The sequence below is a fragment of the Sapajus apella genome, unplaced genomic scaffold, assembly GCF_009761245.1.
Source record: "Sapajus apella isolate SASKATOON/1434 unplaced genomic scaffold, GSC_monkey_1.0 scaffold2, whole genome shotgun sequence".
In the NCBI taxonomy this organism is placed as follows: Eukaryota; Metazoa; Chordata; class Mammalia; order Primates; family Cebidae; genus Sapajus; species Sapajus apella.
The window spans coordinates 65,037,259-65,109,347 of record NW_022436942.1 but is presented as its reverse complement, the minus strand read 5'-3'; the positions used below and the strand labels follow the sequence as shown (position 1 = coordinate 65,109,347).

Genomic DNA, 72,089 nt, shown 5'->3' with positions numbered 1-72,089 from the left:
TCTCTCTTAAAATAACAATAATAGCCGGGCGCGGTGGCTCAAGCCTGTAATCCTAGCACTTTGGGAGGCCGAGGCGGGTGTATCACGAGGTCAAGAGATTGAGACCATCCTGGTCAACATGGTGAAACCCCGTCTCTACTAAAAATACAAAAAAAAACATTAGCTGGGCATGGTGGTGCGTGCCTGTAATCCCAGTTATTCAGGAGGTTGAGGCAGGAGAATTGCCTGAACCCAGGAGGCGGAGGTTGTGGTGAGCCAAGATCGTGCCATTGCACTCCAGCCTGGGTAACAAGAGTGAAAGTCCATCTCAAAAAAAAAAAAAACAGTAATAATAAGTTCCTAGTGCCTTCAGGCAGTAACTTAACAAAATTCTTAATACACATATATCAATTACCCAACATTTTAAATGACTGAGTTTTCTTCTAGTTGATTATATACACAGTCTTTTTGCCTTATTAAAAAATTTTAGAAATTAGATGTGACATTGTTTAACATGGTAGGGTGGTTCAAAGAGGACCAGAAAGAAGCAAGCCAGAAACCAGTAATGTTAAAGCAATAAATTATTTCTAGGCTGATAGTACATTGAAGTTTAAAAAGCCCCAGCCCAACCTTCTGCTCAGCATGTGAATCTGTCTCCTATTATGTGCACAATTATAGTTTTCATTGTTATCACTCTTCCCAGAGTTTCAGTATGGACTCATTAAGTAACCTACTTGTTGCAAGATCCACATATTTTTCTGTTTTACCATGTTTTCATGAGTGTAATGCATTATCCTTGCATTAAATTAACAGCTTTATAAAGGTTAGTTACCACCCAGTGTAAATCATTATGCTTTCTGTCCTCACTTTCTTACTGCTTTTTGCCATTCCTGGTTCTTTGCCATATCCTGGCACAATTACCTGTTCTATTCTTGGTTTTCCTTTCCCTGCACCAATATCCTTTTTAATTTTTCCTATGATATGATCATACTAGCAGGTTTATTTGACACAGCTCCTAACCTCTATCATCTCATATCTCTCAAAAATCCAATGAGGCAAGTACATTATATTCTAATATAGAGAATTCTGTATTCATATGAGGAAACTGAGACATAAAGAAGTTGGATAATTTACCCCAGGTCCCACAATTAATGAACAGCAGGCTCTAGGATCAAACCCAATTTTGTCTGACTCTAGGGCCCAAGTTCTTAACCACTATATTCTCAGAAAGAGAAAAGCAGTTCCTGACATGCAGTAGATGCTGGCACAACTAGGCTTTGGTATTCTTGTTGAACAAAAGCAATTTTAGAGAACATCAACATCAGACAAGGCCACTCTATGATCCTGGTGGATCAGGACAAAAATAAGTCTACTTCATAATCATGGTTGAACATAGACAAAAACATGAATGTTGTCCAACCCACCAAATGGAATACACAAAACGAAAATCCCAAACTAGTCTATGTAACTGTTGCCTATTTGCCAATGACAGCTTTAACCTCATTCCAGTCTTCCTTGTTTCTAGATAAGATTTATTAAGATACCCAATCAGAATTACCCCCACTTCCTGACAATATCTTGTTTAGAGCATAGAGCACAGTTCCACCTCCTTAAACCCTCTGTCAAATTACCGATTTTTCGAACACTTTACCAATATGCCCCATGGTTCCCCATGATCTCCCTTGCTGCAATGAGTGATAAATTCAATTTGTTCAACCACAGGAGTGTTCCTAGTGATCTTTGACTAGAAGGCATTGACAATTCTTTCTCGACTATTCTGTATCATGCATATCTATGGAGTAGAAAGCATACTTGTTAGGTATTTCTGCCAGTCAAAGGAACTGGAAACTGCCCTTTCATCTCCAACCATGGGATTGTAACACCAAAGCTAGAAGGTTCCCTTCTTTATGTGGATCATATACAGAGTGTCTGGTAAATTGAGCCTTATTAAAAGATAGTAAAAAGAAACACATAGGGCTGGGCACGGTGGCTCACGCCTGTAATCCCAGCACTTTGGGAGGCCGAGGCGGGTGGATCACGAGGTCAAGAGATCGAGACCATCCTGGTCAACATGGTGAAACCCCATCTCTACTAAAAATTAGCTGGGCATGGTGGTGCGTGCCTGTAATCCAAGCTACTCAGGAGGCTGAGGCAGAGGAATTGCCTGAACCCAGGAGGCGGAGGTTGCGGTGAGCCGAGATCGCGCCATTGCACTCCAGCCTGGGTAACAAGAGCGAAACTCCGTCTCAAAAAAAAAAAAAAAAAGAAAAAGAAACACATAATGCTTGAATAATTGGACATCATTTTGCAAACAAAAACTTAGCACATATAAACTCATGCCTTTCACCATATACAAAATAATTCAAAATGGATCATAGATCTAAATATGAAAATATAAAACTTCTAGAAGAAAACATAGGAGAACATTTTTGTGATCTTGAATTAGGCAACGTTTTCTTAGATACAACACAAAACACACAATCTATAAAAGAAATTTATAAAAACTTGCTCTTTGGATAACACTTAAAAGAACAAGCAACAGACTGGGAGAAAATATTTGCAAAACACATGTATTAAATGATTGTATTCTGAATATATGGCACACTCTTACAACTTAGAAGACAATCCAGTTTTAAAATGTGTGAATAATTGAACAATCACTTCACCAAAAAAGATACATGGATGGCAAATAAGCATATGAAAAGATGCTCAACCCTCCTACCCCCAGGCAACCACTCATCGATTTTCTCTCCTTATGATTTTGCCTTTCCCAGAATGTCATATAATACAGTCTGAAGCGTTTTTAGTCTTGCATCTTTCACTTAGAATAATGCATTTGAGATTTATTTATGTTGTGTGTAGGAGTAGTTTGTTCCTTTTATTGCTATAGTCTATTTACTATAGTAGTCATTAGGGAAATGCAAATCAAAGCCACAATCATCACTACTTGGTTGAAATAAAAATAATTTCAAAGGCTATTGAAGATGGACAAAAACTAAAACCCTCAGACGTTGGTGGGAATGCAGAGGGGTACAAATACTTGGGGCATGATTTGGGAGTTTCTTAGAAAGTTATGCATATACTTATGATATGACCTAGAAATCCTACTCCTAGACGTTTACCCAAGAGAAATGAAAACATGTTCACGTGAAAACCTGAAATTACTTTATAATCATCTAAAACTAGAAACACCCTAAGCGCCCTTTAATTTGTGAATGGCTAAGGAAATGGTGGTACATATATGCAATAGAATCTACTCTTACACAGAACAAGTAAATCTCAAGTGCACTATTCCAAGTGAGAGATGCAAAACTAAAAACTCTTCATACTATATTTCATATATATGACAGTCTGGAAAAGGCAAAACCATAAAAAGAGAAAAGAGATCAGTGGTTGCCTGGGAGGTAGGAGGATTTGACTATAAAGTGGTGCTTAAGAGAATTGCAGAGGGGCTAATGGAACTGTTGGCTGTCATGACTGTGATGTGTGTGGGTTACAAAATTATGCATCTGCTGAAACTCATAGATTTGTACACTGAAAAGAACAGTTTTGCTGTGTGTAAATTATACCTCAATAATTTTGACTGGAAAAAGAAAGATGTTGAAATGGAAAAAAAGAGTTGTGATAAGGTAGAGTTACCTGGCACCATGAAAATAAAGACTGGCCTAAAGGTGAGAAGCCTCTTATACCCCTAATGGGCAGCATTTCACATTGGTTTCAGTAATACAACCCAAATTTAAAGATGCAATTTGTTCTTATATTTTTGCCTAGTTGCTTACTATACTTAACAATTGTTAACTAGTTTGTACTCTCAAGTGCCCTTATGTCTACAGTAACCAGTAGAGCAACTTGAGTTTGAGTCTTGTTTCTACCCTTGATTCTGCCCTTGATATGGTTTGGCTGTGTCCCCATCGAAATCTCATCTTGAATTGTAGTTTCCATAATCCCTACATGTTGTGGGAAGGACCCAGTGGAAGGTAATTGAATCATGGGGGTTATTACCCCCATGCTATTCTCATGATATTGAGTTCTTATGAGCTCTGATGGTTTTATAAGGGGTGTTTCCCCCTTTGCTCAGCACTTCTCCTTTCTACCGCCTTATGAAGAAGGACATGTTCACTTCCCCTTCCACCATTATTATAAGTTTCTTGAGACATCCCCACCATGCTGAACTGTGAGTCCATTAAACCTCTTTTCTTTATAAATTACCAGTCTCAGGTATTTCTTCACAGCGGCGTGAGAAGGAACCAATACAGTAAATTGGTACCACAGAGAGTGGGGTGCTGCTGTAAAGATACCCAAAAATGTGGACTTTGAAACTGGCTAACAGGCAAAGATTGGAATCATTTGGAGCATTCAGAAAACAGGAAAATGTGGGAAATTTTGGAACTTATTAGAAGGTTGTTGAATGGCTTTGATCGAAATGCTGACAGTGACATGGACAATGAAGTCCAGGCTGAGGTGGTCTCAAATGAAGATGAGGAACTTGTTGGGAACTGAAGCAAATGTGACTCTTGTGATGCTGTAGTAAAGAGACTAGTGACTTTCTGCCACTGCCCTAGAGATCTGTGGAACTTTGAACTTGAGAGAGATGATTTAGAGTATCTGGCAGAAGAAATTTCTAACTGAGAAATTTCAAGAGAAAGCAGAGCATAAAAGTTCAGAAAATTTGCAGCATGGTGATGTGATGGGAAAGAAAAACCCATTTTCTGAGGAGAAATTGAAGCTGGCTGCAGAAATTTGCATAAAAGTAATGAGGAGATGAATGTTAATTACCAAGACAATTGGGAAAATGTCTCCAGGCCATGTCAGAGACCTTCACAGCAGTCTCTCCCATCAAAGGCCTGGAGGCCTAGGAGGAAAAAATGGTTTCGTGGGCCAGGTCCAGGGTCCCCCTGCTGTGTGCAGCCTCAGGACTGTGTCCCAGACACTCCAGCCATGGATGAAAGGGCCCAAGGTACAGCTCAGGATGTTGCTTCAGAGGGTGCAAGCCCCCAGCCTTGGCAGCTTACATTTTATGTTGATCCTGCAGGTCCACAGAAGACAAGAATTGAGGTTTGAGAACCTCCATCTAGGTGTCAGAGGATGTTTGGAAATGCCTGGATGTCTAGGCAGAAGTCTGCTGCAGGGGCAGAGCCCTCATGAAGAACCTCTGCTAGGGCTGTGCTAAAGGGAAATATGGGGTCAGAGCCCCTACACAGAGTCCCCACTGGGACACTGCCTAATGGAGCTGTGAGAAGAGGGCTACTGTCCTCCAGACCCCAGAATGATATAGATCCACTGACAGCTTACACCATGCACCTGGAAAATCCACAGACATTTACTGCCAGCTGTGAAAGCAGCTGGGGTGGGGAGTTGTACTCTACAAAGACACAGGGACAGAACTGCACAAGATTATAGGAGCCCACCCTTTGCATCAGCATGACCCGGGTGTGAGATATGGAGTCAAAGGAGATCATTTTGGAACTTTAAAGTTTAATGACTGCTCTGTTAGATTTCAGACTTGTGTGGGGCCTGTAGCCTCTTTGTTTTAGCCAATTTCTTCCATTTGGAATGGGTTTATTTACCCAATACCTGTACCCCCATTGTATCTAGGAAGTAACTAACTTGCTTTTGATTTTACGGGCTTATAAGCAGAAGGGACTTGCCTTGTCTCAGATGAAACTTTACTTGGAGTTTTGGGTTAATGCTGAAATGAGCTGAGACAGTTGAAAAGGCATAATTGTGTTTTGAAATGTGAAGATATGAGATTTGGGAGGGGCCAGGGCGGAATGATACGGTTTTGCTGTGACCCCACCAAATCTCATCTTGAATTGTAGTTTCTATAATCCCCACGTGTGGTGAGAGCTAATTGAATCATGAGGGACGTCACTCCCCATACTGTTCTTGTGACAGTGAGTGATTTCTCTCAAGATCTGATGGTTTTATAAGGGGCTTTTCCCCCTTTTGCTCAGCAATTCTTGCTGCTGCCATGTGAAGAAGGACATGTTTGTGTCCCCTTCTGCTGTGATTGTAAGTTTCTGGAGGCCTCCCTGCCATGCTGAACCATGAGTTAATTAAACCTCTTGTTTTTATAAATTACCCAATCTTGGGTATTTCTTCATTGCTGCATAATACAACCCTCTAGAGTAGTGGAACACTGCTTTTACAGCCTGATACTGCTATAGGTTCTGCTCTTCCTATGGCTTGTTTGGCTTTGTTTGGATTATTTTACAATAACATCCCTCATTACTTGAGGGAACTGTAGCCTTTGTTTCTTGTAACCAGGAGAATCTAACCAACACCTTAGGCATTTTTTATATACCACCCATGTGTCTAGCACTAGAAGACAAAGGACATATCTCTTAACCTTAAGGAGTTACACTCTTGGGAAAAATAAGACGTGCACATTAAGCATTTATAAATCATTAAAGGGTAATACAAATAAAGGCCAAATTGAGTAAAAAAATGAGGACTGAAGGAATGCAGAAAAGATAGATATGGATGTGGGCTGCAGAAAGCTTCTGCAATAGGGAGAGGAGGGAAATTATATTTTAATAAGAATTGAATACCTACTTTGATAAGAACTTCAGCTTGATATTTATAAATTGTGAGAGAGGAATCATTACTATTTTCTACCTACGTCCAGTATAGATCTTAGAACCAGGGAGAGGACTCGTAATAAGCTTCCATTTCATCTTGGAGCAAAACACCCAAGATGGTGGCAGAGGCCACCCAGCATAATTTATGCTTTATCAATGATAAAAAGTTAAATGGGGATTGGTGAAGATGGACAAGGTGGAGCTTTAAAAAAATAGAATAGAGCAGCCCAAACTTGAACCATAGGATCTTTAATGTCATCTGCAGTAGCCATGTTGAAAGAACATGTACATTTACCATGAGAATGGAGACTTACTGAGTTGACATTTTCAGCGTGACCCCAGAATGCAATATGGTTTGACTGTGATTTGTGTGAATTACAGTAAGAGAGCCTCTCAACTTGGCCTGCATTTGGAAACAATGGCCCACCCCATCATTTAGGCAATGCTGTATGCATTCTGAGGGGCGTAGTCCCTTATTTACAGATGAAGAAAAGCCTGAGGATATCTAATATCTTAAGTCTTCTACAACCAGGGTAGAAGGAATTCTAACTTGAAACACTAATTTCAGTTTACAAAGGGAAATGAGTCCTAAGAGAGGGAGAAACTGTTTCAGGAGACCTTTTGAAATCTGTCCTTCAGATTCACATTGAATATAAGGGAAATAGCCACCAATCCTCAGAGTGTGAAGGAGCCAACATTAATTTCTTCCTAGATCTAAAACTGCCAAGTTGAAATTTGTATCAGTGACTGCTTGACCCACTTTCCTTTCTTGCTTTGAGGGCACATCCTTACATGGGCCTAATCATTTATTTGCCAAGAGAATAATTAACATTTTAGAGCCTCTGTGCTAGTTAATAGTGTAAGCCAAAAATAAAAATCTTAGCCCTCCACCCTTCTGAACAAACCCCTCCTCAGCCAAAGGTATTCCAAAGTTAATTTGAAAAACTAGTTCAGGCCATGATGGGAAGTGGATGTTGGACATGTCTCACAGCTGACCAGCATTAACATCAACACAGATACCTTCAGACTGACAGAACAGACTCCTTAAGTCTAATAAGAAACTTTTATAATTGATTCTCTCTGAAGCCTTTTACCTAGAGGCTTTATCTACATCGTAAAACCTTGGTCTCCACAACCCCTTATCATAACCTAGACATTCCTTTCCATTGATTCTAGGTCTTTAGATAATAATCAGTTGCCAATCAGAAAATCTTTGAATCTGCCTATGACCTGGAAGTCCTCTAACCTCCCCATCCCTGCTTTCATTTGTTCTGCCTTTATAGCAGAGACAATGTATATCTTACATGTATTGATCGATGTCATATGTCCCCCTGAAATGTATAAAACCAAGTTGTAGCCAAACCACTTTGGGCACATGTTCTCAGGATCTCCTGAGGGCTGTGTCATGGGCCACTGATCACTCTTATTTAGCTCAGAATATATCTCTTCAAATAATTTACGGAGTTTGGCTCTTTCACTTACAGTAATATGGCACCTAACATCGGCCTCAGAGAAGACTCAGAGTCCTGAAAGAGTTGCCTGAACTTGGAGCTAAGGTACCAGCAGGGGCCCACTGAAAGCTCTCCCGACCTTTGAGCTTTTCCTCCAGTGGAACTGGTAAGTCCTCCTGAGCCCTGGACCTCCCATTTGGTTGATGGTCCTTGATTTATTCTGAGGTTGTTTTTTGTTTTTTGGTTTTTTTCCTTCTAGAAATTTATTTAGGATCCCTGTCTAGTTCAGACGTGCATTCTAAAGGGTGTTCTCCATTGCCTTTTTCTACAGTTAAGCCCCTTTGGGGCACCTCATTTGGTTTCTAGTTTGGAGGTGCATTCTAAAGAGTCTTCTCCATTGCTTTTTCTTACAAAATTAAGTTCAGTTGGCTTGGCTGCACATATGTATGAGGAACTGAACTGTTATTTTCATAGATAAATGAGACTGAGGTCCTCAGCTCTGAAGAAAAAGGGCATTTTGTATTTCCCAGTTGAAAGGTGCCCCTGGGGACCAAGTAAAAGTGTCTGGGTGGTTGACTTCCCAAGACATGCAGTGGCCCTAGAGGGAACCCCCAAGAAAATTAGTTTAGAAAGGCTCTTCCGGGAAACACATATAAGAGCGGATCACTTGGCATTTTGAACCCTCTTGGAATTAGTAGAACACCAGAGAGGGAAACAGGCATCTAAGAGGGTGGAAATGATTCAGTGGTGAAACACTGTAGAGTCCTGCTCACAGTCAGCACTCATTGATCCACCACACACACACAAAAAGAAGCCCAAATGCTTTTTAAGTTTATATGACGTAAGTAAAATCTCCAATAAATAAGATGGCTTTAAAATTATTGGTGAAGTAATATTAGAAATATCTTAAGAATTTTCAACATTTTTTCGCATTTATTTGATCAAGCAGTTTAATACTTACCCCTGCCAAATACTACTATAAGATGTCAACATTTGACGTGAGGGTTATAAAACTATAAGCCCAACCCAAAACAGAATGATCTTTGTTTGTGTAATTTTTTATAAAGATACTTGTATTGTTGGTTTAATGAAAAAAGCTAAATCCTGAGTTATTGGTTAAAATACCAGTATAGTTAGCCTTAAGTTTCTTACTCAGGTTAACACTTGAAATTCATGGGCTATAAACATGGTTAACAGGGAAGTAACTTTAAATAATGAATATCAGTTTTCATAAATAATCTAGATAAACTATTATAAATAAATTGGATAAATGTAATGGAATAAATGCTTCTAAACAAATGTCATATAATTTCCAGTCTAAAGTTGTATTAAATAATAGCCACTAAATGTCTGGGTAATTTTCAACTTAAGATTATAGGAAAACATTTCTTTTAAAAACGTGTTCTTATTAAAAGGTAAATAATTTTTGTCTAGTTCAAATGTTATTTAGAGGATATATGTAAAACAAGGTAAAAGGAACCAGGAAATAAGAGACATAAAGTTACAGATATAAAGAGGTATTTTTTGTAAGGAAGGTTAAAAGAAAAATGACTGTGTGAGAGAGGAGCTTATATGGTAAATTTTTATCTTACAATAACATGACTGGTTGTTTAAGAAAAAGGGATATTTAGGACAAACCAGAAAGTCCCAGCATGTCATGAATGGTCTATATAAGTTGTAATAAGGTTAGCAAAAAAAAAGGAATTTATATTTTTAAAAGTTATATAATTAAGTTGGCTATAATTAAAAGGAAATTATAATCTTTCTAGGAATTGAACTTTGATATTAAAAATACACGAATGCAAACTAAAGAATGTTAAACAAGCTTTTATTAAAAATATTGACTTTTAAAACAAAAAGTTTTTAATTTTTTAATTCTATAATCTGTTACTTTTTGAAATCTTTGGATATCTCAGAAGTGCAACTTCTGCTGTACCCTGCTGCTTCAGCTCTTTCTCCCTTTTGAGAAGCCTTGGATGGTAACTCTCTCCTTCAATTTTTGTTGACTCCTGCAGTTTTTGGGGAAAGGGAGAGAATTTTTTAAAACAGCCAGATGAGAAAATAGAGGATTTGCTTTTGCCTATATGTCTGTTATGTCTATATGTTTGTATATGTCATGTGGAAGTTATATTTCACTACCAAATTATATAAAAGAGCTCTAATCAACTGACTTAAAGAAAACTAAGTGCTTATCAGACTAATAGAAGCTAGCTCAGATGACTTTTAGTTCACATGACTTTAGTAACATTTGGTAAGATTAATTTGGTAAATTTAATCTTAAAATTGTCTTCAGTAATTTAAAATTTTAAAGCCATGTTATGTTAAAGTAAGTAATCCTTATTTTTTCACTGGGAATTTGGGTTACTAAGAGTTAAAATAATAGGAGAGCAAAATGTTTTACTCTTCACCAAAACCTTTTTTGGGGAAGTTTTTAAAAACACAAGGATGTGGTTTTGGCTAAAGAAAATGTAATTTTTTTTTCCAGTTTCAAGGCTATATAGGGCACACTTTAAAATAAAGAAGAAGTACATGAATTAAATGGAAAGAGAGAAAAATCAAAGGATGGGTAATGAAAAACCTTTGACTCCTAGGTGGTGTATAGTCACCCACAGTATGGAGCTGCAGCTGGCTGCATTTAGTTACTAAACATAAAAGTTACCAGTGGAATTTAGAGATGGATCGTACTCAGACTCCCAGGAAGTTAGTTCACTGAATGCATAAAGAAATGCAAACTAATAAGAATAAAAACAAAATATCCAATCCCTTGGTTATTGCTATCTGTAATAGTTAAAATGAAATTAAAGGGCCAGGTGCGGTGGCTCACACCTGTAATCCCAACACATTGGGAAGCCAAGGTGGGCAGATCACCTGAGGTCAGGATTTCAAAACCAGCCTAGGCTGGGTGCGGTAGCTCACGCCTGTAATCCTAGCACTTTGGGAGGCTGAGGTGGGTGGATCACCTGAGGTCAGGAGTTCAAGACCAACCTGGCCATCATGGTGAAACTCCATCTTTTATTTAAAAAAAAAAAAAAAGACCAGCCTGGCCAACATGGTGAAACCCTGTTTCTACTAAAAATAAAAATTAGCTAGGCATGGTGGCAGGTACCTATAATCCCAGGTACTTGGGAGGCTGAAACAGGAGAATTACTTGAACCAGGGAGGTGGAGGTTGCAGTGAGCCAAGATCACGCCATTGCCCTCCAGCCTGGGCAACAAGAGTGAGACTCTGTCTCATAAAAAGAGAAAGAGACAGAGAAAAAGAAAAAGAAATTAAAGGAGAATTCTGGATTTAACCTTGCTACTAGACCAAGGTCTGATTTAAGTCAGTCTGAGCTTATGCCACCAGCTTCAAAGCTGTCCCCCAAGGGCAAAGTTATGCAGGGACAACAGAAAGTGCCTCTAAGACTTGTGGTTACCACGAAAATAGTCAATGTGAGATAAAGGCAAAACCAAGTAACTATTAAAACGGGAGCATATAACATAAAGGAATTGTTCCATTTTGTAAATTGGTATCATCAGCTTCCTGAAAAACCTTGAAAAAGCAACCAAATTAAGGACAGTATCTTTAATTTTACATGCCAAATTATGAAAGAGCAAGTTCGGGTTGACGCAGGACCCACAGCCCACTATTAAACACTCACTGATGAGTACATGTGATTCAGTTGCATAGAAGATTATTCCTGAGGGAACATCCAGCCTGGTGAACCAGATAAAAGCCACCGTAAGGTCTGTTTACCCTGATAAGGGGACTGCCCAACTCTCCCTGTTAAATGCCAAGTGGAACACCCCAGACGAAACAGCTGGTATGCTTCATATGCAAGCAATGTGAGACTGGCTTTATGATGACCAGGATATCTCTCACTTAATATGCCTATTATCCACATCATGGTAACTGCTGTGGTTAAGAGAATCCCTTCTACATGGGCACTCCAAATGACATTACTCCTGCAGAATCAAACAACTGTTTGAGAAGTCTTATCAAATTTGCTATAATTCATGGGTCTTACAGATGCTTATAAAACATTAGGAGCTGTAACCAAAAATAAACGGGGAAGGCAAAAGGAAGTCAAAGGACTCATCCCAGAAGGGTGGAAACCTTTAGATGGTTATTAAGAAATGAAATAAAATAAAATGAAAATCGATGGGGTTAAAACAAAGTTCTTTACAACACTATCAAAAGTTGGGTGGACCAAAAGGAGCCCCTGCTGGTCTCTCAACATTAAAGGGCCCCATACTAGTTTCTGCATTTGCCCCAGATTGGAGAAATTTAAGGAAAATTAAAAGGCAAAGGTTATAATGAGAAAGCTGACATTGCCTGGGGCAATGTTGAGGCAAATTAAGATAAAGATTGATAGAAGAGGCTGAGTCCCTTGGCTCAACTCCCTTTTGGGAACCCAAATACTTTTTCACCAGAAAAGGTAAAATGATCTGGGGGTAAAGAAGTTCCTGGGACCAGAACATAAAAATGTAAAAGTTAACAGAATCATGAAATTTGAGATGTTTAAACAACTACCTTATGTAAGGTAGTTGTGAGTCCTTTACCTGAGTGTCTTATGAAAATAGGTATCTTGCCTGACTGGGGGATGTTTCCCCTATCTAGTACTGTAAAATTGAAGGCATGTAAATTGTCTTTTGAGAAATGTCAACTGGACATGCTAAATGAGAACTAGTAAGGATCCCTGAGCACAGAATATAGGGTAGAAGCTGGAGTGCTGGTCAAGGCAAATCTTCCTTTGATAGCTGTTTGTGGTGTGTTTATTGAGGCTTATGGCAAAAGCCGGTACGCATTTTCCAATGACAACTACTGGAACTTTGGACTGGAGAATTCCCACTTGAGGGGTATGTGCTGCCTTGCTATGGGATGTTAACTGAAACTATCCCTATGCTAATGGAAATAATGGTGACCAAAAGAGTTCCATGATACAATGAAAATGATTTATATAGGCTCTTGCTACCAGGGGATGCATGGAATAAATACTTAGGAACAGGGAGCTACTAGATACTGCAGTGCTCAATAAACATCTCTCATTTGACAGGAGCTGCTTGGGTTGTGAATGGCATTTCCAAGATGAACAAATGCATTCTTGTTTGGAAGACTGCTGCTCTGGTTAGATAAGAGTCAAGGAAATCTTTTGAGTTACTTACAGCTTAGAAAAATTGAGTAAAGCGTGTTTTGGGGAGCAAATTTTCCTTTTGGGGTTCTCCAAAATTCAAAAATTGTTCATGAGTTTTCTGACTTTGTGACAATATAGTTATTTGCATAAATTTACTAAAAAGCCTTCTCTTTTAAAACAGGACAATTGGAGAAACTGGTTGTATTACCAAAGCTTTTACTAGAATAACACATTTTAGGTAAAGTTCCAGAAAGCCAACTTGAAAAGATCCTCTATGACCAATCAATTCTTGCTGGACTTTATGTGAATAATCAGGCTGAATATAATAAGCCTGAAACTTATTTTGCACACAGATTGATCTTACTATAGTTTCTCTTTAGCAGAAAAGGAGAGCTAGGGAAAGAAATTGTTTCAAAGGAAAACTATAACACCTGTTACTAGATTGCATGACTTGTTTTTGAGTGCAGATTGACTCATGAATTATTTCTGGGCTGCAAAAATCCTCTAAAGAGTACCAGGTTATAATTTTCTTCATGTTTTTAGCTGGTGCCCTAATAGAATATGTTCCTTTTTCTATTCTGACACACACATTCTTTTTTGATTGTCAAGTTATTAATGTTATCTCTTGTAGTTTTACCTCTTCTGGGAAAAACGAAATCACGATATTCTGAAAACTGAAATGATTTGACAAATTCTGTGAATCTCCCTCATTTGGAATCCCTCTGGGCCCAATCTGTTTTTCACTGCAAATACCCTGCTCCTAAAAGTATACAAGCATCATCCTTCTAGGCCCAGGAACTATCGTGGAAGATGTGGGCACATGAGATTGTAAGGGCTGGTTTTGAGGGACAGCATTATTTCAGATTCTCTCAATCAAGGAAGAATACACAGACACCTAAATAGTTGGTAAAATAAGAGACATTGCCTCTTGGGTTATTACATATGTGACACCTTTTTATCTATCCCAGCCATAAAGAATTTCCTGCTCCCCATAGAATTAACATAAAATTACTGAGGGAATATAAAAATACCTCATGACAAAGCCTCCTTAGTATAGTACTCCCAATTATGAGATTTATGCCAATGGATACATAATTTAAAAAAAAAATTTATCAGCCACCTTTGGACTAATAACTAAAAGGCCACAAAAAGCATGGTGGTACAACAAAAGTCTCTAAATTTCTTAGTTTAAAAGATTTTAACAATGATTATGTTTTGTATAGTTCATTGCAATTCATCTGTAACTAAATCCAAGATCACAGTAGCGCAACACGTAGAGGTTAAAGGTCTATAGATAAGTCAATTTTGTAACTTCACCTTTGGCTTTTCATTTGTTGGCTTTTATATTACTTCAAAAATTGTAAGGGTTAGTGAATGCCCGTTCACATTCATTCCCATCTAGTCTAGAACATTTAAATTGGCTGTAAGTCTTTTGGTACTAAGTCCCATGGCCATAGTCATCCTACCAAGGGACAGGATGGACCCAGGGCAGCCAGCAATGCCACCTCATCAATGTTATGGGACAGAATAAAAGTTTGGTGGCCATTGATGTTGCCTCTGGAAATTCTTAGCTAGAAGAGGTAGAAGATAAACCAAAAATAAAATTCTAAGCCCCCTAATCATATGAACAGACCCCTCCTCTTGGCCAAGGCCATTCCAAAGTTAACCTGAAAAATTACTTCAAGCCATGATGGGAAATAGGTATTGGACATGCCTCACAGCTGACCAGCATTAACATCAACATAGAGACCTTAAGACTGATAGAACTGACTCTTCAAGTCTGATAAGAAACATTTACAGGCCAGTCATGGTGGCTCACATCTGTAATCCTAGCACTTTGGGAGGCTGAGGTGGGCAGATCACGAGGTCGGAGTTTGAGACCAGCCTGGCCAACATGGTGAAACCCCAGCTCTACTAAAAATACAAAAAATAGCCGGGTGGTGGCGGGTACCTGTAGTCCCAGCTATGCTGGAGGCTAAAGCAGGAGAATCACTTGAACCCGGAAGGAGGTTGCAGTGAGCCAAGATCGTGCCACTGCACTCCAGCCTGGTTGACAGAGTGAGACTCTGTCTCAAAAAAAATAAATAAGAAAGAAACATTTATAATCTATTCTCTCTGAAACCTGCTACCTAGAAGGCTTCATCTACATGCTAAAACCTTGGTCTCCACAACCCCTTGTCATAACCCAGAAATTCCTTTCTATTGATTCCAGGTCTTTAGATAATAATCAATTGCCAGTCAAAATATTTGAATCTGCCTATGACCTGGAAGTCCTCTCACCCCCAATCCCCTACTTCCACTGGTCCCACATTTGTGGATAAACCAATGTACATGTATTGATTGATGTCTTATCTCTCCTTGAAATGTATAAACCCAAATTGTAGCCCAGCCACCCTTGGGCACATGTTCTCAAGATCTCCTGAGGGCTGTATCATGGGCCACTGGTCACTCATATTTGGCTCAGAATAAATCTCTTCAAATATTTTACTGAGTATGACTGTTTTTGTTGACAGTAGTCCCAAAATATACCACTAATCCCATTACTGGTTGCTTCTGAGAAGGGCAGATTATAGGAGTGACAAAATTTGAACAAGAATGTATCTGTCCTTACCTTTATGCTTATGAAAGATGTCACCCCCATCTCCTTTGGCTTAGTTGGTCTCTGGTGGGTTGTCTCAACCATACCCTTTTTCCTTCTCTCAAGATTTCTGAAGGCTTGAGTAGATAAGACCTGAGTTTCAAGGTGATATGACTGGACAATATGATGTGGTGACTCATAGTCCAGGTAGTGTAACCAAATAGATTTTAGTCAGGACTCTGCTACTTTGGTCAAGTACCTTAATTTGACTGGGCCTTTTCCCCAAAAAAATATAGACTGATAGTCCCCATCTCCTGAAATTGTGTTTATTGAGTAACATAATGTAATATCCTGTTCATTCATAGAGTAAGTACTCAATACATGGTAGCTGATAACTGTTTGTATGGTGATAGACAATTGAAGGTACATCGTCTCCCTTTAGGCTTTTGAGCCTGGAAATTGATTGGATTGTCTGGGGCTGTTAGAGCCTCATGGGGGTGGAAGAACATGGATGTCTTTGGTCAAACTGTTGATCATTGTAGCAGAATCTAAATTTGGCACACTATATCCAAATGTATAAAACATACAGCACTCATTATTTTCTGTAACTTGTCTTGATGCTCTCATTCCTGCTTATGGCAGGGAAAAATAATAAATTTGCCAATTATTAAGCATAACTCATTAACCTTCCATTATAATGTTTTTTGTTTTTTGTTTTTTTGAGACAGAGTCGTACTCTGTCACCCAGGCTGGAGCGCAGTGCAATCTCAGCTCACTGCAACCTCTGCCTCCTGCGCTCAAGTGATTCTTCTGCCTTAGCCTCCTGAGTAGCTGGGATTATAGGCACCCACCACCATGCTCGGCTAATTTTTGTGTTTTTAGTAGAGACAGGGTTTCACTCTCTTAGGCAGAATGGTCTCAAACTCCTGACCTCAGGCAATCTGCCTGCCTCGGCCTCCCAAAGTGCTGGGATTACAGGTGTAAGCCACTGCACCTGGCCATAAGGAGTCTTTTTAGGGTCAACTTAGCCTCTACATAAATATTCCTATTGTCAAACTTTCAATTAATTCATTCACTTATTTAAGTCAATATCGACTCACGGATTTCTATTTCATTCAGTGGGTTAAAATTCATTACTGTCATTATTCTGATGTTCAAGTTGCCCTAGATTTGGCTAGTGAGTGTCCCATTCAAGTTGGCTTTTGTGTCCTTTAGACATATCCCAATCATTCTGAGCAGTTTCTAACTTTCTGACACCAGATGTTCCAGTTTTATTTTGTGTTTTCCCTGACCCAGCCTTGAATCATCCATTTCATCAAGGAAAGCCCTGATTTTAAAAAGTCCTTTAGTAGAGAATGGTATCTAGAAACCAAGGTTGGATGCTGAGTAGGCTCATTGCTGTAAATTACACACACACACACACACACACACAGAGACACACCCCTCTATTTCTACGTGTCTGTATGTTGACAACCACAAGTTCACACCAGAATCTCTAATTTCAAATGAATACCGTAGGGATCATTTTTGCTTTCTCCCTTTCCATGTTTGTATGCCTCTTCTCTGACAGGCACCTGGTTTCCATTAACTTTAAAGTATTTACTTATTTGATTAATCCCACTCTATGTAATCAGTCTCATCACTGCTGCAGCTCCTTCCATGCAGGTACCCTCCTTGGGCTTTGGCACCACAGAAGGAGGCCACACTCCTGCACTGACTTCCTCTTCTTTCCATTTGGGCTCTGAAATTCCATACCACCCTTGCTCCACATGGACATCCTCCTCAACTCGGTCTTTCTACCCTGCTGTAGACGCCTTCCTTGCCAGTTCTTTTTAATGGACTTTGATTTAATTGTCCACAAAGAGAAGGAAAGGGGAAACAATAGGGAGAAGGGGAAGAGGAAGAAGACGAAACACACTTTTTCAGCTATAAGAATACATTAAAATTTTTTTAAAGCATAACATAAAAAAGCAAACAAATCTACCTTTAAAAATATCAAATATTGCTGGGCACGGTGGCTCACGCTTATAATCCTAGCACTTTGGGAGGTCAAGACAAGCAGATACCTGAGGTCAGAAGTTCGAGGGCAGCCTGGCCAATGTGGTGAAACGCCACCTCTACTAAAACTACAAAAATTAGCTGGGCCTTTTGGTGCCTGGCTGAGGCAGGAGAATCGCCTGAACCCAGGAGGCAGAGGTTGCAGTGAGCCAAGATCATGCCACTACACTCCAGCCTGGGTGGCAAAGTGAGACTCTTTCTCAAAAAAAAAAAAAAATTAAGTATTGGCTTGGCACAGTAGCTTATGCCTATAATCCCAGCACTTTGGGAGGCTAAGGTGGGAGGATTGCTTAAGGCCAGGAGTTTCAGACCAGCCCTGATGGTCTCTTTTTGTAGAGACCGTCTCTACAAAAAATTCTAGAACTTAGCCAGGCATGGTAGCATGTACCTGTAGTCCCAGCCACTCAGGGGGCTGGGACTAGATAATCACTTGAGCCCAGGAGTTCAAGGATACAGTGAGCTATGATTACACCACTGTACTCCAGCCTGGAAAACAGAGTGAGATCTTGTCTCAAAAAAAATCAAGTATCAAATACATATCCTATTCACAATTATAATTACTTATTAAAGCAACATTTATCTTTGTTTACAAATACAATAGCAGGTGAGAAAACCTAACATCTCAGATTGCTTACTGTTCATAATGCAAACAAAATATGTTTCAAGTCATATTTTTAGCAGATTAACTTAAAATGAATAGACAATTACATACATTAAATTTGTCATTAAAATGTTAATTAAAATAACAATTTCAAGTATTTTTCACCGAAACTTTTTTTTCTTTTTCTTTTTTTTGAAATGGAGTCCCGCTCTGTCACCCAGGCTGGAGTGCAGTGGTGCAATCTCAGCTCACTGCAACCTCTGCCTCTCAGGTTCAAGTGATTCTTATGCCTCAGGCTTCTGAGTAGCTGGAACTACGGGTGTGTGCCACCACACCTGGCTAATTTTTATATTTTTAGTAGAGATGGAGTTTCGCCGTGTTGGCCAGGCTGGTCTCAGACCTCTCAGGTGATCCACCTGCCTTGGCCTCTCAAAGTGCTGGGATTACAGTCATAAGCCACCACACCCAGCCTCACTGAAACAATTTAAGTGTACACAAAGTAAAGAGATGTTTTCTTCTTACTTTTTTGATAGATGAAGTCACTATCACTGCTTGTCACTAAAGAGCACGTACTGATTTGTAAGTAAACTTGACTGTTACATTAGATAATGCATCTAAAGGCAGAGTTGCCAACTTATTCCAATGTAGGACAACCGTGATTTACATGTGTATTAGCCTGGATTTTTATTTTAATGTTAGTTTCCATAAAAAATAGGTTTCAGAGCTGTGTGACCCATTTAGCTAAAAATAAGATAAATCAGGTGGAACTTAAAAAAAGGAAAAGCTTTACTAATCAATGCTCAAGAATTAAAATGAGAGGGGGGATGAAAGTGGGGTAAGGAATGAAAATTTACCTACTGGGTACAATATACAGTGTTCTGGTGACTGGTATATTAAAAGTCCAGATTTTACCACTATATAGTTCATCCATGTAACCAAAAACTACTGGTACCCCTAAAGCTACTGAAATTTAAAAAAATATATAAAATAATTAAAATAAACACTGGCTAATGATCTAAACACCAGACAGTTTTTACTGACAGTTTTTAAATGTATACTCTAAAATATGACCTCAAGAGGACCATGTTTATTTATCCTGTAAATAGAGAAGTCATTTGTTTAAAGTATGGCAACATGATTGTTTTCAAAAGTATGTTTATTTAGGGAAATGGTGATTATAGAAAAATAATTTGCCAATAAAGTTGCAGATTCTAATCTATATCATCTTCGATTTTTAAGTCTGTGGTTTCATAAATTATATCAAATAACTAGTCAATATAATTAAAATATTCACCATAACTTTCTATAAAAAGCAAACAAAAATCATATTTGCATTTTTATCTGAATGTTCTAAATATTATATCCAAGTTCAAGAGGCACATACCTACTCTAAGAGATGCAAGAATTGTTTCACAAATGCCTTCTAAGAATACTGAAACCACATTTTAATATATGCATTCATGGGTACACACACACACAATACACAGGCATACCATTAAGATATTGCAGGTTCAGTTCCAGATCACCACAATAAAGCAAGTATCATAATAAAGCAAGTCGCACAATTTTTTTTGATTTTCTGGTCCATATAGAGACAAGGTGTCACTCTGTTGGCCAGGGTGGTCTCAAACTCCTGACCTCAGGTGATCTGCCCACCTTGGCCTCCCAAAGTGCTGGGATTACAGGTGTGAGCCACTGTACCTGGCCATAAGGAGTCCTTTTAGCCTCTTCATAAATATTCCCATTACTCATCAAACTTTCAATTAATTCACTTATGTTTTATGTTTATACACTGTACTATATAGTCTGTTGTGTGCAATAGCATTATTTCTAAAAACAGAATGTATGTACCTCAATTTAAAAACACTTTACTGCCAAAAAATGCTAACAATCATCTGAAGCTTCAGCAAGTCACAGTGTTTTTGCTGGTGGAGTGTCAGGCCTCCATGTTAATGGCTACTCACTACTCAGGGTGGTGGTTGATGAATGTTGAGTGGCTAAGGCAATTTCTTTTCTTTTTTTCTCTTTTTTTTTTCTTTTTTTGAGACAGAGTGTCTCTCTGTTGCCCAGGCTTGAGTGCAGTGGCACATTCATGACTCACTGCAGCCATAACCTCTCAGGCTCAAGTGATCCTCCCACCTTAGCTTCCCTGAGTAGCTGGAACTACAAACAAGATTATATTAAACTTGCTGGATGCAAGAAAACAAGAGGACAAAACTAGAGATATAAAACTTGGAAAGAAGGAAGTACAACTCATACCATTTGCAAATATGAATACTTGTAACCCCAGGAAACCAAAGAGAATCAGCTGAAGCGCTACCATAAACAAGAAGAGAATTCGGTAAGACTGCAGACAGTAATAGCCTTCACATACACAAGCAACAGCTAGTATTAATAGAAGGTATCATGGAAAATATTTCATTTATCATAGTATAAATGAATGGATAAACAAATGAATGAACAGAGAATACATAACAAGGAATGTTCCTATATGAAGAAAACTATACTAAACACGTTTGAAAGCTGTAAGAAAAATAGAGAGGCATACAATGAATTTGTATAGGAAGACTCAATGTTATAAAGGTATCATTTCTCCTTACATTAATGTATAAAATTATCACAATCTCAATAAAAGTACCATCAGATTCTTTTTGCTGGAACTAAACAGGTTGATAATAAAGTTCATATGAAAAACCAAATAAGAACAATTAGGAAAATCCAGAAAAGAAGAGCAGTAAGGAGTCTGATCTTACCATATATTAGAACAAATATTATAAATCATATATAAGTAAACTAGTAGGGTAATGGTACATTAATTGACAGATCAACCAGTGGAACAGAACAGAAAATCCAGAAAAAGAGGCAATTGCATATGAAAATCTAGTATATGATAAAGATGACATCTCAAAACAGTGGTAGAAAAATAGACTTCATGTTTTTTTAATTTTTAATTTTTTGAGGAAACAGTAACTGACTCTGTCATCCAGGCCAAAGTGCAGTAGTGCTATTATAACTCACTGCAGCCTTGAACTCCTGGGCTCAAGTGCTCCCCCTGCCTCAACCTCCTGAGTAGCTTGAGACTATAGATGTGTACTACCATACCCAACTAATTTTCAAAAATTTTTTTGTAGAGATGAGGTCTCACTGTGTTCCCCAGGCTAGTTTAGTACTCCTGGCCTCAAGTGAGCCTCCTGCCTCAGCCTACCAAAGTGCTAGGATTATAGACATGAGCCGCTATGTCCCGCCTGGACTTCTTAATAAATGCTGTTGGAATAATTGGTTAGCCATATGAATAAAGATAAAATTAGATCCATTCTTTGCAGTATGTTCCAGGATAAATTCCAAATGAATCAAATACTTAAATGTGAAAAATGGCATCCAGTGCTTATGTCTAATTCTGTTCTTCAAGAAAAGGATCTAGGACTTGAAGTGGCCAATTCCAGGGTTAAGGCAGGGAACACCAGATGAGCCTGAAACATCTGTGAGTCCCAGGAAATCAAGATGTGCTCAAAGCAAAAGGATGCAGGCGTGTCAAAAAGACACAGGAGTCAGCACAAAAAGAGTTTTCAATGGCCAAACCTGGAAATATTTGAGCAACGAAATAAATAACATAGTATTAGAATATACCTCAAAGTATAAAATATATATCCATGCATCTATCTACAGTAAATAAAGGAATAAACAAATAAATGGGAAAGAAGAGACATATGCGCTACACAGAAGAATGCCAAATAATTTAAATAGATACTTCTCCCTCAAAGAGATAGAGCTTAATTCCCTTCCCATACTTAAATGTATTCTGGGCTTCCAAACACAGGTTATGAAAAGGGGAGGAAAAAATCTAACCTGGAGAAACCTGGTAAAATCTACCTCAGCCAGCTCATTAAAGTTAACATCATCAATGATAAGTCATGTTGATATTATGTACCCTTGATAAGATTGTGATAAGGATACAACTTTATCTCTGTGGTCTTTCAGTAGTCTGTAACCCCAGTCTGTATATGAGAAAAACACCAAATGCCAATGGAGGGATAGTCTACAGAATTAATGGCCAATATTCCTATAACTTGTCGGGGCCATCAAAAACAAGGAAAGTCTGGGAAACTGCCACAACTTGGAGGCACCTGATAGGAGGAGACATGACAAGAAAATGTAATGTGGTATCTTGGATGGGATCCCAGAAAAAACCTAGTGAGGCTGAATATGGTGGCTCACGCTTGTAATCCCAACACTTTGGGATGCCAAGGCAGGGAGATTGCTTGAGCTCAGGAGTTTGAGACCAGGCTTGGCAATATGGTGAAATTCTGTCCCTGCAAAAAATCTTTATTTTACTATTATTATTTTTGAGATGGAGTCTCACTCTGTCATCCAGGCTGGAGTGCAGTGGCATGATCTTGGCTCACTGCAGCCTCCACCTCCTGGATTCAAGCCATTATACTGCTTCAGTCTCCTGGGTAGCTGGGACTACAGGCACGCACCACCATGCCCGGCTAATTGTATATTTAGTAGAGATGGGTTTCCACCATGTTAGCCAGGCTGGTCTCAAACTCCTGACCTCAAGTGATCCACCCACCTCGGCCTCCCAAAGTACTAGGATTATAGGTATGAGCCACCATGCACAGCCCAAAAAATCTTTTTAAAAATTAACTGGGCTTGGGGGTGCATGCCTGTAGTCCCAGCTACTTAGGGAGGCTGAGGTGGGAGGGTCACTTGAGCCCAGGAGATCAAGACTGCAGCAGTGAGCAGTGATCGCACCACTGCACCCCAGCCTAGGGGATAGAGTGAGACCCTGTCTCAAAAAAAAAAAAAGAGAAAAGGAAAAACCTAGTGAAATCCAAATAAATTGCACAGCTTAGTAGCCAGGTATCAACATTGATTCCTTAGTTTTCACAAATGTACCACAGCAATATAAAATGTTAACAATAGGGTAAACTGAGTGAGGGGTATACAAAAATGCTCTGTACTATCTTTTCAACTTTTCTGTAAATTAAAAAAAATTTTTTAATTAAAAATTTCTTGGGGAAAAATGATGCAAATACTAGAAGAAAACAAAGGCGAATTTATCTATTGGGAGTGGAGGACATTTCTTAACTATTCCTCAAAACCTAAAAGTGGCTGGGTGTGGTAGCTCACACCTGTAATTTCAGCACTTTGGGAGGCTGAGGCAGGAGCATTGCTTGAGCTCAGGAGTTCAAGACCATGGTAAAGTCTTGTCTCTACAAAAAACACAAAAATTATCCAGGTGTAGTGATGTGGGCCTATAGTGCCAGCTACTAGGAGGCTGAGGTGGGAGAATCACTTGAGGCCAGGAGGTTGAGGCTACAGTGAGCTGAGATTGTGCCACTGCAGTCCAGCCTGGGCAACAGAGTGAGATCATGTCTCAAAACAAACAAACAAAAAAAACAAAAAACCTAGAAGCAATAAGGGAAAAGATGAATAAATCTGATAAGACAAAAAGTCATGTATTTGTTTGCTAGGTTTACCATAACAATCACAGACTGGGTGGCTCTTTAACTGGAGGTTCCCAACCCCAAGGCCATAGACTGGGCAGGATGGTGGTACCATTTCAGGTACCAGTCTGTGGCCTGTTAGGACTGGGGACACACAGCAGGAGGTGAGCACAAGTGACCATTACTGCCTGAGTTCTGCCTCCTGTCAGATCAACAGCAGCATTAGTTTCCCATAGGATAGTGCGAACCCTATTGTGAACTGTACATGCGAAGCATCTAGGTTGCATGCTCCTTATGAGAATCTAATGACTAATGAACTGGAGTTTCATTCTGAAATCATCCCCCACGCAAGTCCATGGAAAAATTGTCCTCCAAACCGGTCCCTGATGCCAAAAAGGTTGGGGACTGCTGACTTAAACAACAGAAATTCATTTTCTCGTGATTTTGGAGGCTACAATTTTGAAATCAAGGTGTTATCAGGGCTGGTTTCTTCTGATGTCTTTCTCCTTGGTTTGTTGATGGCTGCCTTCTCTTTGTCTTCTCATGATCTTTCTCCTGTGTCTGTGTCCTAATCTCATCTTATAAGAGGACGTAAGGGCTGGGTCCAGTGGCTCACGCCTATAATCCCGGCACTTTGGGAGGCCGAGGCAGGCAAATCACCTGAGGTCAGGAGTTTGAGACCAGCCTGGCCAACATGCTGAAACCCTGTCTCTACTAAAAATACAAAAATTAGCTGGGCATGGTGGCACATGCCTGTAATCCCAGCTACTCAGGAGGCTGAGGCAGGAGAATCGCTTGAACCCGGGAGGCGAAGGTTGCAGTGAGCCAAGTTCACACCACTGCACTACAACGTGGGTGACAGAGTGAGACTCCACCTCAAAAAAAAAAAAAAACAAAAAAAAGATTAGAGCCTACCAATAAGACCTCATTTTACATGCAAGGATATGGTGGCTCACACCTGTAATCCCAACACTTTGGGAGGCTGAGGTGGGTGGATCATTTGAGGTCAGGAGTTGGAGACCAGCCTGTCCAACATGATGAAATGCCATCACTACTAAAAAAAAAAAAAAAAAATTAACCAAGTGTGGTGGCTCATGCCTGTAGCCCCTGCTACTCAGGAGGCTGAGGCAGGAGAATCACTTGAACCCCGAAGGTGGAGATTGCTGTGAGCTGAGATCATATCACTGCACTCCAGCCTGGGTGACAGAGCAAGACTCATCTCAAAAATAACATTTTTTCTAAAAATGGAAAAGAGAAAGACCAAGAATTATATTTTTAAATGAGTAGATATTTCACACAAAAAAGAAATGCAAAGACATTGGAAAATATACTTAACTTGGCCCATCATAAATTCTCACTTTCCACCTATCAGATTGGCAAAACTCCAAGTTGACAAATATACTTTGTTACCAGGCTTCAGTTAACAGGCACTTTTACACATCTCTGATAGGAATACAAAAATAGTACAAGCCTGGTGGAGAAGAACTTAGCACTATATAGCAAAATGACATATGCAAATGTCTTTGAGCCAGAAACCTAACTTCCAGGAAGATATCCTGAGGATTCACTGGCAAAAATATGAAAAAAGTATACAAACAAAGTTGGTCATTGCAGCACTATTTGTAATAGCAAAAGACTGGAAACAGTCCAAATATTCAGTAGGAGACTAGTTGAATAAACTGTGGTGCTTCCACACAATAGAATCATAGGCACCCATTTAAAGGAATGAGGAACATCTGTGTATACTAACATGGAATGATTTCTAGAATATACTGTTAAGTGGAAAAGCAAGGTACAGAAAAGTGTACACTTTAATGTTACTATTTGAGAGAGGAAGGAGATGAAAAATTTATCAAAATTGGTAAGAGTCCTGTCAAAGGACTCAGGAGCCAGATCAAAGAGTCTTCCACCAGCCCAAAAAAGAGACAATTTGAACATCATTAAAAATGACCACTACAATGAAGTGAAACACTCAAATATCATTAAATCCATGAGTTTGCAGTGTTATTCAAATCCAAAAACTCAGTCATTTTTGCAGAACTAATTAATCTTTCTGAAAATTAGTAATTTATATAGTTTGGCTATGTCCCCACCCAAATCTCATCTTTAATTGTAGCTCCTATAATCCCCATGTATTGTGGGAGGGACACGGTGGGAGGTAATTGAATCATGGGGTGAGTTTTTCTCATGCTGTTCTTGTGATAGAGAAGTCTCCCAAAATCTGATGGTTTTATAAAGGGCAGTTCCCCTGCACACACTCTCTTGCCTGCCACCATGTAAGATGTGCTTTTGCTCCTCCACCTTCTGCCATGATAATGAGGCCTCTGCAACCATGTGGAACTGTGAGTCCATTAAACCTCCTTTTCTTTATAAATTACCCAGTCTTGGGTATGTCTTTATTAGCAGTATGAGAACAGACTAATAGAGTAAATAAAGAGAAAGAATCAAGCATTTGACCTGCCTTTCTTATATGAACTATAGCTGAGGACAATCAAATAGTTGATGAAAGAAAAGCTTCTCTTTATAGAAGTATCCTGGCTAACAAAAGAAGGATTGATAAAATTAGAATATCACCATTCTACAAATCATTAATGAAATGATAGGTGTACCAAGCATGGATGATCATCAGTGGCCACTGACATCACAGAAAAAGACAAGCAAGTATTCTTAATAAATGCCTCCCGATGGAAGTACACACCTCTCCCTATGAAAGAGAATTTCAAACTGGCTGCTCAAATCTCCAGATCTTACCAGAGATTGTAAGACTACACAGAGAGAGAAACATGTTAAACAACTGCACAAGGAGACAGTCAACAAATCCACACTGTGAAAGTTCTATGGGAAAAATGACCCATTTAGTCAACAAATAAACTTCAAGAAAAACAAAGAAATGAAGTGGGAATTTATAGATTAAAAAAGCTTTCAAAAATTTTCTCCATTTACCTATGGTAATAAATCTTCACATCCTACACATGTACCCTGGAATTTAAAATAAAATAAAAAAATAAAAAAGAGAGATTTAAGAATCAACCAAGTGAATTTATGGACTTCATTTGCATCCCATTTTGAACAAATCACTGTTAAAAACATTAAGACACTAAAGGAAATTTGAACACCCACTGGATATTTAATAATACTAAGGAATTATTTTTTAGTGTGACAGTGATACTGTGGCTATGTTTGAAAGAATCCTTATAGTTTAGTACCTACTGTAATGTTGATTAATTAAATAATATTATGTCTGGGATTTGCCTAAAATAATCTATGGGTGAGGGAGAGAGATGATATAAGACTGGCTGTTAGTTGATAATCATTAAAAATCTGGGTTTGGAAGCAACCAAAGTGTCTATCAGTAGATGAATGGTTAAAGAAGATAATGGTACATATACACAATGGAGTACTATTCTGCCATAAAAAAGAATGAGATCTTGTCATTTGCAACAACATGGATGGAACTGGAGGTCATTACGTTAAGTGAAATAAGCTAGACACAGAAAGACAAACATTTCATGTTCTCGCTTATTTGTAGGATGTAAAAATCGAAACAGTTAAACTCATGGAGATAGCAAGTAGAAAGATGGTTATCAGAGGGTGGGAAGGGTAGTGGGGGGCTGGGGTGAGGGAGGTGGGGATGGTTGATGGGTACAGAAAGCAAATAGAATGAATAATACCTATTATTTGATACCACAATAGGGAGATTATAGTCAATAATAATTGTACATTTAAAAATATCTAAAAGAGTGTAATTGGATTGTTTGTAACACAAACGATAAATGCTTGAAGGGATGGATACCCCATTCTCCATGCTGTGATTATTTCACATTGCATGCCTGTACCAAAAAATCTCATGTACCTTATAAATATATACACCACTATGTACCCACAAAAATTAGAAAATTTTAGCCGGGCATGGTGACTCATGCCTGTAATCCTAGCACTTTAGGAGGCCGAGGCAGATGGATCACTTGAGGTCAGGAATTTGAGGCCAGCCTAGCCAACATGCTGAAACCCTGTCTCTACTAAAAATACAAAGAAAATTAGCTGGGTGTGGTGGCAGGTGCCTGTAATCCCAGCCACTTGGGAGGCTGAGGCAGGAGAATTGCTTGAACCTAGGAGGCAGAGGTTGTGCACCTGCCCTACAGCCTGGGCAACAGAGCAAGACTCAATCTCAAAAAAGAAAAAAAAAAATTCAAAAGCAAGAGTGAAAAAAAAGCTGGGTAATGTGTACCTGAGGGAAGGGGGTGGAACTGGGAAAGAAAGCACAGGAAAAGTACCACAAATCCAAGTTATTTATAAAAAATATTAGTGAAGCTATTTTATTTAGGGATATGCTGAAAGTTTTGAATTAATAGCATTATTTGACTATTCTTGGAAAGATCAACTTCTTAGCCCACTATAGGATAGATTAAGTGAGGAGAAACTGGAAGAAGAGAGGCTAATTAGTTCAATTAGTTTGGACTGAGAATCATGGTGCAATGGCTGAGGGAGACTTTTCTGGCTGCTCAGGAATTGACACTAGATCTCAGCTGAAAACTGTAGGAGCTAGTTCTCCCCCACAGGAGGTAAGCACCAACACCTGATGCTAGATACTTAGGTCTTCTGTTGAAGGTGAAGGTGCAGTGTTTGGGGTGAGGAGTTTTTCTCTCCCTTAGGCCAAGAGAGAGAAGGTCCTCAAAGAATCACTGGTAAGTATTAGAGTGCCTACAATAAGAAGAATAACATCTTGCTCCCACTCTTTCATCTGCTTAGGCAAGGGCTAACTGATCTGTCTCTGTGCCTATCTGAGCACTGGAAAGAGAATGAAGAAGGCAGTCCTTTCTCTCCTTGAAGCAAAGAATTGCTTGGAAAGTTAGTTTTGAGGGTGGGGGAAAGGGGTACCTGAACCATCCAAATCTTTCCAGGCATCACCTCCTCAGGGAAACCTTTTGTGTTCCCCCAGTACAAACTAACTTCCCTTCTTACCTCTTCTCCTGGAACTATTTTTCCTTTAGAACATTTATCTCATCCAGGAGTGGCAAGGGACAGAATACAGTCATGGGTTCTTAGCTTTTGCTTCTGGTTGGGCCAGTAATGCCCCTTCCTCATGCCTCTTTTCTGCTTATCACTAGAGACAGAAACAAAAAACCATGGTTTCAGGCTGCTAAAAGCCTAAAATGAAACAAAACAGAACAGCAAAAACAACAACAAAATAAGGCAGGTTGGACAAGCTTGTATAATGTCTTTTTCTTTTTTTAAATCCCATCCATTGTATCTCTACCTGGCACAAATTAAGCATTTGTTAAATTTAATCGGGTAAGTGAATGAGTAGAGAAATGAATGAATTTTAGAAAAGGAACTCTAGGGTTTTGACCAACAATTATATTTAAAAGTACAGGCCAGGCATGGTAGCTCATGCCTGTAATCTCAGCACTTTGGGAGGCCAAGGAGGGTGGATCACGTCAAGAGATCCAAAACCATCCTAGCCAACCTGGTGGAACCCCGTCTGTACTAAAAATACAAAAAATTAGCTGGGCATGACTACAGGTGTGCACCTGTAGTCCCAGCTTCTCGGGAGGCTTAGGGAGGAGGATCACTTGAACCCAGTAGGTGGAGGTTGCAGTGAGCCAAAATCGCACCACTGCACTCTAGCCTGGGTGACAGAGCAAGACTCCGGCTCAAAAACAAACAAATATATACATGACGTAAGCATTAAAAATACCAGATAGATATGCACAGAATGTTAACATTGATTTCATTTTAGTGGTGGGATTTCAGATTTTTATTTTTTAATTTAATAAATTTCTACAATTATATTAAGTTCTTTTCAAATCATAAGCCAGAAAACACTGCAGAATACACTATGCTAAGTGCATCATGGTTAGTCAGAAGGAACCACGTTCTGTCTCTGGTACTTAGCACCCATGTGACCTGGGGCAAGTCATTGCCTCATTGACTATCAGTTTCCTTATCTGTAAAGTGGGGATAATCAATAAACTGGGTGGCTGTGAGGATGAAGCGGGAGAATTCACATAAAGCTGGGTACTGAATGACTCTGGTCCTTAAATGTCAACTGTTATTATTGTCTGTGGGGAAAATACTTCTTGCCCTTGGCACTGTGATGCATTTATACTGTAAATATATGTGTAAATTCATTTGGTCATAGTGGATACTATTTATTAATAAATGCTAAACCAGTTTTGCTTAGAATTTAAAATAATTAAACGCATCACCAACAGGTGGCAGCATATCACAGTTTCTTTACTACAGTTGAGTCCACCGTGTCCTTGTACAACTTTCCCTATTAGAATCTATTTTAAAAGGGAAGAAGATTTGGAGTTTAAAAGTGAAGAAACCTTAGGGTTAATCTAATTCAGCTCCTTGAGTGTACATATATGGAATCCTCGAGATGCAGTAAAAACAAAGAACACGTCCTGTTTTGCTAGGAAAGGGCAGGGTTGGGGGAAGAGGTGAGGAGAAAAATCTGAGTGTACTTCATGCCTGAATTTGCAGTATTTCTGCAAAATCCATTTTAGCTAATCAAGAAAACTTAGAATACATGACAGAAAACATTTTCTAGTTCTCAAATGGAAATATCAATTTGGGGAGTAAAGAACATATCTCATAGTCATGCACAGTAACTGGTTGATGAGCCTCAACATACGGAGATTTCGCTACCCCACCTCTTTTTTAAAGCACTTTCCAACTGACAGAGGCATTGCCCCTTGTCATAGCACTGGATCCTCACCATCAGGGGCAAGGGTTATCATTGCTATTGTGCCAACAAGGAAACAAGAAGAAAATGCCCTCATAAACAGGGGACATGAATTCAAATCCAGATCCTTCCTTCCTTCCTTTTTTCATTCATTGAAAACACACATTTATTAACTTCCTGTTGTGTGCCAGTGCTCTGCTAGCTGTTGGAGACGCATGGGCTCACTGGGAATACACCTCCAAAAGGTCACGGTCTCTGTCCTTAAAGGGTTAGGGTGTCTGAACTGCATGATGCCAAATTCCTGTCTCTTTCTACTCCCCCCCATACACACACACACATCTGCACAGTGCTCTGCACACATAGTAGGTACCCAACACATATCTGCTATACCGAGCAGCCTGGGCACATCACCAAAGGCCCTTGAGACCACTGACTTGCAATGATGGTATAATGTTTGACTACAGTATTCAAATATTACAATAGTCAAATATTATAGGCTCAGAACAATTTTGTAAATGTCTAAGGTTTGTATATATATATATATATATATATATATATATACACACCCTCTTCCACTCAGAAAGCACTTAGGGGCTCTAGGATATCGGTGTATTCAATGAAATTTTTGTGTTTTGAATAATAGCTCCCAGACCTCTTTCAAAATACCTGAGGAAAGCTAGATCCATACAGCCCCAGTTGGACTGCTAGATGGCAGTAGCAGCACATGCTGTTTTTAAAGACTCTAGACAGTCAATCTCATAGAGAGGAAGGGGCCTTTAAGAGTAGCTGATCCATTCCCTCCCATTTCACAGATGGGAAGGCTGAGGCCACCAAAAGGAAGGGTACCAACCAAGGTGAGGTAACTAGTTAGCCAAACAACCTACAATCGGCTGAATTATATACAGGTTGCTGACTTTTATGATTTAATATTTGCATGAAAAGTTTCTTTATGGATACACTCAAAAACTATTTTAAATGTTTTTGTGTATAATTATTTTGGAAAACAAAAACCAAAAAGAAAAAAAAAGCAAACCAAAGAATGGAAAATAGGTTAAATCTCTTTCCCACCCCAACTTAGGCCTCCTGCCCAGAGGAGAAATTTGCTAGCAAGCTTTTAAATAACTATCCAGGGATATATTTAATTAAGTACATACATAGAGATGCATACGCATACACACACTTGGCTATGGTGCATTCATAATATCTAAACTTGTGTGTGTGTGAGTGTGTGTGAGATCAGATGGATATAATGCATATATGAAATACAAAACAATATGAACAAAAGCATGAAAGCTGTGGCCCCCAGGAAAATGTCTCCTTCACCCTCCCAGCTTTCACTAAACAGTCCATAAAGTAGTTTTCAAACTCAAGTGGCTTTATTTTATTTTATTTTATTATTATTATTATTTTTACCATTTCTCTGTTGATTTAACAAATTAAAACTCTGCCAGTGGCATCCATAGTATCAATCTTGGTAAATCCTGCCTTCTCAAGCTCTCCCTGCCATAATTAAATTACTGTAAATACAATTAGAAGGTCCCTCTAGGTGGTCTGTGTGACACCAGCCCCAAAGGAATTGTCTTGAGATATTTGAACCAAAAGTAAAGAGCAAAGTGGCGGAATCCCCTTAATCTTTGGGGCCAGTTCTTTGAGGATTTGTGGCCATGAAATAACAGGCGGTCGGTTTTAGGCAGAGCAAGCGGCACTTTCAGGAGTTATTTTTCTCAACCATCACTGGCCTTTAGGGTCAGCGTGGGGGATCCGGTCTCTGCTGCCAGCTTCCTGCCCTCCTCCTCCTCACTGCCTAGTAATTTGCAAATTACTGCTTCCAATTTGGAATAGCACAGTCTAGGGTGGTTAGTACTTTGCATCCAACACTTTTGCATAGTGTTGGGAGCTGTTGCTATGTGGTCCACGTGTGTTGCTCAACAAGCTTAAACTTTGCATAGCCCATGCTAAACTAATTTGCGTCAATTTGTCTACATCATGCCAACAATCGTCCTGAAAGTCCTGAATAGAACATACAAGGCTGCTGATAAAGGCCCTCAGCGCAGATGCCGCCAGCCATTCTGCAGGGCCCCTCTGTTGCTAGTTCTTCACCATGGTTTCTTCATATCCTAGTGACAATGTTAGTTTTTCCACTGTGAAGTTAAAACTTTTTTTTTTGTAACAAAAGGCAGGCCTATACAACTGGCACTCCAACTGATTTTTTTTTTTTTTTTTTAAGAAAGACGGCTGAATTCTAGCCCTGCTGTTTCCTAACAAGTTTTTTTGTTTCGTTTTGCAAGTTTCAGAGAAAGCAACTGGAACTAAATTTTTTAGAAAGTGTTTGTGCAATGGTGACAAGATGCTTGTCTAACAATCTGTCAGGCTGGACTAAAATTTTAAACCTAAAAACTCATAACTTTTTATGGAAAGATCTATTTTTCTAAATAAGAAAATAAATAACATTTAGGACTACAGATAGCAGAAGTAATATGAGAAAATCAAAGTAATTTGTGCTATATGAACTCTAGGAAATAATCTCACATTTAGTAGAAATTTCTATTTATTTTCAAAGCCAGATCTGGAAATATAAGTCACTTTGGAGAAAAAAAGCACCAGAGATCTTGGGGAAGTTAATTTGATTGAATCACTTCAGGAAATTGTCCAGGCTGGAGTGAGTAGGCTAATCGTGGCTCACTGAAGCCTTGAACTCCTAGGATTGAGTGATCCTCCCACCTCAGCCTCCTGAATAGCTAAGACTACAGGCATACCTCACGATGCTTGGATAATTTCTTAATTTTTTGTTGACCTGACTGTTCTCAAACTCCTGGCCTCAAGCAATCCTCCTGCCTCAGTCTCCCAAAGTGCTAGGATTACAAGTATGAACCACCACACCCATCCCAGGATGGTATCTAAAAACCATCCTGAGAAAACCGATAAATGTCCAGATGTTTACATGTAAGTGTTGTGCCTATATGTCTAGGTAGGAGGAACTAATTAGAATGTATTCAATTCAGTGGGTTGGAGGAAGAGAGATGAAGCGAGGTTGGGTACATTGATGGGTACAAACATACAGTTAGATAGAAGAAATAAGTTATAATGTTTGCTGGTGTAGCAGGGTGACTATAGTTAACAACAGCATGTTGTATTTTTCAAAATAACTGGAAGAGTCTGGGCATGGTGGCTGATGCCTATAACCCCAACACTTTAGGAGGCCAAAGTGGGAGAACTGCTTGAGGCCAAGAATTCAAGAACAGCTTTGTAGATAGGGTAAGACCCTATCTACAAAAAATTTAGAAATTAGCCGGGCATGGTTGTGGATGCCTGTAGTCCCATCTACTCAGGAGACTGAGGCAGAGGGACTGCTTTAGCCAGGAGCTTGGGGTTACAGTGAGCCACTGTACTTTAGCCTGTGTGACAGAACAAGACCCACTCTCAAAAAAAGAAGAGGACTTGAAATGTACCCAACATATAGAAATGATAAATACCCTGAGTTGATCATTACACACCCTATCCATGTAACAGACTTCTACATGTACCCCATTAATATGTATAATATAATGTATTAAAAACAATTCAACAAGTGATTATTGAGTTATTGACTGCCTACTATGTGCCAGGCACCCTTTCAGGCACTTAAAAAATAGAAGCTTTTGTGGCACCTAGGAGAGGCACAGTACATAAATAAACAAGTAAACACATGCTAGGCAATGGGAATACCAGGCAATGGGAATACCAGGAAATGGGAGATGCTAAGAAAAAAAAAAAAAAACTAAGAGGAGAAAGAAGTCAAAGTACTACTTTAGGTACAGAGGTCACAGAGGATGTCACTGTTGAGATGTCATTGAGAAGAAACTCAAGGGAGAGTGGGCAGAAGTCTCTACGACGTCAGTGGTCCCCGCAGACAGAGGAGTTGGAGTTAGTCCCAGAGAGGGGAATGGTTTTGGATGTTTGTGGCCAGCACAACTAGAGAACAGAGAGCTGGGGAGCCAGATGGTAGGAAAGGCAGTCCTAAAGAGATGAGAATGAACCAGAGTGGCGAATGCTGTCCCATCATGGTCTCTCCACTATTCTGTGTCATAGCAAATCTAGATATCAGCAAACTGGTTCTAGTCTCTCCCAGCCATACTTGCAGAGAACCCTAGAGAAAGATGGTCAGGCTGATACTACGTGGGAGGATGTGGAGGTAATTGAAGCTAACAGGCATATGATAAGATGCTCAAAGTCATTAGTAATTTAAAAATTGCAAATTAGAGCAACAAATATTTGTAACTTTTCTACTGGTAATGTGACGCAAATTAAAAACTAAATCATGACAAGTGTTTGCAGAAGTGTGGGGATGGTGGCACCCTCATGCACAGTTGGTGTGATGGTAGGCAGGTGCAGCCATTCTAAAGAACAATCTAGAATTACTTAGGCAAATTAGAATCTGAGAGAACCTATGACCCAGCAGTCCTTCATATATTCCATGGAAATTCCATTGTGAAACTGAAAAAGACCATAGCCTTGGAATTTAAAAACAAGACTTTGTAAGAAGCGTACTGCAGGAAGAAAGAAAGGAGGTGCTTACCAACTAGGGCTTGGGGATGCCACATCCTGGTTCTGTAATACATCAGCACCTTATACATTCCTTTTTACCATAAGTATAGTCTGTGACTCCCACCAGCAATTGCCAGTGCTGCTCTTATACAGATTAGAGGGCTGGGCCACTTGCCTTCCAGCAGCAAGGCTGACTACCACCTCGCCTTCTCTGACATCCATAGGGGTCAACATTCAGGCCAGTTCCCCCCATTCCTTTCTGGGAGACCCGAGGGGCATTTTCACATCAGGGACCATGAAGCCTCCACCTACAGGGGCCAAAGCTGAAAAACAGACTGTCCCTAAAACGGGCAGGGCCAAGGCAAGGGTACAAATAGAAGCCCACATACCATGTCTAAATATTTAAAATTTATAAATCAAGAAGTTAAAGATATTCTATTCTCCTATTTTGACGAATATATTTTAATACCTTCATGACAACCCAGAAGGCAACGTTTGAATTTATTTTTTACTTGTAATGTTTTTAGGGACAGGCTCTTGCTCTGTTGCATGGGCTGGAGTACAGCGGTGTGATCATAGTTCACTGAAACTTCAAACTCCTGGGCTCAAGCAATCCTCCTGTCTCAGCCTTCTGAGTTGCTAGGACTACAGGCACATACCACCAAGCCCTGCTAACTGAAAAAAATTGTTTTTGTAGAGACAGGGGTCTCGTTGTGTTCCCCAGGCTAGTCTTAGACTCCTGGGCTTAAGCAATCTTCCTGCCTTGGCCACCCAAAGTGCTGGGATTACAGGCATGAGCCACTGTACTGGGCCAACATTTGAATTTAGAATTCTTGGATTCCTCAGTGCACAAAGGAGCTAGCTCACAGCCTGCAGCCTACACCTCTGCTCTTCCCACTCTGGACTCCAGCCCACTCCAGGAGGATGTGGACACCCAGTCTGCATGTCCAAGCTCCAACCATCACCCACAGGATCAGCCTTCAAGCAGACTATTTTTTCAGAATGCTAGACCTAGAGAAGAGGCCTGCACATGCCCTGTAGTTGAACTTGGGATTTGCTGGGGTCTAGAGTACCCAGAAAGAGGTTAGGGGCTTCAGGTGAGCATGTCTCCTTGACCCTATGGATTCCTTGTCCCACAAGGAGGGTCACAGTCAGAGAAAGGCCAGAATGGAGCCCTGTAAAGTGAGGGGACCAGGGGAGGGGCCCTTCTTGCCTGAATATAGGGGTGGTATGTCTTGAAAGGTAAGCAGGAGCCAGGTAGTAACAGGGCCTTGCCTGCTATGTTAAGGAATATAGACTTAGACCGGGCACAGTGGCTTATGCCTGTAATTCCACACTTTGGGAAGCCAAGGTAGGTGGATCACTTGAGGTTAGGAGTTCGAGACCAGCCTGTCCAACAAGGCGAAACCTCATCTCTACAAAAAAAATTAGCCTGGTGTGGTGACTCACTTCTGTAATCCTAGCTACTCGGTGGCTGAAGCACGAGAATCGCTTGAACCTGGGAGGCAGAGTTTGCAGTGAGCCGAAATGGCTCCACTGCACTCTAGCCTGGGCAACAGAGCAAGACTCTGTCTCAAAGAAAATTGAAAAGGAATGTAGACTTTATTTCTTGACCATTAAGGAATCATGTTAGGTTTAAAGCAAGTCTTCAGGGCAATAAAACCAGAGGTGATAGAAACAACCATTTTGAGAGAATTAAAAATCAAACTGCCCAAAATACTAAAAGGTAGCACTTACGAGCCATGGGCCTTGAGTCTACCTAACCTCTCTGGGCCTCAGTGTCTGCAGTTGTAACCAGGTGGCTTAGACGAGATGAACACCTCAAAAGCCCCCGTTCCGCTTTTTTTTTTTTTTTTTTTTTTTTTTTTTTTTGTTTTTTGCACTTGTTGCCCAGGCTGGAGTTCAATGGCACTATCTCAGCTCACCACAACCTCCACCTCCCGGTTTCAAGCGATTTTCCTGCCTCAGCCTCCTGAGTAGCTGGGATTACAGGCATGCGCCACCACTCCCAGCTAGTTTTGTATTTTTAGTAGAGATGGGGTTTCTCCATGTTGGTCAGGCTGGTCTTGAACTCCTGACCTGAGGTGATATGCCCACCTCAGCCTCCCAAAGTGCTGGGATTATGGGTGTGAGCCACTGCACCTGGCAAAAGCCCCTCTTCTAAGGACCTCCACTAATCCATGTGTAAGACAGGTTCTGAGTTGAACCAGATTAGGGATTCTCAATTTGGGCTCCCCTGAGGGTTCTCCCTCCCACCCTACTCCCCAGCCCCCATTTAAATCAGAATCTCATTTTTGAAAGTTCCCCAGGTGATTCTATCTGCAGCCAGGGCTGAGATCCACCATACCTCATGATGCTTTCCAAGATCCTTCTCCTGCCTCCATTGGAGTTTCTCCCTTTGAAAGGAGCACATTGGGCAGGATCATCTGTCTCTTGGTTTCTCTTATTTCTAGGACTGGAGACTCTCTGAGACTCAGCATTTCTAACAAGCAGGGCTTTGTCAGAAGAACCATGGGCTCTGAGAGAGGCCCTGGTCACGGGGTCACCTGCATTTGTGCAAAGCAGCAGGGATGGGAGATGGGGTTTGAGCCCTGGGAAGACAGGTGCTGTGAATGAGAACCAGACCCTGTGACGGAGCTGCCAACGTTGGACTTGGCACAGAGAAGGCCACATCTCAACCAGCGTGAATGGGCTGTTGCCTTCTGGCAGCTCCTCAGCCTCCACCAGGCACCTGCCGACCGAGGCTTCTTGGCAGGTGAGAAGAAGTGAAGAGAATGGGGCTTTTCTCAGACTGTTCCCTGGACAACGTCTCTTGTCATCTGGGGAGATGAGGGGTGGAAAAGACAAGGCACTCACTGCATGTTCATCTGGTTCCATGAGAGTATCACTGGTGGGGAGGCAGAAAGGGAGCTCATGTTGAAGTGCCACTTTCCGGCCCTATGTCCGGAACTTAGCTGTTCCAGACACCATGAATGAGATTGGCTGATGCTTTGTATCAAATGTAAAGTGCTCTCTTTTTGCATGGCTGGCACTGGAGGCTGATGACCAGGATCCAGAGCTCTCCAGGAGCCTGTCAGGGCCAAGCAAGGGGCCTGATTGCAGCTCTGTGGAGGCAGCAAGGACAGAGCTGCCTGCTTAGAAAAGTTGTCATTGTCAACCAAAACTAGGAAGTGATGAAATTTCTCTTCAGGGACAATTGAGCAGGCTCTGCCACTGCCCACCCCTCCTGGGGCCCAGGTCTTAAGTGGAAAGATCACAGATTCCAAACCAGATCTAGAGCATGAGGTCTCAATTTGGGAGATGCCTCTTGGATACTAAAATATCAGAATGTCCAGGATAATTCCATTCTAGGTTTACATGAACAGCAGAAGAGAACACTGTCATAAAAATTGTCTCTGCAAATCTGGGGTTAATATCAAAGTAGTATTTGCCATTTATTGATGCCTTCTCTGTGCTCTTTGTTTTACCGACTTCATCTTCTGAGATCTTTAAAACAATCAGGTGATAGAAATACTGTTATTCCGATTTGAAAGTTGAGAAGATGCTGAAGTTCAGGTTAGTGAAGCTGCTTACTCAAGTTGGTAGAGCCAGGATTCAAACTCTGCTCTGATACCCAAACCTAAACATCTCCCACTAGGCTGTGCTTCCTGTAAATCCAAGAGACAGCTGGAAGAAACTGTGGCGTGCACATGGCAGAGGTTGTTATTAATGGAAGACAATGGAGAAGACCCCAGAGGCTCCTCCATGTAACCAGTCTCAGACACCATTCCTTGTATCTGAGATTTTGAAAATGTCATTATTGAAGTTTTCAGGAACATTTTGAAAAGTGAGCAATAAAAGAACTGGATAGAAGCCGGGCACAGTGGCTCATGCCTATAATCCCAGCACTTTGGGAGGCTGACGAAGGCAAATCACTTGAGGTCAGGAGTTTGAGACCAGCCTGGGCAACATGGTGAAACCCCATCTCTACTAAAAATACAAAAATTAGCCAAGTGTGATGGCACACACCTGTAATCCCAGCTAATCCAAGGCTGAAGCAGAAGGATCACTTGAACCCAGGAGGCAGAGTTTGCAGTGAGCGGAGACTGTGCCACTGCCCTCCAGCCTGGGTGACACAGCAAGACTCCACCTCGAAACAAAACAAAAAGAACTGAATTGATTTATTTCTGTCTTAATCAGGGTTCTTGTGATTTTAAGAAGCAAAAATCATCGGAGCATGGTGGCTTGCTACTGTAATACCAGTGCTTTGAGAGGCTGAGGCAGGAGGATCACTTGAGACCAGGAGTTCAAGACCAGGCTGGGCAACATAGTGAGACCCTGTCTCTACAAAAAATTTAAAAATTCCCTGAGTGTGGTGGTGTGCACCTGAAGTCCCAGCTTCTTGGGAGGCTGAGCAGGAAGATCACTTGAGCCAGGAGTACGAGGCTGCAGTTAGCTGTGATCACACCATTGCACTCCAGCCTGGCAATAGAAAAAAAGGGAAAACTTATTCCCCTTATTTAATCAAAAAAGGTCAATGTATGGGAAGGATATGGGGGTGTCTCATGGTCTCCAAGGAGATGAAATGAAGTCAAACCCAAGAAGGGACCACAACCAGCAACTGCCTGAGCCCCTCCCCAGCCTGCATTTAGTAGATGGATGCCCAGGCTTTTATGGAGTGACTCTCCAATTCGCTGTTGACTAGGGAGTTTGTGAAATTCCCTGTTGGGATAGAATAGGATTCCCTGGTCTGGCAGTATGGAATCTTAACCGACAATAAGCAAAGTGATGTTTCTGAGACAGAGCTACAAAGTGGACGGCCCACAGCTTCTGGACCCAGCTCAGACTTAGGTTTGAAGATAGACTTAGAGATCCCTAGCTAAGTTATCCTGGGCTTTGTTGCTCTGAGACTTAGTTTCTCTGATTGGAAAATGAGGATCATAAATCCTGCATTGGATGTGTCAAAGCAGCATAGAGCCTGGTACTCAGTAAGTTTCCAAGGTACCTTCCCCCTCATCACTTCCTGAAATGGAGGGGGCATCTGATGGAGAACTCTCATGAGGTTATCACCCAGAAGTTCTCAGTGTGTGAGACTGAGAACATAGGAAACAGGAAGATCCCCACTGTCTCTTGCAATGGTGACATGAACTGCTCTTTAAAAAAAAAAAAAAAAAAAAAAAAAAAAGCTCTGGCAAGTTTATTAAGGAAAAATATTGTATGGTTTACTTTTTACCAGTCTTCTCTGGCATGCTTCTAATGATCTCAGAGTCACTGGGATCAATGATAGACAATGTACAGACTCTAGTATTTTCTGCATGCTGTGCCTAACTCAGTATTATTGCCACCGTAATGGCAATAATATCGGACACCAGTTTTGGCCAACAGGGCCTAGTACTCTATTTTGGATTTCCTCAAAGCTGGGCAGTTGTTAGCGAGGACTGTCAGTTTTGCTTTGCCTTGTCTGATCATCTTCAGAGTCAGCTTGTAACCAAGCATGTACCTTCTATTTTTCATAAAGAGTTGAAGTCTACAGTTGATTCACTCTAGCAACTTTCTCCATCTTATTTATGGCCACCATATTCCTGCCCCTAGGTCTGGGATGGCCTCCAACCAGGATCAGCCACCAACATGTCTGGGGAGTGAGAAAGGAAGCATTGGCTGGGTGCGGTGACACACGCCTGTAATCCCAGCACTTTGGGAGGCGGGTGGATCACGAGGTCAAGAGATCAAGACCATCCTGGCCAACATGGTGAAACCCCATCTCTACTAACAAATATAAACATTTTCTGGGTGTGATGGTGCGCGCCTGTGGTTCCAGCTACTTGGGAGGCTGAGGCAGGAGAATCGCTTGAACCCAGGAGGCAGAGATTACAGTGAGCCACGATTGCACCATTGTACTCCAGCCTGGTGACAGAGCGAGACTCCATCTCAAAAAAAAAAAAAAAAAAAGAGGAAGCACCAACTACTTGGTGCTTGGGTATTAACACTTGACTGTGATAGAAATCTGTACAATCTTGTCTTTATAAGAATGGTTTTCTTTCCCTGCTTGAAGTCCCAGAAACATTGGGTAGGCTTTGGGGAGAACTAAGAAGAAAATGCCCACCATAGAATTTTCATAGATAGAGCTATAGGAGGAAAAAAAGGGAAGAGGTGGGTTTGTATATTGCTTTAATTAGCAAAACCAGGAAGTAACACAAACAACAAATGTGACCTGCATTTAAAAATATTTTCTCCACTGGGCACTGTGATTCACATCTGTAATCTTAGCACTTTGGTAGGCCAAGGTGGGAGGATTACCTGAGACCAAGGGTTTGAGACCAGCCTGGGCACCATAGTGATACCCCCACCTCCACAAAAAATTAACAAATCAGGTATGGTGATGCATGTCTATAGTCCTAGCTACTTCAGGAGGCTAAGTCAGGAGGATTGCTTGAGCCTCAGAGTTCAAGGCTGCAGTGAGCTGTGATCATGCTGCTGTACTCCAGTTTGGGTGACAGTGAGACTCTGTCTCCAAAATATAAAAAAATTATTTTCTGATGGCTTTCTTATTTTGTGATGCTCAAAAGTGCCCCCAAGAATAGGGCTTATTTATTGCCAGCAGAGAGAGGAATCCAGACGTCCTAAAATCCTGGCTCAGCTTCCAGAGTCTGCACTGAGCCCATCTCTTGGGAGACAAATAGACAATATTCCTTCAAAACTAATGAGACAGCATGCCAATTCTGCCCCCCTTCTCTGGCTCCTTTCATAAGTGGGTCAGGCTGGGCTCTCCAAGCAGCTCCCTTTTCACTGTCAGTCTTAGGAAGGACCTGATTCCAGACAGGAAGTCAAACTCCACAGCTCTCTCCCCGTGCGTACTACAGAAGCCATCAGGATCTTTAGGGTCTGGCCCATGAGCTGCCACCAAGGACTCTGCTTTCTGTTCCACCTGAAATTGGGTCTGGATACTTCAACGACCAAAATTGGAGACCTCTGAAGAACAAATGAGGGAAGGAGAGGAAACAGGAATAGAACCTGTACACACTGGTATAGTGCAGTGACAGAATCATGGCTCACTGCAGCTTTGAAGTGGGCTCAAGCAAGTCTCCCACTTCAGCCTCCCAGTGTTGGGATTACAGGCTTGAGCCATGGTGCCCGGCCAGTTTTTTTCTTTTAATAGTTCTTAACCTTTTCTGGGACACAGAACACTCTGGGATCTTAAGAGGATTCATAGAAAGCATGCCCCAGGGAAAGGCACATGAGCACACAATCTGACAGGTAGCATCAGGATTATGCCTGTATTCCCAGTACTTTGGTCGTCCGAGGCAGGTGGATTGCTTGAACCCAGGAGTTCCAGAGCAGCCGGAGCAACATAGCGAAACCCTGTCCCTACAAAAAATACAAAAATTAGCCAGGTGTGGTGACATGTGCCTGTAGTCCCAGCTACTTGGGAGGCTGAGGTGGAAGGCTGCTGTTAGCTGTGATCATGCCACTGCACTATAGCCTCGGCAACAGAGTGAAACCCTGTTGAAAGAAAGAAGGAAGGAAGGAAAGGAAAGAAGGAAGGAAGGTAGGAAGGAAGAGGGGAAAGGGAAGGGAGAAAAGTAAAGGAAAGAGGGAGGGTGGGAGGGGAAGGAGGAAGGAAGGAAGGAAGAGGGGAAAGAGAAGGGAGAAAAGGAAAGGAAAGAGGAAAGGAATGATGGAGGGTGGGAGGGGAAGAAAAGGAAATAAAGGGAAAGAAAAGAAAGAGGAAACATTTTAAAATTGACATAGTTTAACTGAGTAAAGAAGGATTTGTGAATTGGGCAGACCCTCAATGAGAGGATCTAGCAAGTTGCATGGTATTAGAAGAATTATGGACAGAAAAAGGCAAATGACCTACAGAAGGCGGAATGGAGGTATGGAAACAGCCCATGTGGTTAAGGCATGCATTTGCCTGATTTAAACATGCTTTGAGTAGTTGGCCACCTGTGATTGGCAGAAACTCAGTGATTGGCACAATAGAGGGTTACAGACTGTTCACACATCCAGATAGGTTACAGTTCACTAGGTAGGAGAAAGCTTTAGGCTGAACTTAAAATGTAAGGAGGCGGCTTTAGGCTAAACTTAATTTAACAGATACCACTAGAACCCACTCAACTGCTTAAGGTAGAAAAAAAAAAAAAAAAAGGCACTACAGCTGGGTGTCCTGGAAAGTTCACTGCTGCAAAGACTCCCTTCAGACCTGCACAGTCTTTGCTCCCTGTCCTACCCTTTCTGTACTTCATCCCTGTCTGGGCCACCTCAGCTGAGGCTAGGGTGAATGGGCACAGACATTACCAAGAAGGTTCTGAGGGTGGATGGGAGGGGACAGCTCTCAGGGAGGCAGGTGTAGACCAGGCAGGCACCCAACACTGCTGCAGCTAGGAGTAGGAGGAGCACTAAAGAAAGAGTCCAGAAAGCCTGGGATTTCAGGAGGCTAACTTCCCTAGAGGCGCTCTGAGCTGGGATTTTCTCAGTAGATTCCCAGGCCTCTTTCTCAGTTCATTCCAGCTTGTAAAATATTCAAATGAAGGTCCAGAAGCCCAGCGTGGCTGTTCTGGGACTCAGGAATGCTCAGGCTGGTTTCCACATGCTAGTTCACCAGACCCCCAGCTCCACGGGCTCATTGGTATATGCCTTCCTTCCGCAGCTCCTTTTCCTCTTTTAGTTCCCTCACTGTGGGCTGGAGGGCTGGCTTCTGATTCAGGTAGGGGAAGAGGCATGTTGAAATATTTGCATGCAAGACAGGCATAGAACATTGTAGGGAGAGCAAACAATTCACTGAGTCTATCCCTGGCCCTCTGCTGGTGAGATAAGTGCTCTTGGAGGAGCCTCAGTTTTCTTTTCTGTAAATTCGGGGCAGTAATTCTTTTCTTAGAGAATCCTTCCTCCTGGCCAGGCACAGTGACTCACGCCTGTAATCCCAGCACTTTGGGAGGCCAAGGCAGGCAGATCACCTGAGGTCAGGAGTTCGAGCTCAGTCTGGCCAACATGGCAAAACCCCGTCTCTACTAAAAATACAAAAATTAGCCAGGCGGGATGGCGTGTGCCTGTAATCCCAGCTACTTGGGAGGCTGAGGTGGAAGAATCACTTGAACCTGAGAGGCAGAGGCTGCAGTGAGCCAAGATGGCACTCTGCACTCCAGCCTGCGGGACAGAAAGAGACTCTGTCTCAAAAAATAATAATAAATGAAAATAAAATAAAAATGTAATTTGTTTTTATATGGAGAGTTTGGAATTCTTTGTTTCAACTCCATAACAAATGTCACATACAAGCGATATAAGTTTTTTTTAGGATTGTTGTCAAAATTCGAGGAAATACCAAGTTCCTATCGTGAATGAACTGCAAGCTTTCAGGGCAGATAAAGTTTTCTTGCACAGTGAATGCTTAATGCACAGTGATTCATTGAACTGATAACGTCCATAACCAATATGTCCTCAGTGTCTTCACTGTAGTGTGTGTCAGGCGTTTGATATTATCTTCATAGTTGTTCGTATTCCTCAGCAAATCAATAAGCAAATTTAAATCTATTCCCAGTGGGTCCCTGTAATTCACTCTTATAATTAGATTGTCAAGCAATCCAAAAGTCTGACTATTGTTGTTATTTGAAATGTGTCTCTTATTCTCAATTAATTATGTTTTGGTAGTTTTTTTGTTTGTTTGTTTGTTTTGGTAGTTTCTGAAATTGATTTTGTTATGCTTCTCAGTGTCAGAATGATTTTATTTGGTTTTATTGCTCATCTTTATTTCTTTTTGTTTCACGTACCATTTTTTACTCTTGGAATTTTTTCTAGAGGATTTCAAAAATATATTTAAAGATGCAAAAAATAAAAGATACCCTTCATATCACACAAGAGACAAGATACCACATCAAGAGACTGCAAATTTCTCACCTGTTTTACTGAAAAGTCCCCGAAGCATCTTTCCAAAGTGTGATTAAAATGGGTAATTTCCAACTCAATCTCCCCTTAGCAAGATCCCAAAATGTCCTGAGCTGGCACATTGCCACCTGATAGAAGAGAAATTTGACAAAGGAAAGTTAGAATGAAAAGAAACAGTGATCTCAATAGATGGCCACTAAAATTTCTCAATTTTTCAAACTACAAAAATATATGATCACGTGAACCTTTTGCAAGGGTCTCTCCCAGGGCCTTAAAAGGGCCCACAAGCTTAATCATTGAGTTAGGCACTGAACTGTGTGGCCTGATAATTCTTTGAAATTCGTTTGTGCTATGTACGAAGCTACTAGCTTCTACTGCTGTCATAAAAATTAATCAGACCTTGTTTTTGCCTTCAAGTGCCTTTCAGGGAACATGAGGTATACATAAAAATTATAGTTAAAAAATAGTTTATTGGCAACTATTTTCTGTATATATGTATATTTATAAAAACTACTTGGGGGCCGGGCACGGTGGGTCAAGCCTGTAATCCCAGCACTTTGGGAGGCCGAGGCGGGTGGATCACGAGGTCAAGAGATCGAGACCATCCTGGTCAACATGGTGAAACCCCGTCTCTACTAAAACTACAAAAAATTAGCTGGGCATGGTGGCGCGTGCCTGTAGTCCCAGCTACTCAGGAGGCTGAGGCAGGAGAATTGCTTGAACCCAGGAGGCGGAGGTTGCGGTGAGCCGAGATCGCGCCATTGCACTCCAGCCTGGGTAAAAAAAGCGAAACTCCCTCTCAAAAAAAAAAAAAAAAAAACTACTTGGAGGTAATTTTAGAGTCATATGCACTTGAAAGAAATAAAACAAATGAAATATGGTGCATGGCTACATTACATTATCACCATCAGGAAATTAACATTGATACAATCCACCAGATTTATACAGATGTCACCAGTTTTACACATATGAGTGTATTTAGTTTTGTGCAATTTTATCACATAGGCGTGAGTTGCTTTATTAAAGTAACTTTTAATGCTTAATTTTTAAAAATCTGCAAAATAATAAGCATTTGAAATAGAATTGAATAAAGATGCTTATAATCTTGCATTTAGGATTTTGATTTTATTCTGAAGACAGGAAAGATCCACAACAATGGTTAAATGTACATTTTCTGAAAGCTCAGTGTGGACATGGTGGAGGATGGTCTGGCTGCAGGGGGCTACCCGTCCGACAAGGGCTGTTCACCCCCGAGTGTCACTCTCAGGGTTGCTCTCAACAGTGTGCTGGAAGGAGACTCCTGCCTCAGCAGCGTCTCACTCAGGCCCCGCCCACTCCCTCTCTCACTCAGGCCCCGCCCACTCCCTGGGCCCCGCCCACCCCCTCGCCGGGCCCAGCTGTTCCTCGCTAGAGCTCCGCCCTCCCCAGTTCCCTCAACACAAATATCTCTGAACCTTTCCTGAGCGCCCAGCCCTGAGAACCCAGTGGTGAACAAAACGCTAACAGCACAGTTAGGGAGACAGACAGTAAACACATGCCCCCAAATATATAATCATGTAATTACAGGCTGTGGAACGTGTTGTGAGAGGAAAACACACCGGACGATGTGGGTCTCCGGGGGTCCGGGGCGGACTTTCCTGGGGAGGCTTCCGAGTCCCATCTGGACCCGAGTCCTGGCGCTGCCACTCGCGAGGCGGGTGTCCTGAGCAGGCTGGGTGGTCCAACTGGATCGTGGGCTCTTCGACTGGCGAGCCTGGTGTAAACTGGCACTTCGAAAGTGTAGTCCAGAAAGGTTAGAGCTTTAGCAGCTTCTTGGAATGTGTATTTATTTTTATTTATACTGCTCCATTCTATGCCCAGAACCGGTTCTGCAAGCGGTAAAAAAAAGCTCCCGTCCGTGTGAAAAAGTGCCCTGTGCCTTATTACAAAGCTCAAGTTGCACGGTATTGGGATTTCCTATGGGCCTTTCTCAGCAGCTCAAGGCCCCTTGGATCGTGGATTGTGCGTTCGTCCTCTCTCTCTCTCACAGACCCACCAGCAGTAGCAGCATCGTCATCGTGGGCATTATAACGAACTCCAATGCCGTGCTTTTACGGTGCTGGGCATTGAGCTAAGCTCTACGTATGTTCATTCATTTTAATCCTCATACTCTGGCTCCTGGCAGGCACTTTATAAAACGTGTTGAGTGAATAAATTAGAAACAATAGAAGGAAAAAAGTCTGATTTATTTTTTCTAGGCCCTCTTAGCTTCACAGAGGAGGTGACTTTGAGATGGATTTTGAAAGAGGAGTTCACCAAGCAGAGAAGTTGGGATTCATCCCTGGAGAGGAGCTTGGACAGGTATAACAGGTCCATCAGATGTTCCAGGAATGGTGTGCCTGGATATTAGGTACGTGAGTGAGGATGTGAAGGAAGAAATATTGAAACAATACTTACCTACATATATATAGCTTAAGCTTTACAGATGGTTATCTTAATTTTGTGAATACATGCAACATACTTTATGGGGATTTCCAGAAACACTTTGAGGATTGTTGGAACTAGGGTCCTGCTGTAGCAAGTTGGAGCAAGAGTCAGTCAAAGACAGGTTCTAGATCTATAGATTAAACAAGGTTTATTTTTATGCTGGGGAGTGGAAGCTTGGGTGATAAAATGTTAGAGGAATTTAAAAAAATGTAGCTTCTCCTCTCTCAGCGCAGGGCACCCACAACTTGCACTCTCTCTCTCTCTCTGCTGCTCCCAGCTCTTGGATATAGCCAACAACACCATGGGTTTCAGAAACCTGAAAAGCCTGCCAGCCTCCAGGTGCTCAACGATGACCTAGTGGACAAGAGCTACATCAAGGGGTATGTGCCATCACAAGCAGATGTGGCAGTATTTGAAGCAGTGTCTGGTCCACCGCCTGCAGACTTGGGTCGTGCCCTAAGTTGGTATAATTACATCAAGTCTTATGAAAAGGAAAAGGCCAGCCTGCCAGGAGGGAAGAAAGCTGTGGACAGGTATGATCCTGCCGATGTGGAAGACACTACAGGAAGTGGAGCTAGAGATAGTAAAGATGATGATGACATTGATCTCCTTGGATCTGATGAGGAGGAAAGTGAAGAAGCAAAGAGGCTAAGGAAAGAATGCCTTGTACAATATGAATACAAGAAAACCAAAAAACCTGCACTTAAGGCCAGGTGCGGTGGCTTATGCCTGTAATCCCAGCACTGTGGGAGGCCATGGCAGGTGGGTCACTTGAGGTCAGGAGTTTGAGACCAGCCTGACCAACATGATGAAACCCCCTCTCTATTAAAAATACAAAAATTAGCTGGGTGTGGTGGTGGGTGCTTGTAATCCCACCGACTCAGGAGGCTGAGGCAGGAGAATCACTTGAACCCGAGAGGCAGAAGTTGCTGCCAAGATCATGCCACTGCACTCCAGCCTGGGTGACAGAATGAGACTCTGTCTTAAAAAAAAAAATAAAAAGAGAGAAAGAACAGTAAAAATAAGATCCATAAAAGAAAAAATATATGATAGGTGCAAAATTTAGAGAGGATCATCAAACCTAAAAGAAAAAAACTGTACTTTTTGCCACGTCTTTCATCTTACTAGATGTGAACCTTGGGATGATGAGGCGGATATGGCGAAATTAAAGGAATGTCAGAAGCATTCAGGCAGACGGCTTAGTCTGGGGCTCATCCAAACTAGCTCCAGTGGAACACAGAATTAAGAAACTTCAAATACACTGTGTGGTTGAAGATTATAAAGTTGGAACAGATAGGCTGGAGAAGCAGATCGCTGCTTTTGAGGATTGTGTGTAGCCCATGGATGTGGCTGTTTTTAACAAGATCTAAAATCCATCCTGGATCATTGCACTTAAATAAAAGCTTGAAAGACTAAAAAAAAAAAAAAAAAAAAAAAGTAGAGTCAGGCCAGGTGCGGTGGCTCATGCCTGTAATCCCAGTACTTTGGGAGGCCAAGGTGGGCGGATCATGAGGTCAGAAGATCGAGACCATCCTGGCCATCATGGTGAAACCCTATCTCTACTAAAATATAAAAAATTAGCCAGGCATGGTGGCATGTGCCTGTAGTCCCAGCTGCTCGGGAGGCTGAGGCAGGAGAATTGCTTGAACCCGGGAAGCACAGGTTGCAGTGAGCCAAGATTGCAGCACTGCACTCCAGCCTGGCAACAGAGCAAGACTCCAACTCAAAAAAAAAAAATATATAGAGTCAGACAACCTGGAAATCTAATCTAATTTCAGTCACGTATGGTGATTGACTTTGGGCAAATTCATTGAAGTCTCTATAAAATGGGAATAATGCTAAAATCTACCTCATAAGGACGTGTATTTAATAAGACAGCAGAACAATAAGTGTTTTAAAAACACCCTACATATTTGTTTGTTGTTTTAAACAAAACAGTATAGTCCAGGCTTGCCTAATTCTTGCTAATATGTGGTAACCAGTCATTTTGTAATTATGTTTCTTAAGTGACACCAGCTTTAAATGCAGTCTTGATAACAGTTTTGGAACATTACCGCTCTAGATTTGTTGCCACCACCTGTGGGAGAACCCCCTCCCCCTCTATTTCTTTCCAATTCCTCTGATTTATGCCTTCCCTGAAACCTAGAGCCTTGCTTCTCAAGGTGTGGTCTGCAGACCAGCATCACTGCCTTCACCTGTGATCGGCTAGGAATGCAGACTCTCAGGCCTACCCAGCCCCACCGAGTTAGAATTTTCATTTTAGCAGATCCCCAGGGGATTTCCAGTAAAGCCCCGCAAAAGAGCTCCAGTAAAGTTTGAGAAGCACTGGTTTAAGTTACCCCATTGGGCCCTCCACTTTCTCCTGGCCTACTCTGGCTCATTACAATAAAGTTGTGTTGTTATCAATAACAATAAGGGGCTGGGCACAGTGGCTCATTTCTGTAGTCCCAGCAGTTTGGGAGGCTAAGGTGGGCGGATCATCTGAGGTCAGGAGTTCGAGACCAGCCTGGCCAATATGGTGAAACCCCGTCTCTACTAAAAATACAAAAATTAACCAGGCGTGGAGACAGGGCACCTGTAATCCCAGCTACTCAGGAGGGTGAGACAGGAGAATTGCTTGAACCTGGGAGGTGGAGGTTGCAGTGAGCCAAGATCACACCACTGTACTCCAGCCTGGCAACAAAGAGCAAAACTCCATCTCAAAATAACAATAATAATAATAACAGATACTATTTTTTGATCGCCTACCATGTGCTTGGTGTTATGCTAAGTACTTAATATGCATTGTCTCATTTTGAGGCACATTTCATCTTTTTTTATTTTAGCCATTCCAGCAGGTACATAGAGCCATGTATTTCTCAAACCTCTTTCATGGATGCTATTGGTTGAGGGGTCATTATTGGTTGCCTACCAATATTTGTTTCTACAACTTTCTTTCCAGCAGAATCCTATCTCATGTCTCCAGTCCTCATCGTGGGCTTCAGGGAGAGCTGACCTGAGCCCCGGTTCCATGTAAAGACTTTTATTAACTAAGGATAATCCCACTCCCCTTGATAATTGGTTCAGGAACGGGCAGATGACCCAGTTCTGTCCAAGGAATCTTCAGGAAGTCTGTTAGGAAGTTTTCTTACTCATAAGAGGGAGTTGTGGGGAAAGGTAACCTTCTTGGATATTGTCATGTCTGAATGTTATGCCTGGAAATTCTGCCATTTGTCTACTAGCTTCAAGGTGAAGCTCTCTCTGGAGTGACAGAGAGGAGTGATGCTTTCCTTACCAGTGTGGAGCTGCTGGATTAACCCTCTGGGGCTTATAGGTTTTGTAAGTTAATAGATTCCCTTCTTGTTTAAGCCAGACTGAGTGAGGGTTCTGTTCCTTGCTTTCTAACAGATAAAATTTGCTTTCGAGTTGGTGCCCAGAAGACGCAGCTCCTTCCTGGAGGGTTTCCCTATGGGGTTCTCAGGAAGGAAAGCTTCTCTCTCCATTCACCGAGGCCAGTGGAATGGAAAAGTAAGGAAGGGGTTCTCCTGGAGATGAACATGGCTTCTTTGATTTGTTACCTGTGTGACCCTCAGCAAGCACTTTATCTCCTTGACACTTAGTTTTCTTATGTGCAGATTGTGGATCCAAGGATCGCAACTTGCTTCCCAGGGTGCTGGTGAGACTCCTGTGAGACGCTGGAACGGCAAGTTTTCATCACCAATCAAGGGCCTACACAGATCCGGGGCTGACGCTGCTCATGGGCATGGTTACCTCGGAAAGCTGGTCAGTGCCAGAGCTGGAGCTTCATCTGTCTCCTGACCCCGAGAGCAATGCTTTTTCTATCATAACCTGACTCAGTCTCTCCCCTAAGAGGTCATCTATTTTCTGCGTTTTTCTTCCTCAAATGCAAGGCATAAGCACGGCCTGAAGTCTAACTGTTAGGATTTCCTGAGGCATTTCTTTCAACTCCACCGTTTCCACCCCCCACCTTGGCAGGGCTCATCAGGGCCCAGCTTGGCCAACCCTGGCGTTGTAATGCATTGGTCAGGACAGGCCTTTGTTGTCTCTGGACTGCAGCTCTCCCCACCCCTGTTGCCTATGGCCACTTTTGCTCATTTCTCTTGGGAGCTGCCTAGCTGCAGAGAAAGGCCTTTGGAACCCTTCTCTTTTCAGCCATCCTTTATTGAATTTCACCTCCATTTTTTTTTCCTTTCCAAATAGGAACATCATTTATCCAGGACTTAAAGTTGCAGAGGTCTTTAAGAGCTTTCTCTTTCCCAGCTGCATTTGTTGACACACAATCAATCTGTTTCTTGCCTCCACTCCCCCTCCCCCTACCCCACCCCAAGCAGGCCATAAAGTGTCTACAGCTGTGCCCTTTATTACCCTTCCCTTTCTATGCCCACGAGGGGGATGAGCCGAAATATAGCACACCCATTACTGCTAACAAAAAGGGACAATTTTAAAGCATTTCTGCTTTTCAGCAGGGAAGCTGATGGTACAAAAAGAAAATGCATCATTTTATTGTAAATGTTTTTAAAATATGGGTCACTTGGCCATAATCAGCCTCCAAAGACGGACAAGTTTAAAGCGAAAGCAGTCACACAGATAGCAGTTTTTTCCCCTTGCCTTTTCAATTATGCTAATTGACACCAAGAAAAACAGGGAGGGGGTAGCTCTTACCAACCCACACACTCCGGCTCCAACTCCCTCCTCCCTCTACAGTGAAGAGCATGGGAAGGAAGTTTGCCAGGCCAAGGATGGTGCCCCCAGACTAAGAAGCCCTTTTACTTTTTACTTCTGTTTCGGCAAGTATTAAGACTAAGAGGCTTGTGGTCCGGTCTTTCAGGATGGGGTGGTTTTCCCAACCTGGGTGGATAGGAAACTCTTATTATGTTTGCGGAAAACTTCAAAATGCGGAAGGCTGCCTGACAGCTACCTGGTGTGTGTCTGGGATGGCTGGGTCTGGCCAGGAGCAGGTGGCGGGAGGTTGGAACAGATATGCTGGGAGGGTAGGCAAGGGAAGTGGTTGCTGTTCCAAAGAGGACACTGTCTCCGTGATTTTGAAGGTAAGAAATGGATATGATGCTTGTTAGGACTATGGTGAGAGATTAGAGGTAGAAAAAAGAAACACACCATGTTCAGACTGATGGCCAAAAGGCGTTCCCTTGCCACCCACTCCTGTGGCCCTCAGGGTCCCACCTCTTAAAGTGTGAACCAGGCTCTGCCTCTGGGAAAGGATGTCTTCAAGAATGAATTAACCTTAGCTTCCTGTAACTTACTTTATAAACTTAAATGTTTAAATTTGTGACTCTTATAATAACAGCTTAGAACAAATACAGCGTACAGCTGTACGAAAATATTTTCCTTTATATTTTATTCTATAAGCTTTTTCCTGTTTTTAAATTTTTTCTTTTTTTTTTTTTTGTTTAAAAGCTAAGATACAAATACACCTAGGCCTACACAGGGTCAAGATCACTAGTGTCACTGTCTTCTGCCTCCACATCCTGTCCCACTGGAAGGTCTTCAGGGGCAGTAACCCACAAGGAGTCGTCATCTCCTATGATAACAATGCCTTCTTCTGGAATAGCTCCTGAAGGACCTGCCTGCGGCTGCTTTATTGTTAACTTTTTTTTCCAATAAAACTTTATTTTTTTTTATTGTACTTTAAGTTCTGGGGTACATGTGTAGAACATGCAGGTTTGTTACATAGGTATACATGTGCCATGGTGGTTGGCTGCATCCATCACCCTATCATCTACATTAGGTAGATTTCTTCTAATGCTATCCCTCCCCTAGCCCCCTACCTGCTGACAGGCTGTGGTATGTGATGTTCCCCTCCTTGTGTCCATGTGTCCTCATTGTTCAACTCCCACTTATGAATGAGAACGTGGTGTCTGGTTTTCTGTTCTTGTGTCAGTTTGCTGAGAATGATGCTTTCTAGCTTCATCCATGTCCCTGCAAAGGACATGACCTCATCCTTTTTTATGGCTGCATAGTATTCCATGGTAAATATGTGCCACATTTTTTTAATCCAGTCTATCATTAATGGGCATTTGGGTTGGTTCCAATCTTTGTTATTGTGTACAGTGCTGCAATAAACATGTGTGCATATGTCTTTATAATATAATGATTTATAATTTGTTGGGTATATTACCAGTAATGGGATTGCTGGGTCAAATGATATTTCTAGTTCTAGATCCTTGAGGAATCGCCACACTATCTTTCACAATGGTTGAACTAATTTGCACTCCCACCAACAGTGTAAAAGTGTTCCTGTTTCTCCGCATCCTCTCCAGAAACTGTTGTCTCCTGGCTTTTCAATGATGGCCATTCTAACTGGCATGAGATGGTATCTCATTGTGGTTTTAATTTGCATTTCTCTAATGACCAGTGCTGATGAGCTTTTTTTTCATATGTTTGTTGGCTGCATAAATGTCTCCTTTTGAGAAGTGTTTGTTCATATCCCCTGCCCATTTTTGATGGGGTTGTTTGCTTTTTTTCCTGTAAATTTGTTTAAGTTCTTTGTAGATTCTGGATATTAGCCCTTTGTCAGATGGGTAAACTGCAAAATTTTTCTCCTGTAGGTTGCTTGTTCACTCTGATGATATTTTCTTTTGCTGTGCAGAAGCTCTTTAGTTTAATTAGATCCCATTTGAGTATTTTGGCTTTTGTTGTCATTGCTTTTGGTGTTTTAGTCATGAAGTCTTTGCCCATGCCTATGTTCAGAATGGTACTGCCTAGGTTTTCTTTTAGGGCTTTTATGGTTTTAGGTCTTATGTTTAAATCTTTAATCCATCTTCAGTTAATTTTTGTATAAGGTGTAAGGAAGGGATCCAGTTTCAGTTTTCTGCATATGGCTAGCCAGTTTTTCCACCACCATTTATTAAATAGGGAATTCTTTCCCCATTGATTGTTTTTGTCAGGTTTGCCAGAGATCAGACAGTTGGAGGTGTGTGGCATTATTTCTGAGGCCTCTGTTCTGTTCAATTGGTTTATATATCTGTTTTAGTACCAGGACCATGCTGTTTTGATTACTGTAGCCTTGTAGTATAGTTTGAAGTCAGGTAGTGTGATGCCTCCAGCTTTATTTATTTATTTATTTATTTATTGCTTAGAATTGTCTTGGCTATACGGGCCCTTTATTGGTTCCATATGAAATTTAAGGTGGTTTTTTACAATTCTGTGAAGAAAGTCAATGGTAGCTTGATGGGAATAGCATTGAATCTATAAATTACTTTGGGCAATATGGCCATTTTCAAGATATTGATTCTTCCTAACCATGAGCATGGAATGTTTTTCCATTTGTTGTGTCGTCTCTTATTTCCTTGAGCAGTGGTTTGTAGTTCTCCTTGAAGAAGTCCTTCACATCCCTTGTAAGTTGTATTCCAAGATATTTAATTATTGTATCAATTGTGAATGGGAATTCACTCATTATTTGGCTCTCTGTCTGTTATTGGGGTATAGGAATGCTTGTGATTTTTGCACATTGATTTTGTATCCTGAGACTTTGCTGAAGTTCCTTATCAGCTTGAGATTTTGGGCTGAGTTGATGGGGTCTTCTAAGTATACAATCATGTTATCTGCAGATTGACTTCCTCTTTACCTATTTGAATACCTTTTATTTCTTTCTCTTGCCTGATTGCCCTGGCCAGAACTTCTAAGATTATGTTGAATAGGAGTGGTGAGAGAGGGCATCCTTGTCTTGTGCTGGTTTTCAAAGGGAATGCTTCCAGTTTTTGCTGATTCAGTATGATATTGGCTGTGGGTTTATCGAAAATGATTCTTATTATTTTGAGATACGTTCCATCAATATCTAATTTATTGAGAGATTTTAGCATAAAAGGGTGTTGAATTTTATCGGCGGCCTTCCCTGTATCCATTGAGATAATCATTTGATTTTTGTCTTTGGTTCTGTTTATGTGATGGATTACGTTTATTGATTTGTGTATGTTTAACCAGCCTTGCATCCCAGGGATGAGGCCGACTTGATTGCGATGTATAAGCTTTTTGATGTGCTGCTGGATTTGGTTTGCCAGTATTTTATGGAGGATTTTCACATCAATGTTCATCAGGGATATTGGCCTGAAATTTTCTTTTTTAGTTGTGTCTTTGCCAGGTTTTGGTATCAGGATGGTGTTGGCCTCATAAAATGAGTTAGGGAGGATTCCCTCTTTTTGTATTGTTTGGAATAGTTTCAGAAGAAATGGTACCAGCTCCTCTTTGCACTTCTGGTAGAGTTTGGCTGAGAAACCATCTTGTCCTGGACTTTTTTTGGTTGGTAGGGTATTAATTGCTGCCCCAATTTCAGACCTTGTTATTGGTCTATTCAGGGATTTGACTTCTTCCTGGTTTAGTCTTGGGAAGGTGTGAGTGTCCAGGAATTTATCCATTTCTTCTAGATATTTTGGTTTATTTGCATAGAGGTGTTTATAGTATTCTTTGATGGTAGTTTGTATTTCTATGGGATTGGTGGTGATATCACCTTTATCATTTTTTATTGCATCTATTTGATTCTTCTCTTTTTGTCTTTATTAGTCTGGCTAGCAGTCTATCTATTTTGTTGATCTTTCAGAAAGCCAGCTCCTAGATTCACTGATTTTTTTGAAGGGCTTTTTTGTGTCTCCATCTCCTTCAGTTCCACTCTGATCTTAGTTATTTCTTGTCTTCTGTTGGCTTTTGAATTCTTTTGTTCTTGCTTCTCTAGTTCTTTTAATTATGACGTTAGGGTGTCGATTTTAGATCTTTCCAGTTTTCTCTTTTGGGCATTTAGTGGTATAAATTTCCCTCTAGACATGCTTTAAATGTGTCTCGGAAAGTCTGGTATGTTGTGTCTTTGTTCTCATTGGTTTCAAAGAACATCTTTATTTCTGCCGTCATTCTGTTATTTATCCAGTAGGCATTCAGGAGCGGGTTGCTCAGTTTCCATGTAGTTGTGTGGTTTTGAGTGAGTTTCTTAATCCTGAGTTCTAATTTCATTGCACTGTGGTCTGAGAGACTGTTTGTTATGATTTCCATTCTTTTGTATTTGCTGAGGGTTGTTTTACTTTAAATTATGTGGTCAGTTTTAGAATAGGTGCAGTGTGGTGCTGAGAAGAATGTATATTCTGTTGATTTCGGGTGGAGAGTTCTGTAGATGTTTATTGGGTCCGTGTGGTCCAGAGCTGAGTTCAAGTCTTAGATATCCTTGTTAATTTTCTGTTTTGTTGATCTACTATTGACAGTGGGGTGTTAAAGTTTCCCACTATTAATGTGTGGGAGTCTCTTTGTGGGTCTCTAAGAACTTGCTTTATGAATCTGGGTGCTCTTGCATTGGGTGAATATATATTTAGGATAGTTAGCTTTTCTTGTTGCACTGATCCCTTTACTATTTTGTAATGTCCTTCTTTGTTTTAATTTCTGTTGGTTTAAAGTCTGTTTTATCACATACTATGATTGCAACCCCTGCTTCTTTTTGCTTTCCATTTGCTTGGTAAATCTTCCTGCATTCCTTTATTTCGAGCCTATGTGTGTCTTTGCATGTGAGGTGGATCTCCTGAATACAGCACACCAATGCACCAATGAGTCTTGACTCTTTATCCAATTTGCCAGTGTGTGTCTTTTAATTGAGGCATTTAGCCTATTTACATTTAAGGTTAATATTGTTATGTGTGAATTTGATCCTGCCATTATGATGCTAGCTGGTTATTTTGCCTGTTAGTTGATGCAGTTTCTTCTAGGCATCGATTGTCTTTACAATTTGGTATTTTTTGCAGTGGCTGGTACCAGTTTTTCCTTTCCATGTTTGGTGCTTCCTTCAGGAGCTCTTGTAGGACAGGCCTGATGGTGACAAAATCTCTCAGCATTTGCTTCTCTATAAAGGATTTTATTTCTCCTTCACTTATGAAGCTTATTTTGGCTGGATATGAAATTCTGGGTTGAAAATTCTTTAAGGATGTTGAATATTGGCCCTCACTCTCTTCTGGCTTGTAGGGTTTCTGCCAAGAGATCCACTGTGAGTCTGATGGGCTTCCCTTTGTGGGTTACTCAGCCTTTCTTTCTTGCTGCTCTTAGCATTTTTTTCTTCATTTCAACGTTGGTGAATCTGACAATTATGTGTCTTGAGGTTATTCTTCTTGAGGAGTATCTTTGTGGTGTTCTCTGTATTTCCTGAATTTGAATGTTGGCCTGCCTTGCTATGTTGGGGAAGTTCTCCTGGGTAATATCCTGAAGATAGTTTTCCAACTTGGTTTCATTCCCCTCTTCACTTTCAGGTACACTGATCAAATGTAGATTTGGTATTTTCACATCATCCCATATTTCTTGGAGACTTTATTTCTTTTCACTCTTTTTTCTCTAATCTTGTCTTCTTGCTTTATTTCATTGAGTAGATCCTCAGTCTCTGATATCCTTTCTTCTGCTTGATCAACTTGGCTATTGAAACTTGTGTATGCTTCACGACGTTCTTGTGCTGTGTTTTTCAGCTCCATCAGGTTGTGTATGTTCTTTTCTAAACTGGTTATTCTAGTTAGCATTTTGTCTAACCTTTTTTCAAGGTTCTTAGTTTCCTTGCATTGGGTTAGAACATGCTCCTTTCTGAAGCCTGCTTCTGTCAATTCGTCAAACTCATTATCTGTCCAGTTTTGTTCCCTTGCTGGCGAGGAGCTGTGATCCCTTCAGAGAGAAGAGGCATTCTGGTTTTTGGAGTTCAGCCTTTTTGTGCTGGTTTCTTCCCATCTTTGTGGATTTATCTACCTTTGGTCTTTGAGGTCAGTGACCTTTGGATGGGGTCTCTGAGTGGATGTCCTTTTTGATGATCTTGAAACTACTTCTTTGTATTTGTTAGCTTTCCTTCTAACAGTCAGGCCCCTCGGCTGCAGGTCTGCTGGAGTTTGCTGGAGGTCCACTCCAGACCCTGCTTGCCTGAGAATCACCAGCGGAGGCTGCAGAACAGCAAAGATTGCTGCCTGTTCCTTCCTCTGGTAGCTTTGTCCCAGAAGGGTACCTACCAGATGCCAGCCAGAGCCCTTCTGTATGAGGTGTCTGTCAGCCCCTACTGGGAGGTGTCTCCCAGTCAGGACACATGGGGGTCAGGGAGCCACTTGAGGAAGCAGTCTGTTCCTTATCAGAGCTCAAACACTGTATTGGGAGATCTGCTGCTCTCTTCAGAGCTGCCAGTCAGGGACGTTTAGGTCTCCTGAAGCTGTACCCACTACTGCCCCTTTCCCAGGTGTTCTGTCCCAGGAAGGTGGGGGGTTATTTATAAGTCCCTGATGGGCTGCTGCCTTTTTTCAGAGATGCCCTGCCCAGTGAGGACATCTAGTGAGATAGTGCCTGCTGCTGAGCTGTGTGGTGCTCCACCCAGTTTGAATTTCCCAGCAACTTTGCTTACACTGTGAAGTTGAAACTGGCTACTCAAGTCTCAGCAGTGGTGGATGCCCCTCCCCCCAGTAAGCTCCAATGACCCAGGTTGAACTTAGACTGCTGTGCTGGCTGCAAGAATTTCAAGCCAGTGGATCTTAGCTTGCCAGTCTTCGTGGGAGTGTGACCTGCCGAGCCAGGCCACATGGCTCCCTGGCTTCAGCCCCCTTTCTAGGGGAGCGAACAGTTCTGTCTTGCTGGTGTTCCAGGTGCCACTAGGGTATGAAAACAAAAAAAAAAACACCTCATGTGGCTAGCTCTGTATCTGCCCAAACAGTCACCCAGTTTTGTACTGGAAACCCAGGGCCCTGGTGGTTGTATAGGTACAGGAGGGAATTGTCTGGTCTGCAGGTTGTGAAGACCACAGGAAAAGTGCCGTATCTGGGCCAGAGTACAGGAAACAGTCTCTCATGGCTTCCCTTGGCTAGGAGAGGGATTTCCCCAGCCCCTTGCACTTCCCAGGTGAGGTGACGCCCCAGCCTGCTTCGGCTTACCCTCCTTGGGCTGTACCCACTGTCCAACCAGTCCCAATGAGATGAATCAGGTACCTCAGCTGGAAATGTGGAAATCACCTGCCTTGTGCATTGATCTCTCTCGGAGCTGTGCACTGGAGCAATTCCTATTTGGCCATCTTGCCCGGAAATCCTATATCTCTTCTTTTGGGTCAGTTTTCTCAGCTAGAAGAGTCCTGGCTGCCAGTGTTCTTACGGCTGACTGGGGAAGGAGGCTGAAGATCCAGAGATTCAGTGTGAGGTCTCTTACCTGATTCTCTTGTTTTCAGTAAGATAGCCCTGTCTTCTACTATGCCTGAGTCCTGGGGTCCACAGCCTTTTGAATTAGCCTCCTCAGGGAAACTCCTGGCTTATGCTGGGGAGGTGGATTAGGAGTCACCTGGTTGTATGTATACACATGGGAGTGTGTGTGTGTGTATGTGTGTGGGAGGGGACCGTGGGAGAGTGGAATTTGCTTGTTGTAAAGTCCACCCACACCCTTATTTGCAGATGTTATTGGTATCTCTGATTCCTAAGCCATTCTGGGGTTCTGCAGAGTATTACAGTGACTGCTGGTAAATGTTTAATTGGCTCTCCAGGGGGAAAAGAAAAGCCCTAATTTGTAGTGTTTGCTGATTTCCATGGTGTCAACATTCCCACCACAGTTGCCTTCAAGTTGCTATCATGACATCGCTGAACATGGATTTTAGAAATCCCTTTATCTCCTCCTGTGATATTACAAGACTCAGCTGTGACTGAGACCCCCGTCCATTCTTTCCACAGCTTGGTTGTTCAGTTCCTCCTTTCTTTACAGAAGATACATGTTCTTCCATTACTGAGCTAGTTCAATCTGAGTTTCTGATACTTGTTACTAAGAGTTTTATGTTTTTTCAATGTTGAGAATTTCTTTTTAAAAAGCCCGAACTTTCCAGGATTTCCTTTTGCAAAATAGTGACTTATCATGTTTTGTCTGTGAAGATACAGATGGGCAAAACGATACTACGAATGCAGTAATAACTTGTATAAATGAGCTTTTATCATGTCAACCTGTATATATACAGTGTTTGTACAGCAGGAGTACTTGCATGGCCAAAGCATTATTTGGTATATAAATGATGCTTGGTGACCATACACATTTTCAGACTCCTTGAAATAACTCTTAGCTCTACTCTCCTGCTCTCAAACCGGGTTGTTTAGTTCACAGGTTCAGAGCCAGTGTTTCAGATGATCGTTTCTCTGAAGTCATTCTCATTCCCATGAGTTAAATGAGCTTTTTCTTGCCTTTCTCCAAGATCAAAGTGTGTTTCTTTAATCTTTGAAATGTTTTTGAATCCCCACCCCCTTTTCTACATCTACTGCCAGTGTTCTAGTCCAGGGCCTACTTGTCCCTCCAATGTAGAGGCAACAGCTTTCAGTCTGGTCTCTTCTTACTGTCTGTCCCTTCACCAATCCATTCTCTCTACGGCAGCCAGAGTGCTCTTCCTGGTGGGGTCCTTTTCATGCCTAAAAGGTTCCTGCTTATGTGTCCAGTAATGAGGCATGGGATGACTGTTTCCATTATGCTCAATTCCTTGTGTTCTGTAAACCTTTTGCCCATGAGTTTGTGTTTGACCCAGTTCTTTCGGTGGCAATAGCATTTTTCCTATAGATGGAAAACTCATGTTACCTACAAAACTTTGTTAATTCATTCCCGCAATCCTGACCAGCATTAGCCACACCTCATCCCAGCATCCTGTGACAGTACAGACTTTGGTTATGGACTTCTCACACTGCAGGCACTTTGGGGATAGGACCTTTCAGTATGTTTGTATACCCAAGCACATTGATGAGTACCTGGGACAGTCAATGCTCAATAAATGTTAACTGAACAAACTGATATGGATTGGCCTGCTTGGGAGTGTAGGTTTATCGCTGAAACTACTTCCCGAATAGGAGCTAGATAAGAAATGTGTGAGATACAGAAATGAGGTAAAAATGTGTTGTTTTCCCCATTTGTCTCTTCTGACATTTTCTTCCAAATAAGCAAGATTTTATTGCATTTTTCTGATTGCAAAAGCAATACATTCGAAGCATAGTATTTATATGGACTCTGGCATCAGGCTTGAGTTCAAATTTTGCTACGTGTATCAAATAATAAGCAAATAGAAAAGGCTGTGTACTTGCACACAGTGCTTAACACCTTTATGTCTTAGTTCTCATCTGAAAAGTATTGGAAGCTATTATACTATTGCTTACTTCTCAAGAGCGTTATGAAGTTAGACTCTGCATGCTAAGTGCTTGGCACAGTGATTGCTGAACAAGTACTTGCAGCTCTTATTGTGAAGTTCAGTTCAGAAAAGGTAAAGGTCTCTGAGATCTGGATATAGCTGGAGAGTAGGGCTTAGGATCTTCACTGTGTTGCACTAAAACACAAATCTGACTCCAGAAGCCTTGGGGAACAATTTTGATCTTTTCTCTTAGAGCAGCCTTTCTCAACCCGGGTTCATTTGGACCACAGAACACAGAAAATAACTGGAGTGACTATCTTCTCAGTTCCCAGAATGTTACATAACTTATACTGTTCTAGATGCATGAGAGAGTTATGTTCATTGTCTACAATTCAGGCCATGTAGGTTTCATTATCTCCAAACTCCTCCTCTTTAAGAAAGGCAGCTCTGACATTCTTTGATGTTTCTTAGACCTGATGCAGGGACTCGGCACAGTGCATGAGTCACACCACTTCAAATCTTCTCTAGAAACCTGTCCCTTTCCTTAAACCTTCTCATGATTGCTATAAATATCTCCCTTCCTCACCCATGATGTGTTCCTACAAGTTTGTTCTTTCTCCATATTGTGCTTGTCACATACCAATTCTGACATGTATTACCTTACTTTTCCTAAGAGTAACACAGCACTCCCTATCCCTGTGTCCTCCTCCACTTCTGGAATTGCAATGAATGGTATCTCCAAGAAAACTAATGCCAATAACTAGACTAAACACTAAGCATGGTTGACATCTTTTTTTAAAATTTTTAATGCAGACTTTTCTAAGTTGCCTGGCTCCCTTTGAATAATTTTCCTTGACTAAAACTAGTAATCTGGGCACTTGAATCAAGTTGTTCTGACTTGTGCTGCCAAGGCTTCTGTAAGACTGGTGCTGTATGGCAAAGCAAGTCTGCTCCTCCTGGTGCCACCCCTAGTTCCTGCTGCTTTCCAGGGGTAACAACTCATGCTGGCTTCTAGAAAGGCAGCAGGCACCACCTTTTTTTTTTTTTGGATGGGCGTGGTGGAAGTCATGATGTCTTCTGTTAGAAATAATATTGGGAAGGCAACTAGCAGTGTCTGCCACAATTCATATAATGGAATATCATATAGCCATTAACTTTTGAAGAATATTTATTGGCATGGGAAAATGCTCACAATATGTTAAAGAAAGCAGGATACAAATATGTAAATACAGCATGATCCCAATCTTGTAGTAAAATAAATTATATATGCATAGAAAAAATACAGGAAGGAAATACACTAAAACATTAACAGTGATTTCAGGATGGTGGGATTTGGGGTAAATTATTTTCTGCATTTTCCAAACTTTCCACAATGAACATATATTACTTTTATAATCAGAGGGGAAGAGGGGGTCAATACAGGTGACGCCTAGTCCTGGGAGGTGGTAAGACTGATGTGGCACTAAGGGGGTGTTTGGAGTCACTTGTACTGCCTCAGTCTGTGTCCTCATTTATAAAGGAGGGATAATAACACCTGCCCTGCCTGCCTCCCAGGACTATTGGGCATCTGAAAGCGTCACAATATCTGGTGATCGTTCCTCTGTAGCAGCAGCTCAAATGCTTTATTTTAGGACACATGCCTCCGTACCCTGGTTCCAAGGTCAGGAGAGTTGGGGCGGAGGGACCAGCCTGCAGCCTTGGTCCCTAGCCTATTCTAAAGGATTCCAGGTCTTTCTTGGAAATCCAGTACTGACCAAGCAAGTACTGGATTTTCCCCACTCATACTTCCACTCCAGGTCATTTCCCTGCTTAAAAACTTAACTAGTTCTGCTGAAATAGTTATTGCTTAAAATGGCCTGAGAATGACCACCCTCCTCATACCACTCTGGTTCCCAGCATTTCAGAGCCTAAGGAGGCACAGTGTGGGCCCAAGTGTGCTGGGGGAAAAGGAGTGGTGCTGGGAATCAGGCCACCAGAGTTGGACTCTTCCTTGCTGTGACATGGGGTAACTTTCACAAGCTTTCTGGAGAGGATCTTTCATATGAGATAAGGTGAGGTTACATGAGATAACATACATAAAAAGCCCAGGATATAGTAAGCACTTAACAGATATTAGTTCTTTCCGAGTGCCAGGTGAAGTCACTCTCTTCTTCTTCCCCGCAAGTTGTCTCTTTTCAAAAACAAAGCTTAGTGCCCAGTGCAGAGAAATGCAAAATGAAACAGAACTCACTGAAAGAAGCAGAAGAGCACAGCTACTTAAACAGGACTGTGAAAACACTGTGTAAAGAAAGCCAGTAAGATGGCATTTCATTAAACACATCTGCATGTAGGTAAGCTGACATGCATGCCAAAGCTATTTGATTATAGAAATTATAAAAATACTTTAAAAATGCATTTGTAGAATGAAATAACAAAAATACTTAAATTTTTTCTAAACTTTTTTTCACTTAATCTAAAATTATGAATTGCCCATTTCATTTTATTTGCTGTTAGTTAAAACCTGGGTCACTCAAAATCTTTCCCTCAAATATTTTGGATGAAATTCTAACATGTATTATCTTCTTCTTAGCCTTTTATAAAATATTCTGGATTTAACTGCTTCTTTTAAATTCATTATGAGAATTAGTCTATAGGCCATACTGTTGTACACATTTTCTGGGTCAACTAGAGTATCCTTTGGTAAGTAGACAGTCCCCGATTTGCTGTCTTGAATGGTTTATTCTTCTCATCTCACAAACTAGTTTTAGTTGGCTTTTTTCTTCTTTCAGTATGCCTGCCTTCAACCTAGCAGACTCTTTCTTTGCCATTTTTTTTTTTAGTGAGCTTCAAAGCCAGCTAACAAAACATGTTGGAAGCGTATGCAAATTTCAGTACAGAGTCTAAGAGTGATATTCTTGAAGATCTCTCCCATAAGTTGTAAGAAACTTTGTGACATCTCTTCTGGCAGCTGGAAGGCCTTTTAAAACTCAATTCCTGATTTTTTTTGTTTTCCAGAGAAATAACTTCTGGATAAATGACCTTTTCACTAACATTCTATGTACTTTACCTATCCTTAAAAAGGCTATTATAAATGAGAGAATGGATGTAAAAACACTTTTAAAAAGCACAAACTAAGTAGCATTGTTTAGCCCATGGATCTATAAAGAAACACACATAGATGGCTAAATTGAATCAACCCCAATGTTTTATTTAAAATTTTAAAAGGCAGTGGTTAAGCACATTATGTTTATATGTATATATATGAATGTATGTACATGTGTATATACATACATATATATACAGGAAACCAACCCCTTTTCAACTTTAGCCACTGATCAGCTAGGCCCACTGTCTATTGCATGATTCAGTTTCTACTTCTTCATAGGACCAATTCTAAAAGTAAAAATAAACAGCCTTTATCAGTTTAACAGTAATTAATTGTGTTTCTTTTTTTTTTTAAAATAAATAAAGTTACTATTAAACTGATCACATATGGTAGAAAGGTAGAATACACACACACACCAGCACACACATAATCCCCAATTTAAAACATGATGTATGAATGACCTATATGTACAAATGGGTGCTTCTGACTCCCCCACCCCAAGCAGAGGCCACGAAAAAACTCCCATTACTAAGGGAGTCTCCATTCTTTCTGGCTGGGATGGAGGATGTGTGTGTTCCTGGCACCCCGGGTGAGACCTCAGAATGCAGACTCCCCATGCACTGATACAGATGATGGTTCAGTTCTATGGTACTAGTGTTCAGGTACATGAGGGAATAAATAGGCATTTGTAGCTGCCTGAGAACTAAACCATCATTTATAACTTTTTATAGGGAGAGAAATGTATTCTGAAGTTATAGCTAAGTGACATACAAACTTTTAGAATATAATCAGTTTGTAAGTCTGAGGCTGTGTGTGTGTTTCTATATATTTATACAAAATTGATATGAAGAATGGGGCTAGGTTTATGGAGCAGCTGCTAGGCTTCCATTTAGTCAGTTCTGATCTAAGAAGTCACTTGCTCAGGGCCTTTATTTACCAGCTCATTCTGCTTCTCACATGACTCTGGCTGCTGGAGAGATTGAGAAGGGGCCACTCACACCAGTGAGGGGAAGGACATGGCTAAATCTTCTGCTAAGAATCTTGGCAAAAAGAATTGCCAGATTCAATCAGGGCCGCATTATAAAATAAAATCCTTCAGTTCCATCCTGATGAAATGGAATTTTTTTTTTTCTGCTTCTAGCCCCTGTAACTCCGTCTAACTGCAGCTCTGTATAAATGCCTCAATATCGCAAAAAACACAGGGTCACCTCTTAAATATGCTGGATTCTCAATGAGTAAACCAGTTAATGTGTTTCTAGCCAAAGCAAGGGCATAAATGTTTTAGAGAAAAGATTCCCCTGGAGCTACAGAGAAAAGATGCTGATAAAGCAATATTGAGAGTTGAGCAGGTGATGCTTTTAGTCTGTGTCAGAGCTGGTCTCTTCGATGACAGAGTACTGGTTGAGTGCTTCCTCCAAAGGCGTTATTGTCCCATCAGGTTTTAGTCCCATTGGTTTAAGCAACTCCTCTCTAGAAAAAGAGATAAAAGAGAGAGAAAGAAAAAAAGTATTCACCAGCATCACACACAGACCCCTCCCCCACCACCCAAATCCACATCCTTTTAAAAAGAAAAGTCTTTAAAAACCAAAGTATTTTCCCTTGAGCTCTCTCTGTGTGTTTGTAATAGGAAAGATGAAAGGGGCATGGAAAGAAAAAGAGGGAGATAAAAGGCTTCATTCACACAGGCCAAACCTACTAAGCCAATTAAAAGTATGAAAAGTCAAGGTCTAAATGGGCTCAGGACAAGGAGCAGGTCTCTTCTGTTTTGAATAATCAACTTTTTTTTTTTTTTCCTTTTGTGGATTGGTTTTGTTTTAGAGAAGTTGAAGCTACCAAAATTTCACCTGCCCCAGTGGTTGGAGCATACAATTAAATGGCTGATTTGATATGCACACACTTCATTCAATGGAATAAATCTGTCGTTTTGATTTTGCCTCTATCTCTAGTGATACTAAGTACTTGTTGATTCATTTCAAATTAGTTGGCCTTCCCCAACTCTCTCCCCGACTTTTCTTTCCTTCTTTCTCTTTCACTCTTTTCTTTCCTCCTCCTCCTTTTTAAAAAACACCATTGCTTTTGTTTGTGGCAGTTTAATTATGGGATTGACAGCCATTTTAATCTCTTCAAAGCTCCCCAACTGCAGCTTTTCAGCTAATCCAATTATATCTACTCCACAAGTTACAGCCTCATCTAAAGATGATTAATTATTGATTAAGCCAATCAAAAAGCATTAGGAAAGATTTATTTAATCTTTTCATAGGCTCTTATTTATTACATGGAGATTATGGTGAATGTACCTGTTGAGTTGCTAACTTCAGTCCTCCCATCCCTAAAAAGGTCAGCGGTGCACTTAAGAGTGGCCTTGAAGAGCCCCATGAACTGCTTAAAACTTATTTATCACAGAAATGGGCATTACACCCCCCCCAAAAAAAACATGTCCATAACCAAAAATCCACATGGCAGCAGCTATAATGTTGGTGGGATTTGGATGGAAGGGAAATGACTCCCTCCTCACAGTTGTCCCTTAGGCCAGCAGAAAGAAGGGCTCTCTCCTGGGAAGGTGCAGCCACACAGTAGTGTAATGGTGTTACAGACACAGTGAAACCTCCTGGGGAGGAGTGAGAACAGCTCAGTGGTCAATGGATAAGCCAACAGGAGCCTAATGAAGAGCTCTGACTAGCTCCAGTAGACTACTTTGAAGTGTCTGAAAATTTTGTTTGGGGAATGTGAACATCTGTCAGGCTAAGTTGAGGCTCCTGAACATTATGAGGGAGGAAATATGTTTCCCAATCCAAGAAATGGGGTCAGAATCATAGAACTTTAAGTTGGAAGGGGTCTTACAGATCATTTAGTCCAACCCCCTTTTTAATAAAGGAGACTGAATGACTCACCCAAGGTCACTTATCTAGTGGCAGGGCTGGACCTGGGACATGGGTCTCCTGAATCCTAGTCCAGTAATCTTTGCAGCCCACTACATCTGGATTATTGCCCTAACTGCATTGGAGGAGCACACTGAGTTCATGTCTTCAACATCTGTTCAGTTACTATGTGACAGGAACTATGTCACATACTAAGAAGAAAAGGAAGATGGGTATACCTCCTGCCTTTGAGGAGCAGGCAAAACAAAACTATAAAAAAAATCATTTAGAGCATAATGGGGTAAATGCTGTCAGAGAATTATGAACAAAGAACTGTGGCAGCTCCTGAGATGAAGTACTGACCAAGCTGCCTGGGGGAGGCAATGCCAAGTGAGGGATCAGTAACTGGTCCTTCACTAGGCAGAGGGCACAGAGCATTTCAGACAAAGGAGACTGTAAAGAGCTCTGAATGGCCCCACTGACTTATGTGATTCTGTAGACCTTTTTGGATTGTGTGCTCTCATGAAGCTGGGAAAGGGCCCAGTGTTTGGGGAATTGGGAGGTTCGATGAAGGAGGGGCAGGAGGTAAGGCTGCGAGGGTAGTTTGGGATGCAATAGTAAAAAATGTCTTAAATGCCACAATAAGGAGTTTAGATTTTACCCTGTAAAGAGTGTTTGATTAGGATTGTTTTATAAGAAAGTACCTCTGGCACAGCATGACAGACACATGGGAATTGGTGGCAGATGGACAAGTCATTAGGGTTCATGATAATAGTGTGTGGGAAAGGAGACAGAGCTGGATGAAATCTGAGGTTGTGGGAAGAAAAGGCAACATTTCTGAGGTAGATGTCACGACTCACTGGTAGGACAAGGGGTTGGTGAAGAAGAGTAGTAAGTAGAGAGTTCCTGTTGTTCCAGCTCTGATGACCAAGTGGATGGTGATTCTATTCACTGGGGCCAGGACATAGGAGATGGAGATTTGGTGGGAAGATGCTCACATATTTTAGGACCTGAAGAACATACCTACATGACAACCAGGTTGAAATGTTCAGTGGACAGCTAGAAACAATCTGTTTCCATTAAAACTTCTCTCTAGCACTGACATAATTACGTATCTGTATTTTAAATTCCTAGTTCTGATTGTGCTAGAGGACTTTGTGATATTGGACACTACATATTAACAACTGATGCAAAAGGAGAAGAGGGAGAACCTGCTAGGAATGAAACACTGAGGGCACAACGAAGTGTGGGGTAGGGACAGGTAAAAGTAGGATTGGCAGATGGGACTAGAGAGAGTCTATCGAGTGGTAAATTGTTGGGTGGATATACCATCACTCCTGAGACTAACACTATTGCATCTCTTTGATAAAAAGATGATTCTGGGGCTAGCTACTAACTGGTATGAAGTATCTAGCACTTTCTCATCTAAACCCAGGAGGAACATTTTCAAAGAAGTTTATCAGCTTTATTCCTGCTCCCTAATCCAATTATGGAAACAATTTAAAATATTAATTTTATGGCCAAATTATGATTTCACTGTCTAACAATGGGCCCCGTATTTTAATTCTTTCTTGTAAACTATTTTTAAGTGTCTACTTTCTGGGTGCTTTGTATCAACCCTCATTAAAACGGAAGCTCCTCTGAAGGCATGAATTTTATTTTCCACATGGCTCTATGCAATGCCTGGGATCATTGATACTTCTGTAGGACAAGCGTCAGTGAAAACTGGCCATACAGTCATGAACTGTGCAAATGAATTAAGGCCGCAATGTGATGTCATGGAAAGAAACAAAAGATCTGGAGTCAGGAAGTCTGTTTGAAGTCCTGATTCTCCTCCACTTACCAGCTGGTGTGATCTTGGGCAAGCCTCTGAGTCCCAGTTTCCCTACCAGTAATATGGGGGTCATGATAATCCTGGCTGTACCTACTGACTAGTGAAGACGTAAGGAGTAATAGGAGGAGGAGGAGGAGTAATAATAATAATGTAGACCAAAGAGTTGTGAATTGTGAAGAACAAATATTTGTTGTTATTATCGTGGTATAGTGGAAAGCACATATAGGTTTTGGAGTCGGATGGACCTGTGCTCTAATTCTGGATCCACCAGTCACTAGCTGTAAGACCATGAACTCGATGGATTCCATTTTCCTTATCTGTAGCATTAGGACAGGAACACATAATTCACACTAAGTTGTGATGAGGGCAAAAGGCTATAATACATACAAAGTGTGTAGTATAACATTAGTCTGGAATGTAATTAGAACCCACAAATTGCAGTTCCTGTCCTTAGGTGCTTACAGAAGGTTTTCCCATGCTAGTTAGGAATTAAGTGGGGGAAGAATATGCAGAGGTAAATAAAAGACATGGTCCCTGTCCTCAAGAAGCTTTTAGTCAGTTCAGAAGATAAAACACACACACATTAAACAATATTGAAAGAATTACAGAACAGCAGATCAACAAGCTTGAGATGATTAACAGGCAGAGCCCTGCTTTCCTTAAACTTGAAAATTCGTCAACACACCCTTACTGTATTTGAAATTGGTTTAAAGGAGATTTCTTGTCCTGTCTGGGAGTAGAAGGAGAGGATCATTTACAGATGTGTGACTGTTTGTTCTTATGGATCCAAGGCTTATTCATACCCCCATCCTAACTTTACTAATCTTCTTCCTCTATCCTTCAACTAGCAGCCCACAAATATCAAAATGAAATATTTGATACAGAGACTCACTCCTAAAAGGCTTGGTAAATGATCTGGTTATATTGGACTGTTTCATTTATAATCTCAGACTATTTCATTTGCAATCTATTGTATCTAGATCAGCATGATGTGGACAGAGAATGGGAAGCTTTAATGAACACCACAGAAGTATTCCTTCACCAGTTATATGAGCTATGCACATGTGGGAGGGACACAGGAGGAGACAGGGATGCTGACCACAGGCTCCCTGCAGTAGGTGGACTCAGGGGCCAGACTGTAATGGCAGTGATGGACATGGATTCACAGGGAGAAAGGCATCCCAGTAGCAGAAGAATTAGTCAAGCAGAGGCACAGAAGCAAGAGTTAGTTGTGTGCAGGGACTGGCAAGCAGGCTGGCTCAGCTGAGGTAAAGGAAAAAAAAAACTCAAAAGAGATACGAGGTATAAAAGAGGATCTGAATGGAGACCTTGAATCCCAGGCTGACAAATCTGGACTTGAGAACAAAGGTGGTATTGTTTTCAATTTCAAGAGCACCACCCCCACCCCCTACTTCTAAGGATATTTAAAATAATTGTCATTACAAAGTTTGAAAGCTATGAAATACTACTGCTCTGATATTTTAAAGAGAATGTCTATGCTTTAATTATTCTATTTTCATATCCCTATGTGTCTAGCACAGTGCCTTGCAGATAGCAGATCCTCAATAAGTGTTTGTGAATGAAATTTATTTGTGCTTGATATTATCTTTCATTTTCCTGAAGAGAAAAGGTATGGTGTCTAATGGGACTCCTAATGACTAGACCATGAAGAGAAAAGCTAAATCTCTGGGTAAAGTTCCATCTTCATCACCAAGATTTACAGGATTAGAAACAGGATTGACATTCCACAGGAAATTCTGTAGAATGCTTTCCAGAGATTTCTTGTTCTCTGCTAGACTGGGAGCAACTTGAGGGCAGAGTCCATGTCTTCTCAGGCTGTGATTTGTCAGTATCTAGTATAGAACACAGCACACAGCAGGTGCTCAGTAAATGTGGCATAAATGGAGAATGGTAGAGACCATTCATTAGGAATCATGCTCATACTATTTTAACTGTAATTATTTCCCTGATGAATTAATATCATCAGGCATTCTGACATTTCAGCAGAAGTCAAGCCCCCTTTTCACCATACAGCCTGGAATTCCCAACCACTAACTGGTATAGATGGGCTTCTTCCATATGGGGCATCGGAAGATCTAGATTCTGGTCTCAGATGTTCCACTAACTTGCTAGGTGTCCTTGGGCAGGTCACTTGCCTCTCTGGGCTTGAGTCTCCCCATCTATAAAGTGAGTGGTTGGACAAGATGATCCCCAATATTCTATACTAATTTCAAGATGCTAAGTATTGAGCTATGAAATAATTTTGATCTATTTTAAAAGCTGCTAGGTTTGTAAAGATACTCAAACTCATTATTACTAAGCCTTTGTTTCTAATGCAGATATTCTAAACTTAAAACACAGCATCCTACTAAATTGTCACAGACATACACCAAGACCACGAACCCTTTCTGCAAGACTACCAGCATATGATTAAAATGATTACAAAGGAAAACCAAAGCAACAGCAAATGCTACAAAAAAGGATCCAAATTCAATCATGGCCCTCAATAAGCAGGCCATTGCATAAAGAGTTACTGGTCCTAAATTCTGAAGGTCCTATCTGAAAAGGATGGCTATGTGTCAAATATATGTATATTATGGTAAAAGGGAGATACTGTATATTGAAATGTGTATCAGGATTAAGATATTCACATAGCAACAACTCCTTCATACTTACCTTCAATGCTACACACAGGCCTTAACACAAGTTAAGACTGCCCTCGTATCAAAAAGTACAGTGATGTCTACTGGATAAAGAGCCCATTCTAGGCACTGTGACAGTATCATGGCGGGCTTCTCATCTGATCAGGCATCTGGCCAGGGAAGAGATAAGCCTCCAAGAATGTTCAACTGGAACGAAACATCATTTAGAAATTTGATCTTACT

The 72,089-nt window shown here is 41.1% G+C and overlaps 1 protein-coding gene, 1 long non-coding RNA gene and 2 pseudogenes across 12 annotated transcripts in view; 1 reads left to right on the top strand and 3 right to left on the bottom strand.

The window, feature by feature from the left end:
* Nucleotides 1–29,198: 29,198 nt before the first annotated feature.
* On the bottom strand, nucleotides 29,199–39,049 carry LOC116556516. Its single transcript, XR_004271054.1, has 2 exons — nucleotides 38,976–39,049; nucleotides 29,199–29,278 (listed from the first exon to the last, which is right to left on the bottom strand). It is a non-coding gene; the product is annotated as an uncharacterized LOC116556516 (long non-coding RNA).
* A 1,178-nt stretch (nucleotides 39,050–40,227) lies between these two features.
* Nucleotides 40,228–46,940, bottom strand: LOC116554947 (annotated as a pseudogene).
* Nucleotides 46,941–47,253: 313 nt separating this feature from the next.
* Nucleotides 47,254–48,787, top strand: LOC116554940 (annotated as a pseudogene).
* A 13,790-nt stretch (nucleotides 48,788–62,577) lies between these two features.
* Nucleotides 62,578–72,089, bottom strand: part of RIC8B (RIC8 guanine nucleotide exchange factor B) — a 115,419-nt gene continuing 105,907 nt past the window's right edge. For 5 of the 11 annotated variants that reach the window (XR_004271027.1, XM_032285786.1, XM_032285785.1 and 2 more), the window contains one exon: nucleotides 64,418–65,982. Coding sequence is in view for 5 of the 11 variants with exons in the window: in XM_032285786.1 (XP_032141677.1) it covers nucleotides 65,871–65,982 (112 nt within the window). In the remaining 6 variants the exon portion in view is untranslated. Of the gene's footprint in view, nucleotides 65,983–71,880 lie in introns of all 11 variants that reach the window. The other 6 variants (XR_004271013.1, XR_004271031.1, XR_004271003.1 and 3 more) reach the window with 5 other exon arrangements.